The sequence below is a fragment of the Microtus oregoni genome, unplaced genomic scaffold, assembly GCF_018167655.1.
Source record: "Microtus oregoni isolate MIOR12 unplaced genomic scaffold, Mior012 000015F_ref0000493, whole genome shotgun sequence".
NCBI lineage: Eukaryota > Metazoa > Chordata > Mammalia > Rodentia > Cricetidae > Microtus > Microtus oregoni.
The window spans coordinates 48,571,226-48,632,520 of NW_024543074.1; the positions used below are offsets into that span (position 1 = coordinate 48,571,226).

Below are 61,295 nucleotides of genomic sequence, written 5' to 3' on the forward strand. Positions count from 1 at the left end.
GGATGAAGCTCGTCAGACATCCTTGGCATTTAGACAGACATTCCTTGAGTTATTAACATGCTTATGTGTAGGGTTAGCAGGTGACTGACCCCAAGTAAAGGAGACGTGCAAAATAAGATAGATGCCAGGCTTTCATTCATCCCGCTTTGGTTACTCTGTGTGCCCAAGTGAAGCATCAATGCCTTTAAAAGGCATTTTTATTTAGCCGTGTGTGGTGATACACACCTTTAATCCCAGGAATGGGATGACAGAGGCAGGTAGGTCTCTGGGAATTCAAGACCAGTCTGGCCTATATATAGTGAGTTCTAGAACAGACAGCTACATAGCTCTCTCTCTCTCTCTCTCTCTCGTTTTTTTTTTTCAAGACAGGGTTTCTTTGTTTAACAGCCTTAGCTGCCCTGAAACTAGCTCTTGTAGAACAGGCTGGCCTTGTTGTGTCAATATTTTAAAAATAAAAACCCTTGATTTTAAGTATAAAGTCATGGTTAATAAACTTAAATACTTTTTTTTTTTTTTTTTTTTTTTTTGGCTTTTCGAGACAGAGTTTCTCAGTAGCTTTAGAGCCAGTCCTGAAACTTGTTCTGTAGACAAGACTGGCCCTGAACTCACAGAGATCCTCCTGCCTCTGTCTCCCAAGTGCTGGGATTAAAGGCATGTGCCACTATCACCTGGATAAACACTTATTTTTAAAGTTACCTATAGTACTCTGTGACTTATCATAAATTTTTTTCAGATGTGTAGATGCTTGTACCAGCTGCTGTAATCAACATACATGAACATTTTCTTAGTCCTCCAGTTTCTTTGTATTCAATCCCTCCTCCAGCTTTAAGTTGTAGTGGCCTTTCAATTGTATTTTGAAAAATAAGGACTGATCTGAAAAATAAGATCTGAGAGTAAAACAGCCTTACAGACCAGGTAATGGTAACACATATCTTTAATCCCAGTAGCCACAATGATACACACCTTTAATCCCAGTAGCCACACTAGCTGACATAGAAACCAGGCAGTGCATGCCTTTAATCACGGGGGTGCATACCTTTAATCCCAGCCCTAGAGAGGATTATAAAATGGGAGGAAACAGCTCTCAACATATAGTCTGTTTCTGAGATTCCTGGAGACAGGATCACCATTTCAGACTGAGGTCGAGGTAAGAGCCAGTGCCTGACTGCTTTGGTTTTTGGATCTTCAGGTTGAACCCCAATTTCTCTCCCTTGAATTTTTATTAAGCATGCTTCACTGAGCCCTAGGAATCACTGATTTTTCTTCCATCTTGGGAGCTCACCTGACTAAAAAAATATCATAATATGGGGTCATGAGGCAAGTACATAGTTTTGTGGATGTGGTTAATTGACCTAGCACAAAGATTTTTGAGATTCATCTCAACTATTGTATCTACCAATGACCAGATTTTGATGTAGAAATTGTTTAACCTGTGGCAGGATACAAGATCAACTCCAAAAAATCAGTTGCCTTCTTATACACTAAGGATAAGGAAGCAGAGAGGGAAATCAGAGAAGCATCACCTTTCACGATAGCCACAAATAGCATAAAATATCTTGGGGTAACTCTGACCAAGGAAGTGAAAGATCTATTTGACAAGAACTTTAAGTCTTTGAAGAAAGAAATTGAAGAGGACCCCAGAAAATGGAAGGACCTCCCTTGCTCTTGGATTGGGAGGATCAACATAGTAAAAATGGCAATTCTACCAAAAGCAATCTATAGATTCAATGCAATTCCCATCAAAATCCCATCAAAATTCTTCACAGATATGGAGAAGACAATAATCAACTTTATATGGAAAAACAAAAAACCCAGGATAGCCAAAACAATCTTATACAATAAAGGATTGTCTGGAGGCATTACCATCCCTGACTTCAAATTCTATTACAGAGCTACAGTATTGAAAACAGCTTGGTATTGGCATAAAAACAGAGAAGTCGACCAGTGGAATCGAATAGAAGACCCTGACTTTAACCCACAAACCTATGATCACCTGATTTTCGATAAAGGAGCTAAAAGTATACAATGGAAAAAAGAGAGCATCTTCAACAAATTGTGCTGGCAAAACTGGATGTCAACCTGTAGAAGAATGAAAATAGATCCATATCTATCACCATGCACAAAACTCAAGTCCAAATGGATTAAAGACCTCAGTATCAGTCTAAACACACTGAACCTGATAGAAGAGAAAGTGGGAAGTACTCTACAACACATGGGCACAGGAGACCACTTCCTACGTATAACCCCAGCAGCACAGACATTAAGGGCCTCATTGAATAAATGGGACCTCCTGAGACTGAGAAGCTTCTGTAAAGCAAAGGACACTGTCACTAAGACAAAAAGGCAACCCACTTACTGGAAGAAGATCTTCACCAATCCCGCAACTGACAAAGGTCTGATCTCCAAAATATATAAAGAACTCAAGAAACTAGACCATAAAAGGCTAATCAACCCAATTATAAAATGGGGCACTGAGCTGAACAGAGAATTCTCAACAGAAGAAATGGCCAAAAGACACTTAAGGTCATGCTCAACTTCCTTAGGGATCAGGGAAATGCAAATCAAGACAACTTTAAGATACCGTCTTACACATGTCAGAATGGCTAAAATCAAAAACACCAATGATAGCCTTTGCTGGAGAGGTTGTGGAGGAAGGGGTACACTCATCCATTGCTGGTGGGAATGCAAACTTGTGCAACCACTCTGGAAAGCAGTGTGGCGATTTCTCAGGAAATTCGGGATCGACCTACCCCTGGACCCAGCAATACCACTCTTGGGAATATACCCAAGAGAAGCCCTATCATACAACAAAAGTATATGCTCAACTATGTTCATAGCAGCATTGTTTGTAATAGCCAGAACCGGAAACAACCTAGATGCCCTTCAATGGAAGAATGAAGAAAGTATGGAATATATACATATTAGAGTATTACTCAGCAGTAAAAAACAAGGACTTCTTGAAGTTTACATACAAATGGATGGAAATAGAAAACACTATCCTGAGTGAGGTAAGCCAGACCCAAAAAGAGGAACATGGGATGTACTCACTCATATTTGGTTTCTAGCCATAAATAAAGGACATTGAGCTTATAATTCGCGATCCTAGAGAAGCTAAATAAGAAGGTGAATCCAAAGACAAACATATAGGCATCCTCCTGAATATTAACCTTCATCAGGCGATGAGAGGAGACAGAGACAGAGACCCACATTGGAGCACCGGACTGAAATCTCAAGGTCCAAATCAGGAGCAGAAGGAGAGGGAGCATGAGCATGGAACTCAGGACCACGAGGGGTACACCCCCACACTGAGACAATGGGGATGTCCTATCAGGAACTCACTAAGGCCAGCTGGCCTGGGTCTGAAAAAGCATGGGATAAAACCGGACTCTCTGAACATAGCGGACAATGAGGACTACTGAGAACCCAAGAACAATGGCAATGGGTTTTTGATCCTACTGCACATACTGGCTTTGGGGGAGCCTAGGCAGTTTGGATGCTCACCTTACTAGACCTGGATGGAAGTGGGCGGTCCTTTTACTTCCTACAGGGCAGGGAACTCTGATTGCTCTTTGAGCTGATGAGGGAAGGGGACTTGATCAGGGGTAGGGGAGGGAAATAGGAGGCGGGGGTGGGGAGAAGGCAGAAATCTTTAATAAATAAATAAATTAAAAAAATAAATAGAAATAAAAGATTATATTAAAATGTACCCATAGAATTTCAGTTTGTGGAGGTGAGTGAGAAATTTCCATGGAGAGAATAATGATTTAGACTGTGAAAGTCCTTATAGGGAAGCACCAGAATGAGAACTGAGGAAAAAACATGGCCCAATGCCTTTATTGTGTTTTCCAGGAGTAAGGAAACAGTTTACTGTTGGGTAGCTTTAATAACATTACTAAGTTCTGGAATACAGAAATTTTCTTAGTTGTCTAGTATCTTCTGTAGGGTGATTTAAGATGGACAATATGGGCTTGCTGTATGAGAGTTATATAATGAAGATGATAGATTCAAGGTTAAAGTATTTGTCATAAGACTTTAATTTTTGTGAGTTTTTGATTCACATATTAAGGTGAATTTCTTTATGATGTTTTCATACACACACATACACACACACACACACACACACACACATATATATATATATATATATACTTTGTATTTATTTACCTGTCACTTCCTTCCTCCTTTCCTCCCGTCTTCCTCCCCTTGCTTGTTGGTCCCCTTCTGACGAATGGTCCTCTTTTGTGTTCTCATGGCCACATGAATTTCAGGACAACCTTTTTTCCTGCATCTTTATCCCTTTCGTTGTCTTTTCCTATGTCATAGAACCCTTCCTACCTTTATGTCATATATGTGTGTACACATACAAAAGTTTAGAAAATGCCATATTTCTCTCTTAGTATGGTTTTCTTAGACCCATAAAATTGAATGATGAGAAAGAAATATAAACAACCTTGGCCATTATCTTAACTTTGTAATCAACAGATGCCAAATACAGAATCTAAGAAAATACAGAACAATGATGTGCACATTGGAGAGAAACTTTCAAAGGTGAAAATAGCTTTAAGTCTTTGTTTAGATACTTCTTGTTCAGTCTGGTTGAGTTTATTTTGAGACTGTATTTAAATAACCAATATGTTTTTACAAGCTTACTGTTAAAATACATAAATAACCACTGAATCAATCGAGATTTCGGGTGAAATGCTCAATATAATGTTTTCTCATAAGGCAAATATAAATAAAAATGTGTCCTTGAATTGAAAAAAATTGTTTAACCTTAAACTTTGAAATGATAGAAGTCTTTTTGATCATTTAATGAATGTACGGTCTTCTGGCTGTTGGTTGAAGAGACGGTGTGGTAGCAGCCATTCAGGCCTGTTTCCTCCGGTGTTCTCTCACTTCTATTGGATGCCTGGAACCTGCTTCAGCCTTGCTAACTCGCTCTAGGTTTCCTCTGTCTCACAGGATCTGGACAGCACCTGTGAGCTCTGGTTCTGAGCTGGGGTGGGGTTGCGGGGAGGATACTGCGGCCTCCAGGGGACGCTTCTGAGCTCGGAGTCCAGCAGCCTCATAGTTCTCTGGCTGGGGCACCTCAGTGTTGCGTGGTTCCAACAGTGGGGGGCGGGGCTGTCTACTGGCTTCCAGACAAGAGGTCGTCCTAATGTCACTTTTATCAGCAGTAGGGGTTCCTGGTGCGCGCTCTTCCCTCGTGGGGCCTTTGCTCGTGCCCTTTCTTCGCTCACACGTTCCAGCACCGCGTCATAGGCGACACACCCGACAGTGCGTGCCTTACTGTCGGCTCCTTCGGCAGCTAGGGAAGCGTCTTTGAACCGTTGACTCCCTTTGAAGGCGTCGATAGTGCAGTGCTGTCCGGATGGGTGGTTACCTGGGGCGGGCTCGCCCTCACTGTTTGTTCCTGACTGTGTCCACTGGGGACCTCCAGAAGAGGCCCTTGCCGCCGGTCCACAGTGTTTCCCGGTCTCTCCGGGCTAATTCCATGGACCGGTGTCTGAACATGGCTGACAGCCTACCTTTTGAAGATGATGAGGCTTTAGCCGATTCCCAGGAGCACCCTGGGCGCGTGATGGTTGTCCACACGCAGCGATATTTAGTGGAGAAGGTTCGGGACTTACTCATCAGAGTCTTTTCCTCAATGTTCTTGTGTAGTCAGCACAACTCAGTGCCGATGCTGTCAGATTCCAGGATGTTCCGAGGCTCCGTGATCCTGAAGGCGGTCTCTACTAAGGGCAGAGCCATACTCTGTTTTGTTCTGGGGCAGCCGATCCTGAATTTGTGGTCATTTCTCACTGGCTACCTCTCGACTCAATTTAGTGCTCTCCAAGTGAGCAGCAAAAGCAAAAGAGTGCAACAAAAGAAAAAGAAAAACTCCAATACCTTGAGAAAAGGTGGAGAAGGATTTGTCGAGCAGGAGGAAGGCTCCCCAGTCATAAAGAGGCCTTCTGATCAGGGAACGGACTCTGATGGTGGTGTGAGTGCCCAATCTGCATTTAGACGCCTGATTGTCAATGATGTACTCTCTTCTTTTATACCTAGACCAGGTCCTTTAGGTTTGGATATCTGTTCCAAGAATTCAGCAAAGAGCTGTATTAAAGAATCTCAGATCGCATTCAAGAGCGCATACAAACGGAATGCCATCGCCAGCTCCTATAGTTCCACTCTAGCACAATGGCCACCCGAGAGAGTTCCTACACGGGCTACCGGACGTGCTGTCTCTCGTACTGCCTCAGGCGCTACGGCAGGAGCTGCTACACAACCTACCCGAGGTGCTGCCCCCGGTTCTGCTTCACATGCTGCCGCAGGTGCTACCCGAGGTGCAGCCTCAGATGCTGCTGCAGGTGAAACCCACGGTGCTGTCCCTGGTGCTGCTTCAGGGGATGCCCCAGATGCTGCTGCAGGTGCTACCCGAGGTGCTGCTCCAGATGCTGCTGCAGGTGCTAGCCGAGGTGCTGCCCGAGATGCTGCTTCAGGTGCTACCCGAGGTGCTGCGCCAGATGCTGCTGCAGGTGTTACCCGAGGTGCTGTCCCTGGTGCTGTTTCAGGGACTGCTACAGGAGCTGCTGCACAACCTACTGGAGGTGCTGCCCCAGGGGCTGCCCCAGATGCTGATGTATACACTACCCGAGCTGCTTCAGGGGCTGCTGCAGATGCTGCTTCAGGTGCTGCTGCAGATGCTGATGCTGACCTAGATGCTGTCTCAGATGCTGTACCATGCACTCTGCCATTCCCCAGCCAAGACTCATCCCAGTCAACAGAGGCTGCAAAGAAAGGAGATGAGAGAGGCGGTGCACCTTCAGGTATTTCGAAAAAAAAGGAAAAGAGGGAAAAGAGAAAAAAAGAAAAGAAAGAAAAAAAGAAAGCCATACAAGCAGCTGCCGCAGCTGCTGCAGATGCGGCTCGAGACAAGCAAGGCAAACAAGACAAGCAAGGCAAGCAAGACACGCAAGGCAAGCAAGACAAGCAAGGCAAGCAAGGCAATCCAAAGAAGAGCTTCTCCACATCTGATATTCCAAAGCCTGTGAGGCGCAAGATCCCTTTGTTCCCGCCTCATAGAAGAGACATCCCACTGGCTCTGCCCCCACCTCCAGAACTATGTTTCCGAATCACTGTAGAAGACTTTGACTTAGAGAAGAAAACTGCCATGCAGTGGATCAACAAGGTCTTGAAGGGTAAGTGGAGGGCTGCATGGTCAGTAACACCACACAGCCTTCCTGGCTTCTGCTGTGCCTTGCTGCGGGGACCTCCCTCTATCACTCCTTCAGAGCAGAGAGAGCACCAGGAAGACGCAGAGTCCTAGGCCTGGTACCCTTCTCATAATCTGATGACTGCCTCTGTGGGTCGCTTCTCTTGGTTCTCTCTAAGTCCCACTTTGTTTTGTCTGATTATAAAGAAGCAAATAGATTTCCTGGCACATAGAGGGTCTGTCTCCTAAGTACCTGTCTGCTTGGTCTTTGTTAGTTGTTTAGTCTAGCTTTGTTCTTTTTTTATTTATTTTTATTTATTTATTTGTTTATTTATTTATTTTTTTGTTTTTTGAGACAGGGTTTCTCTGTAGCTTTGGTGCCGGTCCTAGAACTAGCTCTTGTAGACCAGGCTGGCCTCGAACTCCCAGAGATCTGCCTGCCTCTGCCTCCCGAGTGCTGGGATTAAAGGCGTGCACCACCACCGCCCAGCCTAGCTTTGTTCTTGAGGCAGCCCAGGACTCACCAAACTTATGGGAACTATGGTGGACTCACTTAGATTGTTAACTCTGCCCAGAGACACAGTGTTTTAGTCTTACCCACTTTGTGCTAGAAGTCAGAGTTGGGTGATTGGAGGATGTTGATCTAACCCAGTGATCCAGAACATACAAGGGGCACTTTGGGTTGATTTTCCTCTAGGTGAGAACCATCAGGGTGGCTACTGCTGATGGAGTTGACAGCTTCTGCCCCTCTCCCTTGCTTATTTGCACAATGCACACACACACACACACACACACACACACACACACACACACACTGCTTGGTGTTAAAAATGAGTTGTCTATCTTCACAGAGCCCACATACACAAACCAAGATGGTCTCGAGCAGATGTTCTCAACCTTCCCAGTGCTGCCACCATTCAATACAGTTCCTCATGCTGTGGTGACCCAAAACCATAAAATTATTTTTAGTGCTACTTCATACTGTAATTTTGCTACTGTTATGAATCATAATGTAAATATCTGGTATTTCTTATGGTCTTAGGCCACCCCTGTGACTCCTAAAGGGACCACGACCTTGAGGTTTGAGAACCTCTGATCTAGATTAATCACTTCACCTGACTTCTAGTATATCAAACACTTTTGTAGTTATCAACCCCCCTTCATTTTTCTTCACATACTTACTCTTATTTACGTCTTTTACAGATGATGGAACCAAGGCCCGCTGTAATTAAATGACCCGAGGATGACCACATGTCACCGGATACATGACAGTGGTCTCCAAGCAACCAGTTTCTGTACTCTATCTGTGCAGTTTAATACGACATTCTATTTAGAGCCATTTTGATACTTAAATAAAATTGTTACCTAGGATGTTTGCTGTAGCATCCACTTTGTACTTGTGTGTGGGGTGCATGTTATCCCATAATATGATTATGTGTCCCTTCTGTTGGTCACAGCTCTGATGTACACATCTCCTTGGAAGCAAACCTCCCCACCTTCCCTTGCCCATCCTGAGAATGGTCAATTGTTGCTGAGGGTTCTGACTCAGGATATTCTTTGGCCCTTCACTCCTCAGGACACTGCAGCTGTACCAATTTCTAGTCAGAGCCTTGGAGAAGGTTACTTTTTCTTCTTGGAACCACCCTCTCCTATTTTATTTTATTTTATTTTATTTTATTTTATTTTTTACTTCTGTTGCTGTGATAAAATACTCTGACCAAAAAAGCAGCATAAGGGAGAAAGGGCTTATTTGGCATACAATTCCAGGTTACAGTCCATTACTGAAGGAAAGTGAAGGCTGGAACTTGAAGCAGCTGGTCGCTTTCCCAGTCAAGGGCAGGGAGAATAAATGCATGCATGCTTGCTGTGTTCAGTTCCATCCCTACATGTAAACTGTTCAAGACCCAAACCCTTGGAGTGGTACCACCTGTAATGGATGAGTCTTCCCATCTTAATCAAGGTAATTAAGACCATTCCCCATAGACATAACCACAGACCGACCAGATCGAAACAGATTGAGATGATTCTAGGTTGTGTCAAGTTGACAATGAAGACTAAACATCATATACTCTGTCTCTAGCCACCAAAGCAACTATCTAGGTGTTCTTGCAAGCTGAACCACTTTTGAGTGACACCATGAGCTCTCATCTCTGGTTTCCAGGTTCTCAGGGCAGCAATGTGAGATGAATATGCAAATCCATTATCCCCTAGTGTATTTTGTTCCATATTGCTTTCACATTTTTTTTTTTGCCTTCTACATTCTATGGTTTTAAATGTGAAGTGTTTATGTGGTTAACAAGTAGATTCTTGATTTTATGTCTTGGTTTAGAATTCCTCTCAGCCCACAGGTATCAACTTAGATAACAAAGAGCCCGCCCAAAGACTATTAATTTTATCCAGGAATGCACACTGTAGTAGAGATGTGTGGACCATGGCTAGTTATGCGTGTATTCAAGGAGGAGACAAAGAGGAGACAAGAGGATCATATAATTTATTTTGAAATAATGAGTTTTGGCTACAAGTATCAATAGCAACAGTGGCATTGGCCTGAGGTTAAGCTAGACAGACAAGGTTCAGTGTGGACCATACATTCTTTCAGAATTATTTTCTGTGTAAGGTTACTTACCCCCACACAAGGTTATGGTTTGGCAGGTTTTTAAATTGGCCAATTTTATTAGGTCAGGTACATGAGATCCCTTTGATAATCTAAATTTATTTCTTTTGAGTATAACACAAATAACTCCATTTTGATCCAGACAACTTCCACATAGACTACTCACATAAACAAAATTATGGCTATTGTAATATGTTACAGCGTGGGGGGCACAGATAAGTAAGATTCTTAATAATCTGACCTTGAGGTGGCACATAGCCCTAGATGGTTTAGATGGGCCCAATGACATGACAAGGATCCTACTTAATGAAAGGGGGAATCAGCAGGGCTAATGTCAGAGTTAGAGATTTGTAATGACGGAAGCAATACGTGACTGCCTGGGAAGAGGCAAAGGACCAGGAGTCAACTAACAAAGGCGCTAGAAGCTGCAGAAAGCATCCCAGCAGAAGCCCAGCTGACTCTTCTGACTTTTGATTTCTAGAAGGCCAGGCAATGAAACACCACTTGTCAGGTAACCTCACCCACTCCGGGCTGGGAGGTCTTGTGTCCATACAAACTAGAGTCATCTGAAAGGAGAGAACCTCAACTGAGAAAACGCCTCCATGAGATCCAGCTGTAAGGCATTTTCTTAATTAGTGATTGATGGGGGAGGGCCCAGCCCATTGTGGGTGGTGCCATCCCTGGTCTGGTGCTCCTGGTTCTGTAAGAAAGCAGGCTGAGCAAGCCATGGGGAGCAAGTCCATAAGCAGTTCCCCTCCACAGCCTCTACAAAGGCTTCCTGCCTCAGATTCTTGTCCTGTCTGAGTTCCCATCCTGGATTCCTTCAGTGATGAACTACAATGTGGAATTGCCAGACAAATGAACCCTTTCCTCCCTAACTTTTTGGTCATAGTGTTTGGTCACAACAGAAATCCTAAGACCAGCATATACTTGAATCTTACTACTGGCTCTATATAGTGTCACCTCCAGCGTGCGTCTTTTCCATGATTGGTGTCATTTACTGTCGTGGCTTTTTTTTTAGTGCTCTTCTAATAGTCAGTAATTAAAATTATTGTTTTTTAAAAAAGATTTATTTATTATGTATACAATATTCTGCCTCGATGTACGCCTGCACGCCAGAGGAGGGTGCCAGATCTCAGTACGGATGGTTGTGAGCCATCATGTGGTTGCTGGGAATTGAACTCAGGATCTCCGGAAGAGCAGCCAGTGCCCTTAACCTCTGAGCCATCTCTCCAGCCCCATTATTGGTTTTCTTTAAAATATTTGTCCTCAATTACCTGCCATATGGCTTTGCACATAAGTGTAAAAGTGGTTTCATTCCATCATTACAAAATCTCTAGTGGGACTTTAATTGGGGTTTTGTTGTGTTTGGGCAAGAAGCTGGATGTGTGCAGGACCATGATGCGAGGGAGCCATGAGGTAACCATGGGTAATGCTTGAGTACTCTATCTTGAGGGACATTAAGCAAAGGACACTTCCCCAAGTCAGCATTTGGTTTCAAACATCATTTGAGCATATAAAGACATAAAGATCATCTGTACTCCACAATATTCTGGTGGGACAAAGATGGGGGCTGTTAGAAGGATTTGGAGGATTTTCATCTTTTACCAACACTATTGAAGTCCCTGATTCATATTTCATATTTTCCCAGAGGAATAGGAAGGTATGATTTACTTTCAGAAAATGTGTAGCAGGCTGGGTTTGGCGGTGCATACCTATAAGCCCAGCACCCAGAGGTTCAAGCAAGGAGTACCAGGAGTTCAAAGCCATTTTCTCCTACAGAATGAGTTCAAGCCTTGGCTACATGAGACTCTCCATCCCCCTGCCCCAACAACCAACCAACCAACCAACCAAACAAACAAACAAACAACTTAAAATAAAGGCCAAACCATATCAGAATGTAGTTACATTAATCCATTTGTTTTTATTCAAAAATAGATTATGCTGGGTAATTGAAAGAGAAAGGAGGTTATCAACTCAGCTTAGCATCTGAGCTAACAGCATGACACCAGCTCTCTGAGGACTTGCTGGCTCTGTCACATTATCAAGGATGACAGCGTGGATGATGGTGGTATGGGAGGAATGAGAGTAAAAAGAGGAACCCACTACATTGGCAGGAAACAAGAGAGAGAGAAAGAGAGAGAGAAAGAGAGAGAGAGGTCTCTTGCTTTTTTTATACTCACTCTAGAGAGAAACGACCCCATTCACCCAAAGAGCACCTTCCTGTAATTTAACAACCTCCTGCTACATGCTGTCTCCAAAGAGCCTCACCCCCTCAATATTACCACACTGTGCACCAAGCTTCTATAAAAAGGTATACTTGGGGACACAAATCAACCAAACCATAGTAATGGCGAGCATGGAGATGAGTGAGCGTGCCACACAACTATAGAGAAGCTTGCTGTGTAGACCTGGCTGTCCTGGAACTTGCTGTGTAGACCAGGTGGGACTTTTACTAATTTTTTATTGCTTAACCACTTTTTAAGTTTAAATATATTTTCATCAGATTTCCTCTTTCGCCAAGCCCTTCCAAATGCTCTCCCCCTTCCCAACCCACCCAACTAGGTCTTTCTAAAACAAAAACCAAAAACAATACAATGGCCTCCCAATCAAGAAAACAAAACAAAACTGTGCCTCAATAGAAAACAAACAACTCCTCCCCCCTCCCCCAAACCCAGCAAACTGTAACCAAATAAAAGCACACATACAAAACTGTGGAGTCCATTATAAGTTGTTCAATTACTCCTGAACATGAGGCCTGTCCTGGAGGGACAGTTGCTGGGATTGAAGGTGTACCCCATCATGCTGGACTAGGCTGGTCTTGAACTCATGGACATTTGTCAGTTCCCAGTGCTCAGGAGGCAGAGGCAAGCAGATCTCAGCCTGCTCTACAGAGCAAGTTCCAGGACAGCCGGATCTACACAGAGAAACCTTGCCTTGAAAACAGACAAACAAACAAAACAAAATAACACTCACTACCTGCCAACCTACGATCTATTGCCACTGAGTTTTAAAGCTTTCTCTACCGTTGTCGAAGCCACTGCCCTCTATTGACCACAAAGAAACAGTTCCACGGTCAGCGTCCCGTGGGTGCACCTGTCTGGGCCCACTCATCTTATTTTCCCAGTCAGATTGCCAAGTTCCTCGAAGGTTTTGACAAAGACTCACTAACGCATATTCCACAGACGGGAACTCAGGGTTAGCAGTCACTTTTCTTGCTTGCAGCTTGGCTTTTAATTCTGGGCAGAGCCCAGGCGCCCACACACGGCTTGCAGAGGGGACTGCAGGTGGGGTCAGCATTCCTAGGTTTTTTCGATGACCCTCTGGAGAGGACCCTCTGCCTCACCTGTCAGGTTGTAAGCGAGCTCCTGGGGATGCAGCCTGGCTTCCAAATGCTCTAGTGGGTTTGGTCTCCTACTGAGAAGGTGATAAGGGACAGAGGCCAGTCTCCTCCCTGGTTCCCGAAGCCAGGTAGTAGCTGATCAGCCATTCCTGCCTCTCCTCCCCCCACCCCAGATGTTCTCTGATGGCTCCTGTTCTGCTGCCCTGAGCTGGAAGAGAAGCTTCTGGAGGTTGTGTGGGTACTAACACCTATGGGTCTCTGTTGGGGTGCCCCCTGCATCTTTAGCCCAAGGCTGACCAAGCTTTCAATTTGTGTGGAGCCTGAAGCATCCAGGCTGGTGGCTCTCCCAGTCTGCCTGCATTCTCTTCTGCCTCTTCCTCTTTCCGCTGTCCCCAGGCCTCTTCCACCTCTGCTTTTCCATCTGGCCTCAGTATTCTCCTCCAGGGTACAGATGACTGAGCCTTTTAGGCTCCTGGCCCAGGGAACTGCTGACAGGAAGCTGACAAGGTGAGGAAGAAAGACCTGGACACAGTTTTTTTTAACAAAGTGTAGGTGCTCACACAGTTTTATCTATAAAAGAACAGGGCTAGTTAAATTGTCTGGCTATGAAGACTCACTTTGATCAATCTCTTCCTTTCCACCCTTTGAACCAGGGTCTCTCTACCTTAGCCCTGGCTATCCTGGAACTCACAAAGATCCCTCTGCTTCCCAAGGACTAGGGTTAAAGTGTTACCACACCTGGCTCTGACCAATCTCTCAGTTCCAGTCCACTGAGTCTTGACTTTGGTCTAGGAACACTTATAAAAACTGAATGGTTTCCAACTTCTGCAAGCCACGTTCCTAAGATAACCCGATTCGTCTTCATGCCACAGGCTAAGGGTCCTCAGCACATAAAAAACAGTTGTTTTGTTATAACACTGGAAAAATTCAAAAAGAAAATTAATAAAGCACTTATATTTATAGTACTATCAAAAAGAAAAATTAGTTAGGGATAATACTAGTCAAGGAGGTGAAAGGTTTGTACACTGAAGGATAAAAATATCTCTGAAAGGAATTAAATAATGAGATTAAAGAAATTCCTAGTAGCACACATATAATAAAAAAATATAAAAAGCCAGAAAAAAATATAATAGCTGAAGAGATTAAATCAGTAATTAAGAAAACTCTCCACAAAACAGATGTGCAGGCCCAGATGTCTTTGCTGGTGGTTTCTACCAAGTATTTAAAGAAGAATTGCTACAAAAAGCAATACTAATGAATTTTCTTGACACTAACAACAATATATCATTAAAATTATAGACCTTATTTCTTATGAACATATGCAAGAATCTTCAGCATAATGGCAAAATGAATCCAATAGCACACTAAGAGGATTATAAACCACAGCCAAGTGGTATTTATCCCAGGAATGCACGAGCTATTCAATATATAAAAATCAAAGCAACGTAGCACAGTAACAGAACAAAGGGGAAACCCACATGGCCATTCCAGTTGATGGAGAAAATGCGTTTAAAGGAATCCAATATAATTTCTTGCCAAAACACTTAGAAAACTAGGAATAGAAGAAAATTTCCCCAACATGATAAAGGACATTTCAACAACCTTACAAAAAAAAGAAAACAGTAAAGAAAAAGATAAACATCTACAACTAATCATAGACTCCATTGCTAGAAGACCATCCATTTCTCTCAGGACAAAGAATGGCTGCTTTCACCTCTGAACTGCATACTGCACTGAAAGTTCTAGCCAGCCAAGTTAAGCAAGAGTAACTAAAGGTCTACAAGAAGAAGAGAAAGATTGTATCTATTAGCATGTAACATGATCCTGTATTTAAATAATCCTAAATAATCTACAAAACTGTGGCTAACACACCAGGGAAGTTTCAAGATACACGACCAACTCATACAAAGCTGAGTGTGTGCTTATACAACCGTGATGAGCAATCTAAGATGGAGATTAAGAAAACTATTTAGTGTACAAAAGTATCCAAAAGAATAAAACACTTGGAAATAGATTTAACAAAACAGTGCTGAAAAAGTGGAGACCCACAGTCAAAGAGAGACAAGACTTGTGTGCTGAGCTGAAGCTGCCCTACTGAGGCAACCACTTGCTAGGAAAACTGGAAGAGAACTCACCCAAAACTGGAAGGCCATGTGCTGAAAGATGGCCGTACTGTCCACACTGACACCTCGTTTCAGGATGGCTGTACTTTTCACACTGATACAGTTTTGACACAATTCCCATCTGCATCTCAGCTAACCACACCTTTAAACTCTGGCCCATGTGTGATATTCTTTCTAATATCATGACTAAATTGAATATAAACTATACAAGTACTAACTCTAAAGTTTCCGATGAAATCTATTAAACCCTTTGGAAACAATAGCTGTGTATCTGCCCGTGAACCCACCAGGCTTCATGGGGTAATTCTAAACCTGGTCACACAGACCATCAAGGTTAGCGTCAGTGGGTCACAAAACAAAACAAAAAGACGCAAAGGTGGTCTGTTTAGTCAGTTCATTTGTGCTAAAGCACTTGTCACCTAGCTTGACAACCTGAAGTGGGTCCCTGGGGTCCACATGATGGAAGCAGAGAACAGAGCCTTGCAAATTATCTTCTGACCCCCCAATATGTGCCACTCCACATATGCACTTCAATCCCCACAATTACATATATGTAAGCAATAAAGAGTTAAGCCCCAACAAGCAATGTTATAACTATAAAAATACATGAATACAGAAAAGGGACTGGCTAGTAAGGCGGGGGGTGCACAGAGGCGTGTGTGGGAGATAATAGTTCGAAGCAAGAGCAAACAGAACACATAAACTGTCAAAGGACAAATTTGATCAATAAAAAAGCAAGAGCAGCTTGCCATGTACTTCTCTGGAGTTAACATGCTTAAGCATTTTATTGAGCTTTTCAGTAAATAATTTTAGCCACAATATTTATTGAAAAATTAAAACTTCAAGCTTTTTGTTTGTTTGTTTTTTTGAGACAGGGTTTCTCTGTGTAATAGTCCTGGCTGTCCTGGACTTTGTCTCTTTGTAGACCAGGCTGGCCTCAAGTTCACAGAGATCCACCTGCCTCTGCCTCCTGAGTGCTGGGTTTAAAGGTGTGTACTACTGCATTGGCCAAAACTTCACACATTTTATGCATCTCAAAAGTAACTTGCAATGAAATAATAAGCTGAATCTCCCTCTCCCTCTCTCTGTATGGTGTATGTACTCCAACACACATGTTCACACACGTAGGCAGGTAGGTCTAACATACTGCATTGAGGACCACAACCTAAGAAGACTAAGGTAACACCAACAGGACTTAATGAATTCAAAAAAATGATGAAGACACAAGTTGGGTGGGTTTGGGAGGATATGGATAAGGGGTGAATATCAAAATATAGTGTCTGAAATTTTCAAGGAACTAATAAAATATTTTAAAAAACAGTTGAATTTGCAAACCTTCAGAAGGATACCAATTATGGACAGAATAGGGGCATCACAGTTTATCCTAACTTAGACTGAAAAGCCGTAAAAAAGGGATGCGTTTAAGGTTGAACTGCCCGAGGAATATTAGGGGAAAACCATGCGGAGCCATAGCTTTTACTCCAAAAGTATTAAGTAATTCTTACATTAAAACCTTTAGAGGCGTCTAACCGAGATAAAACTGAATTTTAACACAAGCTTCTTTTGTGTTTTGGTGTTGTTTACTGGGGAATGGATGAGAGGCGACTGGTGGACAGGCCAATGACCTTCACTGTGTTTTTTTTTTTTCTAGTTACAATGTGTTGATTCAGTCAGGAATCATCGCTGCATTATTATTATCAATTATAAAATTAATCAAACAACTCTGCAAGCCAGTGGCCCCTGGAAGCCGGCTGTCTGTTCCTTTGGGTTCGTTCTTTCCCAGCGTCCCAACCATGTGGAGTGTCGTATTCTTTCTTCACTTGAATTAATAACACGTTAGGGGACAGTCAGACATCTATTCACCCAGACATTCTGGAAGTTCAGAGGAAGTTCAGCTACTTGAGTATTTCCTCTGGTGCCCATCGCTTCTCCCCAGGCACGCCCACTTTGCTAAGTTAATTGCTCACTTTGGGGCCCATCTTTCCTAGGGAACTTCAGAGAAACTGGAAGTTACTTGTTATTTCAGCGTTAATAAGCAGGGTTCCTGTGGGTTTCCCATAATTCCCTGGGACCGAGTTTAAAAGTTGTCTGCTATGATGAGCTAAATCTCCCGGACAGGCAGCAGGACCTTCCAGCCTGAGTTCCGTCAGTGTATTCCGGGGCTCATCAGCACAGGAAGAGCTCCGTGGACCCAGAAGTGACTTAGCAAATAAAAATCAAGGCCAAAGATCAGCAAAAAGTGTAGCTAGTGACCAACAGGCTCAAATAGGACCGAGTCCACTCGTTCTCCGTTCCGTTAGCCTCTCTAAGCATAGCCACAGCTCAGCCTACAGTTTGAGCTTTCATCTCACGTGCAACAACATTCCGCCTCTCCTCACAAGGGGGCGCTAGTTCCAACAGTCACAGCTTTTGTTTTCTCAAGTGCAAGAGCTCCAAGTAATACCTTATCTCATGTAGTCCTAAAACCTCCAGTTCTGATGGTCTGTGAATAAAATAAAAATTAATTCATAAAACATTATATATAATATCATATACTAACATATATTCCTACAACAGCCATCCTCTTCACTCTGCGATGGGCTTTGAGGATACTGTGTATACTGGCTTAAGTTACATAATCCTCTTTTTTAACTCAGCTAGAGTAATTGTTTTTTTTTTTCCCTACCTGGTGAGAGGAGTCAAACTTTTGTCTCCTGAAGGTCACAGTGAAGCTGTTTGTTGGATTGTCTTAATCTCCCAATAGCTTGAACATCAAGCCTAGAATAATCATCCTTTACTTGGATATTAATTTTAATTCTCCACCAATAGAGTGCAAAGGTTACTGTTGTACTTTCATTTCTTGGTGGTGACATCCTGACAAAAAGCATCCTAGTGGAGAAAGGATTTGGTATGCTGTTGCAGGTTGCAGTCCATCAACGCAGGGAACCCACAGTGGCAGGAACCAGAGACAGCCGGTCACATCACATCTACAGTTTGGAGCAGACAGAGCGGAGTGTACTTGAGCTTGCTTCTCAGCTTGCTGTTTCTACCCTCAGACAGTCCAGGACCTCGCTCGACCCAGAGAATGATGATACTGCCCACAGTGAGCTGTCTTTTCTCTTCCATTAATCAAAATAAAGCTTCCCTGACAGGCTCGCTGGTCTAGGCCATTCTTTATGGAGACTCTTTCTCTTCCTAGGTGGTCCCAGGCTGTGTCAAGTTGGCAGTGGAAGCTGCCACTAATTCCTCTCCTCATCCCCCCCAGCACCTGTAATCACATATCTTTTCCATAGCACAGTCTTACTAGAGTGAGGTGAGATCTCATGGTGGGTTTGGCATATAATTCCCTGACGGTTAGTGATGGTGACCATTTTTCATTTATTTGCAGGTCATTTGTATTTTTTTCCCAGAAATTTCTATTCATGTCTGTTGGTCATTTTTAATTGGGTTACTTGTTTTTTTTTTTTTTTTTTTGCTGTCAAGCTTTTGGAGCTTATGGTATATTCTGCACATCAGCTTTTAATCCAATGTATAATTTCAATTATTCTATCTCACTGCACAAATTATCTTTTTACCATGTTGGTTGTTTCCTTTGCTGTACAGGCTGTTGATTTAATTAGACATAATCCCATTTGTCTCCTTTTGGAAAATGCTTATTGTGTTTTTGGGGCCATGTCGATGATCATGTCCTGAAGTGTTTTTCCTGTTTTCTTCCAGGAGCTTTATTCTTTAGGGTGGTCTTGCAGTGTTTTTCCTGTTTTCTTCCAGGAGCTTTATTCTTTAGGGTGGTCCTGCAGTGTTTTTCCTGTTTTCTTCCAGGAGCTTTATTCTTTAGGGTGGTCCTGTAGTGGTTTTCCTGTTTTCTTCCAGGAGCTTTATTCTTTAGGGTGGTCCTGCAGTGTTTTTCCTGTTTTCTTCCAGGAGCTTTATTCTTTAGGGTGGTCCTGTAGTGTTTTTCCTGTTTTCTTCCCGGAGCTTTATTCTTTAGGGTGGTCCTGCAGTGTTTTTCCTGTTTTCTTCCCGGAGCTTTATTCTTTAGGGTGGTCCTGCAGTGTTTTTCCTGTTTTCTTCCCGGAGCTTTATTCTTTATCCTTTAGGGTGGCCTATTTAAGTCTTTGATGCACACTGAATTGATTTTTTTGGTGACTTGTGAGAGTTAGGATCTATTTTCATTTTTCTGTATGTGGATATCTGGTTTTTCCCAGCTTGCACATGGTACCATTGTCAACAATCACTCAGATGTAGAACTGTGGGTTTACTTCTTGGATGCCTACTTTGTTTTACTGGTACATGTTCTGCTTTTATGCCAATGCCATGCTTCTTTGACTATTAAAGCTTTGCAATATATTTTGAAGTCAGATAGTGTAATATCCTCTGTGTTTTTGTTCTTGCTTAAGCTGTTTTTGGGATTCAGGGGCTTTGTCATTCCACACAGATTTTTAGCATAGTTTATTCTAACTATGCAAATAATATTTTAAAGTATTTATTTTGACATTTAAAAAGTAATATTCTTATTTTTCGAGATTGTAGTTACATCATTTTCTCTTTCCATTTCCTTTCTCCAAATGCTCCTATTACATCCTCTTTTATTCTCTCTCTCTCTCTCTCTCTCTCTCTCTCTCTTTCTGTTTTTCGAAACAGGATTTCTCTGTAGCTTTGGAGCCTGTCCTGGAACTAACTCTGTAGACCAGTCTTACCTTGAACTCACAGAGATTCACCTGCCTCTGCCTCCTGAGTGTTGGGATTAAAGGTGTGCGCCACCACTACCCAACTAAACTCTTTTTCTTTAATTGTTTTAGATGTATATATGTTTGAACATATATTTCTAAATACATAAGTACAACCTGCTCTTTTATATTTACTTATGTGTGTGTATGTGTTTTACCTGCATGTATGAATATGTACTACACACACGGCTGTGCCTATATTGGTCAGAAGAGGGCATCAGATCCCTGGCAACAGGAATGACAGATGGCTGTGAGTTGCTATGTGGGTGCTAGGAGCTGAATCTGGGTCCTCTGCAAGAGCAGGAAGTGCTCCTAATCCCTAATCAATCTCTCTAGTTCTATTTTTGACATTTTTGAGGAAGGATCCTGTGAAGCCCTGCTGGCCTCAAACAGGCCGCGTGTCAGAGAATGACCTTGAACTTCTGGTCCTCTTGCCTCTACCTCCCAGCTGCTGAGATTCTACACTACACCCAGCTTCACATAGTTCTCGGGATTGAGTCCGTGGCCTGCTGCACGCCAGGTAAGCACTTCATCTACTCAGCGATAGTCTCAGCCCGTTACTCATATTTTTATAGAAATTTCATTGAATCTATATATTGCTTTCAGTAGTATGGACTTTTGAGGATTTTATTCTTTTCGGCCTTTTCATTTTGTGTGTGCCTTCAGTTTCTTACCTTGGTATTTTATAGACGCTTGTAACTATTTTCTTAAATCACTTGCGGCCATCTTGTTTCCTGTAGCCATTGTAACCAGGATTAGTTTTCATTTTTAGTATACTTTGTTTGTTTTTCAAGAAAAAGTTTTGCTGTGTAACAGCCTCGGCTGTCCTGGAACTTGCTTTGTAGAGCAGTCTGGCCTTAAACTCATAGAGATCTCTGCTCTTAAGTTCTGGTATTAAAGGTGTGTACCACCATGCCCAGCTTTTAAAAGACTTTTTTAATAAGTACTTACGTGTATGAATGTTTTGCCTGTATATATGGATGTGCACCATGTGTGTGTCTGGTGCCCTCAGAGGTTAGAAGGGGCTATCAAGATTCCCTTGGAACTGGGATTAGAGGTAATTGTGAGCCACCAGGTGGGTGTCGCAAACCAAACCCAGGTCCTCTGCAACAGCACAAGAGCTCTTAACCACTGAGCCATCCCCCCAGCCCCTCAAAAGTAATAGCTGATTTCCATGTATCTGCATAGTCTCCAACACCTTTCTTGTCACCAATTTCTAGTATATTGCACTATCACAAAAATACTTGATATAATTTTATTTAAAATGTGTTGGAACTTGTTTCATGGCTGTCCTATGATCTAGTCTGGAGAATGGTCCACTCACCTTTGACAAGTAAATATTGTCTACAGTTGTATGACATCTTCTGTGGATACCCATTAGGCCTAGTTGTGCTAGGGTAAACTTGACTTTTTAATGACTTTATTGATTTTATACTAGATGACTTGTCACTTATTGAAAATAGGGTGTCATAGTCTTCTAGTATAGTATTGCATAAGAGCCCATCTCTCCATTTAGATCTATTGATGTTTCCTTTTATATATGTTTGCTCTGATGTTAATTACACATATAATCCAGTCAGTGGTGATGCACACCTTTAATCCCAGCATTTGGCAGGCAGAGGCAGGTAGATTTTTGTGAGTTCAAGGCCAGCCTGGTCTACAGAGTGAGTTTCAGGATAGCCAGGGCTACACAGAAACCCTGTCTCAAAAAACGAAAACCCAAACCAAAATTAAACAAACAAACAAACAAACAAACAAAAAACCATGTGTATTTATATTTTAATTTTCTTTTACTGAATCAACGCCCTTTATCACTGTCTCTTCTTCTCTCTTCCTCCTCCTAATTTTCTTGTTCTACATTATAGTCTGATCTCAAGCTGATGCTTTGGTCTCCTGAGTGCTGAGATTACAGCCAGCAGCTATGCCTGGCCTCTTGTGTCTTTGTACAGTCTATTTATTTTCATTCTATGTTTATTGTAGGAGATGAGTTTATTCTAAGGAGAACACATAACACCAAGTCATTCATTCTGTGTCTTTTAACTGGAAAACTGAACTCAATTATAGTCAAGGTATCTGCAGACGAAGATCTTACTTCAGTCATAAATAACTCATTTCTTTGTTGGCTTCTTTCTTCCACTCTTAGGTCTTTTTCTTGTGGTTAAGTGATTTACTGTTAGTGTGTTGTTATTATTACCTGAGTATCATGTTTGGTTTGTCTATTTCAGATTCTTACTTTGTGGTAACCACAGGGTTTGCAGAAATGTTCTCAATACATTATTTGAAACAATAGCATCAAAACATGAACATAAAGAAAAAAAAACCCAGAAAAAAAACCCAGCAAATATAAAAGCTCTGTCTATGCATCTTGTTCCTCCCACATTTTGAATTTTGATATACCAACTTACCTTTCTCTTTTGCCCATGTTTTCACACACTGATGTAATTATTTTCAGTCGTTTTGCTTTTAGTTTCCATATGATGACGTGATTGACCTCCACAGCATATTCATAATATTAGAACATTCTGAATTTGTATAATTACTCTTGCCAGTGGACTTTTAACATTCGAATATTGTCTTCTTGGTTGTTAATGCCTCCCTCCTTTAAAGCCAAGAACTTTTAGCATCTCATAAAGGGATGTCCTGTGGAGCTATATTTAGCTGGCCATTCTGTGTCTGGAAGTGTCTTTATCCATCCTGATTTCTAGAGTGCCAGGAGAGCACCTAGGCCCATGTCTCTGTTTATGTCACTATATGTCCCATATAGGCACAGGTTTCTGCCTACCACTGGGATAGGTCTATAGCTTCATCTACAGTGGCCTGGTTTTAGCTGTGCTGCCTTATGCTGGCAGAAGGGTCGTGGCAATTGTTCTTTGTCTGGCAAGGCTGATGCTAAGCTAGGGCTGCCAACTGGTGATGTGGGATTCCCCTCTGCATGCTGTGAATATCATTGATTAATGCTTTGGACCTATAGCAGGGCAGAACTTAGCTGGCGGGGAGTGGGGTAAGACTAAACTGAATGCTGGGAGGAAGAAGGTGGATCAGAGAGAAGCCATGTAGCCCCACAAGAGACAGATGCTGGGAACGTTACCCGGTAAGCCACAGCCACGTGGAGATACACAGATTAATAGAAATGGGTTAAATTAAGATGTTAGTGTTAGCCAATAAGAAGCTAGTGCTAATGAGCCAAGCAATGTTTTAAATAATATAGTTTCTGTATGATTATTTTGTGGCTGAGCAGCTGGGAACCAACAAGTGGCCTTCCTGCAACATAAGTCTTATAAAAATAGGGCCCTGTGTAGTCAAGGGTAGAGGTGTCTCCAGGTGCTTTCAAGGCTGGAAATGATGCAAACTAGTACTTGACCTTGTATGACAGGTGTGTACTATCTGCTTGATACTGGGTTGGGTCTGGAGGCAATCTGATTAGCTAAAGGGACCTTCAAGTTCTTCTTGGCATTGATTCACCATGATAGCCCAGCCTGAGGTCTGAAGGAAAGCATGGTTTTCACACCCTGCTGCCCAGCAGGCAGAGTCTTGCTCATGCCTCTGTTGTCTAAGATTGGGTGGAGTATGGCAATAGTCCTTGATCCACTGGGCTAATGTAGTTCTGGGGCTTGTTTTGGAGAGGCAGGACTAGGCAGGGGTCACAGGACTCTATACAACACCAAGTGTCACCTGGTGTCTCGTGCTTGGTTTCTAGGCTAAAGCCTGGAGTTAATTCCTTCTCACCTCTTTAAGTGGAAATCATCTCTACCTGGGCTGCTCACAGCTAGGAGAAAAGTTCTGTGGACACATCTGCTGCTCTTGCCTTTTTGACGCTTTCCTTATTTCAAATTAACTTTTTTCCCCCAAATATATTTTGATCATCTTTCCCCTCAGCTTGTCCCAGATACTCCTCATGTCTTGACTTACCCAGCTTCACAGTGCTCTGTCCTCTTGGTTTCTGTTTCTGCTTCTCTCTCTCTCTCTCTCTCTCTCTCACACACACACACACACACACACACACACACACACACAAAACACCCACCCTACTAAACCCAGGCACTGTGCTCCTTCATCTGGCTTCTGTAACTCTTACGAAGGTCTTAGCAATCACTTGTTCTATGAATGATTTTCCAAATGTGAGCCAATGAAGACTAAAAGACCCTAACTACCCTCTTGCTCTTACTCCAGTATCCACACCTGTGTAATAAATCACCGCTAAATACATGGGTGAAATTACCCTGGGAAACTCTAGGTAGCTACCCTTTCTTTTTTAATCCTTTAGCTGAGAATTGATTGGACTTCATATGACTGTCACTAGTATATTCTCTCTCTCTCTCTCTCTCTCTCTCTCTCTCTCTCTCCCCTTTCCTCTTTCCTTGTTTCTTCTCTCCTTCCCACCATGCCACTATTTCATCATATCTATTTTCCTATATCATCTTTCCAGGTATATTGTTTTTATGTTTGGTTCTTCTCTGTTTTCTTCCTTTTCACATGGAAAGCACTTTTTATGTATAATTTCTACTTTTACGCTTATTTTAAATTTACATATGATGATGTGAACAACTATAGGGTATAGCATAATAATTGGAACATGCATGCCATATGTAATAACCTAATCAGAGTAATTTGCGTTTTTATGGACTCAAAATTTTTGTTTTTTTCCTATGTGTTGAGACTCTTCTATAATTTTAAAATATATAATGAATTGTTTGAAATGTAGTCATATTTCTGGGACATAGAAGATGAGAACTTGTTTGCCCATACGAGGACATTTTACTGATCAGTCAACTAGTTTCCTCTCTCATCTCACCTTTACCCTGACAGGCCTCCAGTCACGTCTGACGTCAGCTTTGTAAGTGTCACTGTGTGACTAAGAAGCCCTGGTATCTGACTGTCTCTGTCTTGCTTGTTTCACTTACTGTAATGTCGTCCAGTTCTAACCATATCGCTGAACATATCAGGACTTCATTCTTTTTATGATCAATTGTCATTTTATTGCATATATACACCACATTTTCTCTGTGCGCTCAACCACTGATGGACATCCGATTGCACCTATTTTCGCTGTGCTGAATAGTGCTGTAGATACAGAAGCTGAAGAGAGAGCACCTTCTGCTTCACACCCTGCAGCCCAATAGCAGCGCAGTTGATGGTGAGATGCTGTTGCCTCCCTCCCTTCTTTCCACATTGACCCAATGCTCTGTCTTTTTTCTAAGTAATTAAAATCAGATCATATCTGAATCTTGATATACTTCATAGAGTACCTCTGTTCATATTTTCCTTAATTGATACATATTCTGCAGAAGAGTAGCCACCATAAAAGACAGCAGAAATGGCCATAGATGAGAGCAGACGTGGCCAGGGTCACTTTTTTATGAAGATAGGAGCACTCTTGTTCAGTATCTCAGCATATAACCATCTGCATGGCATGACACCATGAATGTAGATTTGGGAAAGTGTTGCTATTCTGATTTGAGCTTCTCTCACCAGCAGCTGTGCCTAGACACCATGTCCATTCACTCCAGAAGAATCACTGCATCTTATTCTAAAACTCAATCCTTTGGAAAGTTAAAAATGAATCAACACGTTGCACGATGCCTCTAAACACAACACAAGAGTGGTTTTCATGAGGTCACCACTTCCAACTTCCAGACAAGAAAAGAGATGACACTACAAAGTTTGGCAAAGGTATTTTCTAGTGATTAAAGGCTCTTGGTCCAAGCATAGAATGTGTTTCAGAATATGAATGTTATTACACACATTTTATTACTCCTCATCCCTCCTTCTACCTGGAGTCTGTGCCTCTCCCTAACACCATCCACAGAGCCCTCTTCACATCCTTGTTCCTCAGGGTATAAATCAGAGGGTTGAGCATGGGGGTGATGATGGTATAAAAAAGGGCAAGAAACTTTCCCTCCTTCTCAGAGTACCTGTGCGCAGGCTGGAGGTAGGTGGAGATGGCTGAGCCAAAAAACAGGGTAACCACAATGAGGTGTGACGCACAGGTCCCAAAAGCCTTTCTGCGACCAGCCATTGACTTGATGTTCAGCACTGCCCTGGCAATGTGGGCATAGGAGCCCAGAATTAGCACTAAAGGGCAGACTAAGATAATGACCCGGGCCACAAACAGATTGGCCTCTGTTCCTCCTGTGTCCTCACAGGCCAACTTGAGGAGAACAGGCAGCTCGCAGAAGAAGTGGTTCAGCTGGTGTCCACAGAGCGGCATGGCCATCACGAGGCTTGTCTGGATCAGAGAGTTCACGAGTCCTCCCACCCAGGAGAATATAACCAATGCCCTGCAGAGAAGGGGATGCATAATGGTTGTGTAGTGGAGTGGGCGACACACGGCGGCATAGCGGTCGACAGCCATTGCCACCAAAAGCACACACTCAGTTCCTCCCAGTGAGAGCCCTATGAAGAGCTGAGCCACACACCTTGCAAAGCTGATGGTCCTGTCGAGTCCAGAGAGGTTGACCAGCAGCTGGGGCACAGTGCTGGCGGTGTAGCAGAGGTCCAGGAAGGAGAGGTGGGAGAGAAAGTAGTACATGGGTGTGTGTAGGCGAACGTCCAGTCGTGACAGAATGATGATCACGGTGTTGCCGAAGAGAGTCAGAGAGTAGAGAACAGAGATGAAGGCAAAAAAGACAGGTTCTAGGTGAGGCCAGTCTGAGAAGCCCAGCAGCAGGAAGCCCTCTTCTGAACTGGTGTTCAGGCTTTCCATGGTCTCCCACCTACACAAATAGAACACAACTGAATTCTTTCTAGAGAGAACATGAATTAATTACTCCTAAAGGCATCAAAATCACATATTTTGAGTTGCCACTCTGTATAGTTCTGTTGAGTGTTCTCTTTACCCCTGCCCCCATCCATGTAAGTCTCTTGTTCTCTTTCAAATCTATATCCTTTTTTCCTTTAATTGTTGTTACTTCTTTCTCTGTGTGTTTTTGTGTACATTCAACTCTTCTTTAGCATATAGATCACGGATTGATAGTGGTATGGTCTCCGATTGCACCTAATTCTTGTTGCTTGTTTGTTCTATGACTTTTGCGAAGACACTCAGTCCTCTGGTCAGTCGGCTGGATACGATTCTTCCTTTTCTGAAAGTAGAGACAAGGTATTGCCTTCCTTTTGGCATTGACATCAGGATCCAAAATCAGTCACGTGGAAACTGTATTAAAAGTCCCAAGTGTGTGAGTTCTGTGCTGTTCTGGATCCTTCCTTTTCTAGTCTCTGAGACAGACTGCTTCAGCAGATTGAGATGAAGACCTAACCTGTCTGAGTTTGTGGCTCTGACCTCTGGGTCCTTACTTTCTGTCTCTTGCTTGTTAAATTTGGTCAGTGACTGGATTCTTGGAGCCTTGAGCTGCTTCTGTCTGTCACAAAGAGCTAAACACCGTAGGAAAGCTTCTTGGGAAGGAATATGATCACAAGTCTATTCCTTTTTATGACTCTCAATCGCTTCCTGCTCTTGCAACTAATTTATTTTTTATATTTTTGTCACAAGAGTTCTTTTGAATCTTTGTTCCCATCTATGACCTGCCCTCCTTGTGTGGAAGAGCAGCAAGCACTCTTTTTATATATTTTATTTTTTATATTATTTTTAAATTTATTTTTCTCTCATACAATATATCCCAACTGCGGTTTCCTCTCTCTCTACTCCTCCCAGTTCTCCTGTCCCTGTCATCTCCCTTCTCCTCTAGAGCCATTCCTCCTCCCTCCATTTCCCTTCAGAAAAGAGCAGGCTTCTCAGGGATATCAACTGAACACAGCACAACAAGATGCAGTAAGACTAGATACAAACCCTCATATCAAGGCTGGATGAAGCATCTCAGTAGAAGGAAGAGGGTCCCAAGGCTTAACTGTTGAGCTTTTTTCTCCAACTCCATAATGTAAGATATATGTCCTCTTAGAAGAATATAGTTATGTAAAGGTAGAGGACCAAACATAAATGCATGTGCCAACTCTAGAGTAATATCTTTTTTTCCTTTTTTTTTTGAGACAGCTTCTCTGCATAACAACCCTAGCTCTTCTGTAACTAGCATTGTAGACCAGGCTGGCCCAAAATTCAAAGAGATCTTCCTGCCTCTGCCTCCCAAATTCTGGGATTAAAGGTGTGCACTACCACCACCCAAATAGAGTAATATCTTAAATAATTTTTAAAAAGTAGCAAACTTTTTTACAAAAAGATGAAAAACCAAGATCTGTAAAGTGATTTTTGATAAAACACAGAGCTACACTAGTGTGGAAATTTGTGTTTTAATGTTTTCTTTATTTTCATTTTCTCTTAATTTTTCTAAGATAGGGTCTTGTTATACACCAAGCCTTCAACTCTAGGTCCTCCTACCTTAGCCTCCCAAGTGCTAGGCTTGTGGGGTCATATTATCATGTCAAGATAAAACTGATATTTATTGAGATTGAGATTATAGGAATGTAAGTGCACAGCAAGCAAAAAGTTAAAACTTTTTTTGAGAGAGCTTTGTTTTATATTTACCATGGATATTTTTTGCTGGACTAATTTTTGCCTCGCGTTGTCAAGTTTACTAAGAGAAGATCATCAATGAAACTGTTAATGCATAATTAATTATTTCAAAAAGATATTCTTGACACTCTTATAAAAACAGGATAAAGTATGGATTATAAACACAAAGCATATGTATATTCAGGTTAACCAATGTATCGAAGCTGTTTTATTTTGGATAGTCTCTATTGACAAGTGAAAGATCTTGTAAGTTCATGGATAGTTCCTTACAGATGAATTCTATCATTGTTTTTACTACCACGTTTTGAAAGTTTACTTCTGTGAGTTTTTGTTTTCTTAGCTATAAAACCAAACAATAATTGGAGAGGTTTTTGATTGACATTAAAGGTTCTCACCATACCCCTGTAGATAGCACAACACTGTAGTCCCAGTAATTTGAAGGCCGAGGCAGACAAATCCTTAGGGAGCCATGAAGCCTTGAAGTAGGTTTGGTCTTGCTTAGTGGGACAAAGACATTGCCCTTCCTCCCCAGGATCTAGTCTTTTACTCAGGAATATGGTGTGCAAAGCCACAGTCCCAAACTGTACAACCTCAAGGCCAAGGTGTTGTCTTTCTTTGTCCCATCATACTCTTTTTTTTCTGCCTACCCAGGCCTTTGACCCTTGTGTGCCTGCTTGTAAGTCCCTTGCTTGGTGGATGAGAGCTGGTGTCTAAGAACCAGTGCTCTACTGACAATGGCTCATCTACAGAATCACAACACCCACAACTATCATAAATGATACATCAAACCTTACCCAAGATGGAGGCTCATGAATCCTGTATTTAGCACAGCTCTTCCACTCTTGCAGTGCACCTGTGTCTGTCACTCAGGTCATTTGCTCCAGCTGTGGTTCCTTGATAACTGCCCCCCCCCAATTGACATTTTCCTCCACTCTTCCTGCGGCAACAGCTAAGTTCTCACTCATTCCCATATTTGGAACTCATGGAGGGTCCCCATGAGATACATTTTTCATTAGTGTGTGTGTGTGTGTGTGCGTGTGTGTGTGTGTGTGTGTGTGTGTGTGTGTGTGAGAGAGAGAGAGAGAGAGAGAGAGAGAGAGAGGCAGGCTGGCAGGCAGACAGACAGACAGACAGAGACACACATACGGAGTATCATGGCAGCCTTGTGGAGGTCAGAGGGTACCTCGGGTGTCAGTTCTACCTTGTTTGAGACAGGGACTCTTGTTCATGGCTGTATGTGCCAGACTTGCTGGCCTGTGAGTTTCCCAGGATTCTCCTCAATCCACTTCCTTTCTCACTGCGGCAGCACTGTGATTACAGATGTGTGGATGTGTGCAGTTTCACGTCTATCCTTTACATGGGTCAGAGGGTCTGAATGCAGTTCTTTGTAAAAACAAAGCATGTGCCCACTGAGCCATCTCGTCAACCCCAACAATTCCACTCTGGAAGAGCAGTTAGAGCTCCTTTCTCACATGAACACTAGGTCTCTGGTATGTAGTATATGGTATACTAGACATATATCTTGTATTCCAGTTGAGTTTTGACCATACAGAAAACATACAGATAAATACAGACCTCCTTCCACCTGGCTGCCCTCTCAATACTGAGGAAGATAAGTACACTATGGGACTTCACTGAGTCCCATGCTTCTTTACTGACAGTAGCTACTTGGAAGTGTCCATTTCCTTTCTTCATGATGAAATCTTTCATAAAGGCATGGAATTAAGTTGGGTTGGCATACTGGATTCTCAAAGGCTCACATTCTCTTTCCAGTTACCAGATATTCACAAATTTAGAAAGCTAAGGGAAGCATAGGACTCCATAGTCTCCACTGGCTAAACACACAGATTCAGAGGGCGATAGAATTGATCAGACATCCTTAAACATCCTAATGAGGCTTTAGACTGGAAAACAGATTACACAGACATATGCTGGTTTGAATCTGTGTTCAGATACCTGCCTTAGGTTAAAGACAAGGACCTCATTTAGTCCCCTAAAGCTTTGGGTTAAAGGTAAGGACCTTGCTTTAGTGCCCTGAGCCAGGGTGTCAGGTTTACAGGAAGGATGGTTGTGACTGGCCAAGAAGAAAACCTGGAAAAGAAATGAAGGGTTCTAGAAGTAGACTTCCCGGAGAGGGCCATGCTCCTGACACTCAGATCTGTACACTCATTGAGAGGTGACCTTCATCTGTAAATGGACAGCTGTATTAGATGAAGGCTGTCCTAGCTGCCACTCTGCCCCATCTTTACTCTCCCAATAGCAATATATTAAAAATGAATGCCTCCCCCTAAGTTCCTTGGTGCACAGCATTTTGAGATTTCCATATTTGGTTGAATCGTAAAAATCAGCTTTGACCTGTTCATCTATGTGTATGTGTGCCTCTATGCCTATGAATGGCCCATATAAATAATAAGCTTTTGATCAGTAAGCATGCTTAGATTTATTTCTGCCAGTGTGTAGAACTAATTCCTTTCGTTGAAGGCATTAGTCGGATCATCTAATGTCAGGTTCATATTCAAGTCGCACAATTAATTTTCTCAACAGAAGAGGAGGGTCTTTGTTTGGCCAGGTATTGTTAAATTTGAACCTATTTTCAGTTGCTTCCACATGGCTCCGGTATGAGGGCTGGGGCATTAATGATGCTATCAAGACCAATTAGGCACTAAAACAGAAGCATCTTCCTATCTGTTCTCTGGACCACTTGCTCTTGTACAGACTCAGATATACTTTGATCTGGATCAAGTGTCTTTCATACTGGAGACCACATCACTGTACACTATTCCTTCAGCTTTTAAGGCATTCTGAAAGACCCTTCTCTCTTATATCCTATAAGACCACATTCCAAAATTTCAGTACACTTCCCCCAAATCAGAGATGGACCAGAGTCTGTGTAGCTGACATTCAGAGTGAATTCATAAATGTCTTGCTTTCTCTGTGACTCTGCACAAACAACATGGTGGCCATCTGTGATGCGTTCCCTCTGAGTCTACCCCCTCCTGACAAATTCTTAGCTTATTACGACAGCTCTGACCACACCTCTGTTCTTTTCCTACCAACTCTGATTCCAACTATTTACTCCAATGAAGAACCTTGATTTCAAGTCCACCTTTGCTGTGTATCTTACAAAATATTTCCATTATTTTAGCAGTTGAAGAGAAAAAGAAGCAAGTGAGATTTTTTGATATGTCACATGGGGAGTAGGTACAGGGTATATACGTGATAGAAGATAAAACACAATTTATTTGAGTAAATTATTTTTGCATGAATTTATCATTTCTTTGCCCTAAAACTGGAGCCCCAACACAGTGGGGCCCACTGCTGATTTCTCAATACAATATTTGCTTTCTATTTTTTTTTTTATACCATGAACCTAACCATCTCAAGCTTTCAGCACTTACCTGGAGTCCAGGGTCAGAAAACTCCCACTTTTGCCTTCTTCAAATATAGTGGGTTTGAAAGACAAGTGAGACCCTGGAGACTTGAGAAAACTTGTGATGTCTGAAGGCTACTTTGCTCTTTGGTCCTAATTTCACCTGTGGTGGGAAAGACTCAGGTCAGAGCTCAAGTCCTTGAGAAGTTAACATAGCACACACAGCAGAGAATGCTGAGGGGCCTAACCCGGGAGGTAGCAGCTTCCTCCTCGATAACCTCCTGCATGCTCACTCCAACCAGCCCAGGTCAGGGCAGAGCTGGCACACTATCAGGTCTCCTGCTGATCTGAACTGAGGTTGCACATGTCGGTTATGCCCTGAGGACACTGAAAAGTTTTCTCATTTTCATGTCCTGTCACTGTAGGCTTGAACCCAGGGTCTGGTCAAGGCTAGGCGAGTACTCAACCACTGAGTTGTATCCCCAGTCCCACAGATGCATTATTTAAAAGCAGTGGAGAGTGAGTTGCTTACAAAGGGCAGGCAGCCTTGGAGACTGAAGGCCCCACTGTGGCAATTATAATGAACTTAGAGCTGGCTCTCCAAGACCCGCCTTGCAGCAGCTTTCACTACTCTCTGCCTCGTTCTGCCAAACCTAAGTGACCTATTGTGTATTCTCAGGACAATTCCTTACTTGCTCATGTGATTCTGCATCCCTAGATTCCTTCTGCTTCTCCACTTTGACTCCAGTCCTATCAACCTCTTGCTAGTAGACTAAATTCCACGTCTCACTCTAAGCCAGCCATGTTCACCCTTCCACAGCTCTCTTCCTTCTCTGGAGCCATCATGCAATGCTTAGGTGTTTCCATACAGCTTCTGCATTGTTCCAGCTGCAACTTGATTCCCTTTTGTAGAGTATGACGCTTTCATTTTTTTCTGTTATAATATTTAATGGGTCCGTGCTCATTATTTTATGCTCCATTTTTATTTTCAACGTATTTAAAAATTCACATATTCAATAAAAATGCATGGGCAAAAACAAGCTTCTTCTTACTGTATGGGGAAGTTAATGTGCAAGACCCCTGTATGCACTTGAGGAATTTGTAATATGCGTTAAGGAAGAAAAATCTTTGCTAATACATTAATAGCTTTGTGACCTTACATGACCGAGCCCCAGTTTCCTCATCAGTAAGAGGTTATCATGTTCTCTCTCTAGTACCATTGTTTGTGGTTTAATGGCTCATAGTGTATAAGGTGCCTGGCGTATGGTAGATATTCACTGAGTGGCTCTTCATAGTGCTAAAATTTATCCAGTACAGACACAATGTCTTGTATTAATGACGTCTTCAAAACACACTCTGCTTGAAATAATTTCAATCAGTGTGGGAATCACAAGTCTCTTCCTTTGCACAAGAAGTATAACACCATCAAGAGAAACATTACTAACACTGAAACACTATCATCTTCATATACAATTAATGCAAATGGTACAAATGCTAATCTTAATAAGTAAGAGTCTCTTTACAAAAAATAATGGGGGAATTTGGAAACTTTTGGCTGTTCATGCCAAGAAAACAGAATAGTTGAACACTCAGTCCTGAGCAGGACATTTCTACTACTCCAATTAAGGCCCAAGGAATGTGACCGAAGAAGGGTCAGAAGGAATATATGAGCCAGAAGATAAGGATAAATGCTGTGGAGTTGTCTTCTGAGCATGTCACAGCCATGGTGATTATGATTTCACAGCAGCTGGGATTGCCTGAACTGGGTCATACAGGACTGGGCCCTTGTCAACTCTAGTTGTGGGTGGGAAGGGTCTCAGGGCCCTCTTCCTCCCTGCTGATAAATTCTATACCCTTTGGTGAAGCCACCAGGCTCTACTGGATAATTCCTAAGACATAGTCATACAGAGGGCTCTGGCTAAACCCAGGAGGCTACAAAACAACAACAACAACAACAACAACAACAACAACAACAACAACAACAACACTTTGCTTTAACTGGCTATCTGTTGCTATGATAAAATACTGAGAAAAACAACTTGGTAAGAAAGATGTTTATTTAACCTTTGAGACTACAGTCCATCATGAGGAATGCCAGAGCAGGAACTCAAGGCTGAATGACCTGCTGGAGCAGAAATCATGGTGTTTAGAATGCTATTTACTGGATTGCTTCCAGGCTCATTTTCAGCTACCTTTCTTATATACCCACCTCACACGCCCAGGGGTGGCACTGCCCACAGTGGGCTGGGACTCCTACATCAATTGGCAATGAGAAAAATGCCCCATAGACAAGATGCAGGAAATTCCTCTGTTGAGGTTCCTTCTTCCCAGGTGTGTAAAGCTGACAAGCAATGTCACCAAGGTAGAGAGTATGACGTCCTTGAGTGCACAGATAAGCACAAAGGAAATGAGGAAGTTCAATTGCATAGACTTATCTGTTCAAACAAAGGATTGTCTACCTGTTTTCCACCTGGAAAGCTGGGAATGGATTTAGTTTATAACCTGGTGATCTTTTGCTGTCTGTTGGACCACTTGATTTCTCAAGACTATTATGTTTGTTATTATTATATTACCTATAATATAATTTTTGTTTTTATATATTATGTTTGTTATTACACTATTATCCCGGACTCTTCCTCCCTAGATCTTGAGCATTGTTTCATAGTCCGTAAAACTCGCCCTTATGGGAGATGCCATGTGTGCTTTACAGCAGCCTGGGTAACTTCTATGCCATCTTAGGGCCAGGCCAATCCCGACCCCACAGGCATTATAGTCATTCTCCTTAGACTTTTGTCTTGAGTATTATTTCTGAGTCAACAGAACCAAGCTTTATGGAAGAGGCCATATGTACTTTGTGAAGAGTTTCAATACACACACATCTTAAGCTTGGTTGTGCACACAAGGCTGAGTTAATTGTTATCAGGAAACTTATATCCCCAAACTGTGCTGTGCTTCAGTACTGAAATAAACTACCTGGTGTCAGAGTCTAGAAGTTTGAGCCAACACCAGCTAACTAAGTTGTTCTGAACCATATTTTCTTCTTATTTCACAAAGATCAACATTCTTCTGACCCTGGTGGCTGCAGGGATGCTCACATCCATGAATGGGAAAGGGACCTGTAAGGGGAGGGCATACAGTGGAGGGAGGGAGATGAGAGAGAGTGTGGGCTTGAGAATAATCAGAAAACGTCGCTTGTATAAAATCATCAAATAGTAAATTTCATTAATAAAAATATAAAATATACAGTTATTATTATCTGTGTATTGATTTTGTATGTAGAAAGGGTGTGGAAAGATCGTTGGACCTTTATACAGTGATAGGCTTTGTTTGCAATATAATCATCAAACACTGATTATTAACAGCTTTCTTGAGCTATAATTCACATAAAGAATGCACATGTTTACATTTTAATGTTTCAGGATGCTCACAAATCTGTCTGTTTATTGTTTTAGAACATTTTGTCACCTCATTTCATTTCATGCCTGTTTGCAGTCACTGTCCTGACTCTCTCTTCCAGGCAACCATTGATGTAATTGCGTCGCTGGCACTCCACAGTGGGTGTGGCCTTTTGCATCCAAGCTACTGTCTCTCTGCACAGTTCTGGGGAATTGCCACGGTAACCTATTTCAACACTCCGTTCTTTCACGTGGCTGACAAGGTTCTTGTTCATGGAGAGACCTTATCTTCTCTATTCACTCACTGATGGAGAAACATTTGGCTTGTCCCTGCAGTTTGGTAGCTATGAATAATGATGCCTTTGGATAATAACTTTGGCATCTGAATATTGATTTCTGTAATTTCAAGGAAAATCAGTAAAGATGTTTAGAACATTCCTGAAAACCTCAGGAAAGACAGGCATTTTGTAAAAAGGATATTAGTCCTCTATAGAGTCTAAAAAGGACAAAAAGCAAAGAAATCTGCTCTTCAAATACCTCACACTGTAGCTACCATAGGTGTCTGTGCAATCCACCATTGCGTTTCTTTTCTGGAAATTTTGATGAGTAAAAATGGGTAGAATCTATAAGAGCCAGGCTTTTTCTTATGCCACAGACAAGGGAGATTTTTATTTTTTTGAGTCTTTTGGGATTTTACAAGCTCCTGCCTCCAATCCGGAAGGATTTCCTGCAATAAAGGGGGCTGATTGGGGGAAACAGCTGTGTGTGTATTCTAGGGGGCAGCTGCAGCTGATTTTCTCTGAAGCAATTTGGAATCAGTGTTGCCAGGTATCTGGGCTCCTTTAAAAGATAAAACAATAGGTTTTCATGTAGATTAAAAAAATCGCCAGCACAAGATCGGAACATGACTAAGCCAGTCAACAGTCCAGCATAGAGGGAGGCCTCAGGAGCTCCCACCTTGAGCTGGGAAGTTATTGACAATTGAGAGCTGGGGAAAAGAGAGTCAGTTTTCTTTTCTATTCAATGATTTCTGCTTGATTTTCTATTTTATTGAGGTTTTAGGTCTCAAATCCAGGGCTCTGCTCATAGTCGGCAAATCCGTTGTCACTGAACTCATCCCCAGTCCTTCTGTTTGACTTGTGAATTTGTTTCAGGCTCTTCAAGTTTTATTTTATTTTATTGTCATTGTTTTTTGGGTCCTGCATTATTTCTGTATTGCCTCTATTTGTTGATCCATTCCTTTAGACACCTGTTTCCACATCTCCATCCAAGCATTTGCTCGATCCTTTCCTCATTTTGTCAGGTGAAGTCGCGTTTTCACGCCAGCTCTTTGTGCGTATTGCTGGGCAGCACCATTTAAGAACGGAAATGCTAGGTGTTTATTCCAGCCTTTGTAATCTGGCTTTATGCTTGTCCTTGCAGGCTTTTTTTTTTTTGCATTTTCTCTGGGTCTCTAGTTACTTTTGCATTTTCAGCACTAGATGGCAGGCTAAGGCCAGGTTACCACATGCACACGCCTGGTGTGTGCCACTGTATCAGAAATGGATACAAGCCTAGAGAGATCTGCAAACTTCAGCTGCTGTGTTGTTCATCAAGTGTGAGTGAGTCCCAAGAAGGTTATTTTCTTACTACAATCCTCTCTGGATTATAGGAATCACCGCATTTATAGTTTGTGCTGAGAAGCAAGTCATTCCCCTGGCGCAAGGGGGGACTAACCGTAGATAAGGCTCGGCTATATGCAACTCCTATGGCCACAAACACTACAAAGGCTGCACTGAATCTGGCCCACTGAGACCACTACAGTGTACACACTGGCATGAGCTGTACGCTGCTGAGGTAGACCCATGACCCAAGTTCACTGTAACCAGCTGCAGGTGACAATGGCCAGAACGGAAATGTGGTAGTAGACATGTCTCCTCTTGGCTTGATTGTAGCACTGTTTGCATGGACCCTAACCTGGGTGTGGAAGTCATTAGGATCACCCCAGTGTTAGGCTTCACCACCCAGCCTCGAGTCTCAAGGCAAAGTCTTGTGATTACTCTGCTAGCCTACTCTAGAAAATGAAACCTCAAACTCTGATGAGTTGGGATAGCATGATGAAGGCAGTGTCTTGGCCATATAGACTGATTCTAAGTGGGACATACCACTCAGGAAGTTGCTTGAATTTCTTTATTATCATTTCCATAGTATTATAAAACAAACAAGTGATGTCATTAGCAAAAAAGTGAGAAATTCCAATGAAAATGATGTATTATATGCTGACACTTATGAATAATGTTTTCTGATAGTAATCATCAAGTCTTTTGCACTGGCCTAAAAGTTAGATATTATACTTGTTCTTGTTTCCTCTTCTACCTGGAGTCTGTGCCTCTCCCCAGTACCCTCCACAGAGCCCCCTTCACATCCTTGTTCCTCAGGGTATAAATCAGAGGGTTGAGCATGGGGGTGATGATGGTATAAAAAAGGGCAAGAAATTTTCCCTCCTTCTCAGAGTACCTGTGGACAGGTTGGAGGTAGGTGGAGATGGCTGAGCCATAAAACAAGGTAACCACAATGAGGTGAGATGCACAAGTTCCAAAAGCCTTTCTGCGACCAGCCATTGACTTGATGTTCAGCACTGCCCTGGCAATGTGGGCATAGGAGCCCAGAATTAGCACTAAGGGACAGACTAAGATAATGACCCGGGCCACAAACAGATTGGCCTCTGTTCCTCCCGTGTCCTCACAGGCCAACTTGAGGAGAACAGGCAGCTCGCAGAAGAAGTGGTTCAGCTGGTGTCCACAGAGCGGCATGGCCATCACGAGGCTTGTCTGGATCAGAGAGTTCACGAGTCCTCCCACCCAGGAGAATATAACCAATGCCCTGCAGAGAAGGGGATGCATAATGGTTGAGTAGTGGAGTGGGCAACACACGGCGGCATAGCGGTCGACAGCCATTGCCACCAAATCACACACTCAGTTCCTCCCAGTGAAAGCACTATGAAGAGCTGAGCCACACACCTTGCAAAGCTGATGGTCCTGTCGAGTCCAGAGAGGTTGACCAGCAGCTGGGGCACAGTGCTGGCGGTGTAGCAGAGGTCCAGGAAGGAGAGGTGGGAGAGAAAGTAGTACATGGGTGTGTGTAGGCGAACGTCCAGTCGTGACAGAATGATGATCATGGTGTTGCCGAAGAGAGTCAGAGAGTAGAGAACAGAGATGAAGGCAAAAAAGACAGGTTCTAGGTGAGGCCAGTCTGAGAAGCCCAGCAGCAGGAAGCCCTCTTCTGAACTGGTGTTCAGGCTTTCCATGGTCTCCCACCTACACAAATAGAACACAACTGAATTCTTCCTAGAGAGAACATGAATTAATTACTCCTAAAGGCATCAAAATCACATATTTTGAGTTGAACTGTGTTTAGTTATGTTGAGTTTTTGATCCCCTCACCCCGCTCCCTTCCATGTAAGTCTCTTGTTCTCTTTCAAATCTATATCCTTTTTTCCTTTAATTGTTGTTACTTCTTTCTCCGTGTGTGTGTGTGTGTGTGTGTGTGTGCACGTGCGCGTGTGTGTGCGTGTGTGTACATTCAACTCTTCTTTAGCATATAGATCACGGATTGATAGTGGTATGGTCTCCGATTGCACCTAATTCTTGTTGCTTGTTTGTTCTATGACTTTTGCGAAGACACTCAGTCCTCTGGTCAGTCGGCTGGATACGATTCTTCCTTTTCTGAAAGTAGAGACAAGGTATTGCCTTCCTTTTGGCATTGACATCAGGATCCAAAATCAGTCACGTGGAAACTGTATTAAAAGTCCCAAGTGTGTGAGTTCTGTGCTGTTCTGGATCCTTCCTTTTCTAGTCTCTGAGACAGACTGCTTCAGCAGATTGAGATGAAGACCTAACCTGTCTGAGTTTGTGGCTCTGACCTCTGGGTCCTTACTTTCTGTCTCTTGCTTGTTAAATTTGGTCAGTGACTGGATTCTTGGAGCCTTGAGCTGCTTCTGTCTGTCACAAAGAGCTAAACACCGTAGGAAAGCTTCTTGGGAAGGAATATGATCACAAGTCTATTCCTTTTTATGACTCTCAATCGCTTCCTGCTCTTGCAACTAATTTATTTTTTATATTTTTGTCACAAGAGTTCTTTTGAATCTTTGTTCCCATCTATGATCTGCCCTCCTTGGAAATAGTAAGCACAGTGTGAAAATGAATATTAATGTCTTCTTTTATGTCATAAGAGGTGATAAATTAATATGTCTTTTCATGACACATGGATCTTAAATACATTTTCTTGTATGAAACATCGAATATTCTTTAATCTGAGAATTATTTTAACTGCAAAAAAATCTTTATGCATGTGAGTGTTTTTCCTGCACATCGGACTGTGCACCATGCACATACCTGGTGCCCACAGAGGGCAGGAGAAGGTGTCAGATCCCCTGGAACTGGAGATATCCTTGGCTGTGAACTGCCATGTGGGTGCTGGGAACTGCAAGAGTGATAAAATCACTGAACCATCTTTTCTCCCCAATAATTTTTTATAAGAAGCCTGAAAATGAACTATGAGTACATTCAAATAAGCTAAGGAAACATGGCAAGCATTAAAATACTGCTTCTCTTTGGAGATTCTTCAACTAAAACCTAAACAAAATTACAAGACTTTAGATTTTTGGCATAGGAATCTTTGATTTTTTTCCCCGCCCCCCCTGATTTCTTTGATTAAAGTTGTTCTTAAGTATTCTGTGTATTTTATTGCTATCATCAATTGAATACTTTTCTCTTGGTTGTCTTTGGAAGCATAATGTATTTTTCTGTGGTGTTTGTATCTCACAGCTTAGATAGAGTCTCTTATTATTTCCATGAGATTTAGAAATTGCTTTGAGCTTCTAGCATGCTGTGTTTGGAGGGCCATGCCATTCGCAAACAGTTATTTTTACTTCATCCTGTTTAAATTTGTCATCTTTTATTTCTCTGTCTTGGGGAAACTGGATCTACTCATGCAGAGAGATCAAAATAGACCTCTCTCCCACCTCATATACAAATAGCAACTGAAAGTGGGTTATAGTTTTTTTTTTAATGACACCCCAAAGGTCACAGTGAGTAGAAGAAACTGTGGGCTGCATCCTGAAGCTGATTTTGGCGAAGATTGTTTTTTGGCTTCCAAACACACTTGAAATGGAGACAGTGGAAGCCCAGTGCCTCCTGCAAACTCGGGGTGGTTACAATGTCTCCATGTAGATTCTGCTATGACAGCAAGTGTCCTGCTAAGAGGATACTGAACATGGGAAAGACTGTGTGGGGTGGAGGCTACTTGGGAAGCCTCTGATACTGTCACTATGAGTTAAGCTGCTCACAGTCACATCTATTAAACAATTCTAAGAATAATAACTATTTGGGAAAAAGAACTAATAAATGCTTTCATTGAAAAGTGAAGTTTTAGATAATTTGTTTCTAGGAAACTTGCCTTGAAAGAAATGGTAGAGATGTTCTTCGAGAGGAGTGATGTGATATAAGGGGCCAACTTGAACCTAAATAAGAAAGGAAGACCATTATTAAAGGAGTCAGCATAGGCAAATGCTTTCTTTGTCTTGCTTGATCTAACAAAAATAATCATAACAATAATGTATCATATGAGCACGATGAATGACAATACAAGATGAAAAGCCTGAAAATGTAATATACCTTAAAAATTTATTTTATCCCATGTTCATCTTTTTGGGTCTGGGATACCTCACTCAGGATAGTGTTTTCTATTTCCATCCATTTGCATGCAAAATTCGAGAAGTCATTGTTTTTTACCGCAGCGTAGTACTCTAGCGTGTATATATTCCATACTTTCTTCATCCATTCTTCCATTGAAGGGCATCTAGGTTGTTTCCAGGTTCTGGCTATTACAAATAATACTGCTATGAACATAGTTGAACAAATGCTTTTGTCATATGATAGGGCATCTCTTGGGTATATTCCCAAGTGTGGTATTGCTGGGTCCAGGGGTAGGTTGATCCCGAATTTCCTAAGAAACCGAAACACTGACTTCCATAGTGGTTGCACAAGATTGCATTCCCACCAGCAATGGATGAGGGTACCCCTTCCTCCACAACCTCTCCAGCAAAGGTTATCGTGGAAGGAGGTCGGGCCTTGGGAAAGCAGGAGGATTGGGATAAAGGAAGGTTGGACAGGGGAGCACGGAACCACAATTCTTAGTTAAGGGAACCACTTTAGGGTTGGCAAGAGACCTGACCCTAGAGGGGCTCCCAGGTGCCCAAGCTGAGGTCCCCAGTTAGTTCCTTGGGCAGTTGAGAATAGGGAACCTGAAATGACCCTATCCTTGAGCAATACTGACGAATATCTTGCATATCATCATAGAACCTTCATCTGGTGATGGATGGAGATAGAGACAGAGACCCACACTGGAGCACTGGACTGAGCTCCCAAAGTCCTAATGAGGAGCAGAAGGAGGGAGAACAGGAGCAAAGAAGTCGGGACCACGAGGGATGCACCCACCCACTGAGACAGTGAAGCTGATCTATTGAGAGCTCACCAAGACCGGCTGGACTGTGACTGAAAAAGCATGGGATAAAACTGGACTCTCTGAACATGGCGAACAATGAGGGCTGATGAGACGCAAAGGACAATGGCACGGGGGTTTGATCCTACGTAATGTGATGGCTTTGTGGGAGCCCAGCCAGTTTGGATGTTCACCTTCCTAGATATGGACGGAGGTGGGAGGTCCTAGGTCTTACCACAGGGCAGAAAACCCTGACTGCTCTTTGGACTGGAGAGGGAGGGGGAAAGGAGTGGGGGGAGGGGGAGAAGGGTGGGAGGAGGGGGCGTAGGGGGGGAGGAGGGGGAGGGAAATGGGAGGCTGGGAGGAGGTGGAAACTTGTTTTTTTTTTCTCCTTTTCTCAATAAAAAAAGAAAAAAAATTAAATATTAAAAAAATTATTTTATTTTTATTAATTATTATATATTTTAGTATTTCTTTTTTCTCATAGTTATTTATGTTTGTGTCTGTGTGTCTCTATGCACACGGATGTCCACAAAAGCCAGAAGAGAGTGCTGGATCCCATGAAACCTGATTATAAGTGACTGTGAGCTGGGAATTGAACTCTGGTCCTTTGGAAGAGCAGCAAGCACTCTTTTTATATATTTTATTTTTTATATTATTTTTAAATTTATTTTTCTCTCATACAATATATCCCAACTGCGGTTTCCTCTCTCTCTACTCCTCCCAGTTCTCCTATCCCTGTCATCTCCCTTCTCCTCTAGAGCCATTCCTCCTCCCTCCATTTCCCTTCAGAAAAGAGCAGGCTTCTCAGGGATATCAACTGAACACAGCACAACAAGATGCAGTAAGACTAGATACAAACCCTCATATCAAGGCTGGATGAAGCATCTCAGTAGAAGGAAGAGGGTCCCAAGGCTTAACTGTTGAGCTTTTTTCTCCAACTCCATAATGTAAGATATATGTCCTCTTAGAAGAATATAGTTATGTAAAGGTAGAGGACCAAACATAAATGCATGTGCCAACTCTAGAGTAATATCTTTTTTCCTTTTTTTTTTGAGACAGCTTCTCTGCATAACAACCCTAGCTCTTCTGTAACTAGCATTGTAGACCAGGTTGGCCCAAAATTCAAAGAGATCTTCCTGCCTCTGCCTCCCAAATTCTGGGATTAAAGTGTGCGCTACCACTACCCAAATAGAGTAATATCTTAAATAATTTTAAAAAAGTAGCAAGATTGAAAAACTAATTTACAAAAAGATGAAAAACCAAGACCTGTAAAGTGATTTTTGATAAAACACAGAGCTACACTAGTGTGGAAATTTGTGTTTTAATGTTTTCTTTATTTTCATTTTCTCTTATTTTTTCTAAGATAGGGTCTTGTTATACACCAAGCCTTCAATTCTAGGTCCTCCTACCTTGGCCTCCCAAGTGCTAGGCTTGTGAGGTCATATTATCATGTCAAGATAAAACTGATATTTATTGAGATTGAGATTATAGGAATGTAAGTGCACAGCAAGCAAAAAGTTAAAACTTTTTTTGAGAGAGCTTTGTCTTATGTTTACCATGGATATTTTTTGCTGGATTAATTTTTGCCTCGCGTTGTCAAGTTTACTAAGAGAAAGTCATCAATGATACTGTTAATGCATAATTAATTATTTCAAAAAGATATTCTTGACACTCTTATAAAAACAGGATAAAGTATGGATTATAAACACAAAGCATATGTATATTCAGGTTAACCAATGTATCGAAGCTGTTTTATTTTGGATAGTCTCTATTGACAAGTGAAAGATCTTGTAAGTTCATGGATAGTTCCTTACAGATGAATTCTATCATTGTTTTTACTACCACGTTTTGAAAGTTTACTTCTGTGAGTTTTTGTTTTCTTAGCTATAAAACCAAACAATAATTGGAGAGGTTTTTGATTGACATTAAAGGTTCTCACCATACTCCTGTAGATAGCACAACACTGTAGTCCCAGTAATTTGAAGGCCGAGGCAGACAAATCCTTAGGGAGCCATGAAGCCTTGAAGTAGGTTTGGTCTTGCTTAGTGGGACAAAGACATTGCCCTTCCTCCCCAGGATCTAGTCTTTTACTCAGGAATATGGTGTGCAAAGCCACAGTCCCAAACTGTACAACCTCAAGGCCAAGGTGTTGTCTTTCTTTGTCCCATCATACTCTTTTTTTTCTGCCTACCCAGGCCTTTGACCCTTGTGTGCCTGCTTGTAAGTCCCTTGCTTGGTGGATGAGTGCTGGTGTCTAAGCCCCAGTGCTCTACTGACAATGGCTCATCTGCAGAATCACAACACCCACAACTATCATAAATGATACATCAAACCTTACCCAAGATGGAGGCTCATGAATCCTGTATTTAGCACAGCTCTTCCACTCTTGCAGTGCACCTGTGTCTGTCACTCAGGTCATTTGCTCCAGCTGTGGTTCCTTGATAACTGCCCCCCCCCCATTGACATTTTCCTCCACTCTTCCTGCGGCAACAGCTAAGTTCTCACTCATTCCCATATTTGGAACTCATGGAGGATCCCCATGAGATACATTCTTCATTAGTGTGTGTGTGTGTGTGTGTGTGTGTGTGTGTGTGTGAGAGAGAGAGAGAGAGAGAGAGAGAGAGAGAGAGAGAGAGGCAGGCTGGCAGGCAGGCAGGCAGACAGACAGAGACACACATACGGAGTATCATGGCAGCCTTGTGGAGGTCAGAGGGTACCTTGGGTGTCAGTTCTACCTTGTTTGAGAAAGGGACTCTTGTTCATGGCTGTATGTGCCAGACTTGCTGGCCTGTGAGTTTCCCAGGATTCTCCTCAATCCACTTCCTTTCTCACTGCGGCAGCACTGTGATTACAGATGTGTGGATGTGTGCAGTTTCACGTCTATCCTTTACATGGGTCAGAGGGTCTGAATGCAGTTCTTTGTAAAAACAAAGCATGTGCCCACTGAGCCATCTCGTCAACCCCAACAATTCCACTCTGGAATAGCAGTTATAGTTCATTTCTCACATGATCACTAGGTCTCTGGTATGTAGTATATGGTATACTAGACATATATCTTGTATTCCAGTTGAGTTTTGACCATACAGAAAACATACAGATAAATACAGACCTCCTTCCACCTGGCTGCCCTCTCAATACTGAGGAAGATAAGTACACTATGGGACTTCACTGAGTCCCATGCTTCTTTACTGACAGTAGCTACTTGGAAGTGTCCATTTCCTTTCTTCATGATGAAATCTTTCATAAAGGCATGGAATTAAGTTGGGTTGGCATACTGGATTCTCAAAGGCTCACATTCTCTTTCCAGTTACCAGATATTCACAAATTTAGAAAGCTAAGGGAAGCATAGGACTCCATAGTCTCCACTGGCTAAACACACAGATTCAGAGGGCGATAGAATTGATCAGACATCCTTAAACATCCTAATGAGGCTTTAGACTGGAAAACAGATTACACAGACATATGCTGGTTTGAATCTGTGTTCAGATACCTGCCTTAGGTTAAAGATAAGGACCTCATTTAGTCCCCTAAAGCTTTGGGTTAAAGGTAAGGACCTTGCTTTAGTGCCCTCAACCAGGGTGTCAGGTTTACAGGAAGGATGGTTGTGACTGGCCAAGAAGAAAACCTGGAAAAGAAATGAAGGGTTCTAGAAGTAGACTTCCCGGAGAGGGCCATGCTCCTGACACTCAGATCTGTACACTCATTGAGAGGTGACCTTCATCTGTAAATGGACAGCTGTATTAGATGAAGGCTGTCCTAGCTGCCACTCTGCTCCATCTTTACTCTCCCAATAGCAATATATTAAAAATGAATGCCTCCCCCTAAGTTCCTTGGTGCACAGCATTTTGAGATTTCCATATTTGGTTGAATCGTAAAAATCAGCTTTGACCTGTTCATCTATGTGTATGTGTGCCTCTATGCCTATGAATGGCCCATATAAATAATAAGCTTTTGATCAGTAAGCATGCTTAGATTTATTTCTGCCAGTGTGTAGAACTAATTCCTTTTGTTGAAGGCATTAGTCGGATCATCTAATGTCAGGTTCATATTCAAGTCGCACAATTAATTTTCTCAACAGGAGAGGAGGGTCTTTGTTTGGCCAGGTATTGTTAAATTTGAACCTATTTTCAGTTGCTTCCATATGGCTCCGGTATGAGGGCTGGGGCATTAATGATGCTATCAAGACCAATTAGGCACTAAAACAGAAGCATCTTCCTATCTGTTCTCTGGACCACTTGCTCTTGTACAGACTCAGATATACTTTGATCTGGGTCCAGTGTCTTTCATACTGGAGACCACATCACTGTACACTATTCCTTCAGCTTTTAAGGGATTCTGAAAGACCCTTCTCTCTTATATCCTATAAGACCACATTCCAAAATTTCAGTACACGTCCCCCAAATCAGAGATGGACCAGAGTCTGTGTAGCTGACATTCAGAGTGAATTCATAAATGTCTTGCTTTCTCTGTGACTCTGCACAAACAACATGGTGGCCATCTGTGATGCGTTCCCTCTGAGTCTACCCCCTCCTGACAAATTCTTAGCTTATTACGACAGCTCTGACCACACCTCTGTTCTTTTCCTACCAACTCTGATTCCAACTATTTACTCCAATGAAGAACCTTGATTTCAAGTCCACCTTTGCTGTGTATCTTACAAAATATTTCCATTATTTTAGCAGTTGAAGAGAAAAAGAAGCAAGTGAGATTTTTTGATATGTCACATGGGGAGTAGGTACAGGGTATATACGTGATAGAAGATAAAACACAATTTATTTGAGTAAATTATTTTTGCATGAATTTATCATTTCTTTGCCCTAAAACTGGAGCCCCAACATAGTGGGGCCCACTGCTGATTTCTCAAAACAATATTTGCTTTCTATTTTTTTTTTATACCATGAACCTAACCATCTCAAGCTTTCAGCACTTACCTGGAGTCCAGGGTCAGAAAACTCCCACTTTTGCCTTCTTCAAATATAGTGGGTTTGAAAGACAAGTGAGACCCTGGAGACTTGAGAAAACTTGTGATGTCTGAAGGCTACTTTGCTCCTTGGTCCTAATTTCACCTGTGGTGGGAAAGACTCAGGTCAGAGCTCAAGTCCTTGAGAAGTCAACATAGCACACACAGCAGAGAATGCTGAGGGGCCTAACCCGGGAGGTAGCAGCTTCCTCCTCGATAACCTCCTGTATGCTCACTCCAACCAGCCGAGGTCAGGGCAGAGCTGGCACACCATCAGGTCTCCTGCTGATCTGAACTGAGGTTGCACACGTCGGTTATGCCCTGAGGACACTGAAAAGTTTTCTCATTTTCATGTCCTGTCACTGTAGGCTTGAACCCAGGGTCTGGTCAAGGCTAGGCGAGTACTCAACCACTGAGTTGTATCCCCAGTCCCACAGATGCATTATTTAAAAGCAGTGGAGAGTGAGTTGCTTACAAAGGGCAGGCAGCCTTGGAGACCGAAGGCCCCACTGTGGCAATTATAATGAACTTAGCTGGCTCTCCAAGACCCGCCTTGCAGCAGCTTTCACTACTCTCTGCCTAGTTCTGCCAAACCTAAGTGACCTATTGTGTATTCTCAGGACAACTCCTTTCTTGCTCATGTGATTCTGCATCCCTAGATTCCTTCTGCTTCTCCACTTTGACTCCAGTCCTATCAGCCTCTTGCTAGTAGCCTAAATTCCATGTCTCACTTGAAGCCAGCCATGTTCACCATTCCACAGTTGTCTTCCTTCTCTTGAGTATTCACACAATGCTTAGGTGTTTCCACACAGCTGCTCCATTGATCCAGCTGCAACTTGATTCCCTTTTGTAGAGTATGATGCTTTCCTTTTTTCTGTTATAATATTTAATGGGTCCGTGCTTATTATTTTATGCTCCATTTTTATTTTCAATGTATTTAAAAATTCACATATTCATTAAAAATGCATGGGCAAAGACAAGCTTCTTCTTACCATATGGGGGAAGTTAATGTGCAAGATCCCCGTATTCACTTGAGGAATTTGTAATTTGCGTTAAGGAAGAAAAATCTTTGCTAATACATTAATAGCTTTGTGACCTTACATGACTGAGCCCCAGTTTCCTCATCAGTAAGAGGTTATCATGTTCTCTCTCTCTAGTACCATTGTTTGTGGTTTAATGGCTCATAGTGTATAAGGTGCCTGGCGTATGGTAGATATTCACTGAGTGGCTCTTCATAATGCTAAAATTTATCCAGTATAGAGACATTGTCTTGTAATAATAAGGTCTTCAAAACACACTCTGCTTGAAATAATTTCAATCAGTGTGAGAATCGCGTTTCTTTTTTTGCACATGAAGCATCACACCATCAAGAGAAACATTACTAACACTGAAACACTATCATCTTCATATACAATTAATGCAAATGGTACAAATTATCATATACAAATGGAAGAATGTAATTTGGACCCGATCAATGAATGGACAATAATAGCTACAACTATATGTTGCTGTACCAGTTATTCTTCCAGGAACCCTGCACCTATCCATCCAGGCAATATTCTTTTTTTTTTAAATTTTTATTAAAAATTTCTGCCTCCTCCCCGCCTCCGCCTCCTGTTTTCCTCCCCCTCCTCCCTCCCCTCTCCCTCCCTCTCCAGCCCAAATAGCAGTCAGGGTTCCCTGCCCTGTGGGACGTCCAAGGTCCTCCCCCCACCACCCAGGTCTAGTAAGGTGAGCATCCAAACAGCCTAGGCTCCCACAAAGCCAGTACATGCAGTAGGATCAAAACCCATTGCCATTGTTCTTGGCTTCTCAGCAGCCCACATTGTCCACCATGTTCAGAGAGTCTGGTTTTATCCCATGCTTTTTAGACCCAGTCCAGCTGGCCTTGGTGGGTTCCCAATAGATCAGCCCCATTGTCTCAGTGTGTGGGTACACCCCTTGCGGTCCTGACTTCCTTGCTCATGTTCTCCCTCCTTCTGCTTCTCATTTGGACCTTGGAAGCTCAGTCCGGTGCTCCAATGTGGGTCTCTATCTCTATTTCCTTCCATCGCCAGATTAAGGTTCTATAATGATATGCAAGATATTCATCAGTATGACTATAGAATAGGGCCATTTCAGGCTCCCTCTCCTCAACTGCCCAAGGAACTAGCTGGGGACTTCTCCCTGGACACCTGGGAACCTCTCTAGGGTCTAGTCTCTTGCCAACTCTAAAATTGGCTCCCTTAATTAAGATATATACTTCCCTGCTCCCATATCCACCCTTCCTTTATCCCAACCATCTCATTCCCCCAAGTTCTTCCCATCCTCCCCTCTCACTTTTCTCTCCCCATATCCCCTTTCCCCCATCCCCCTCCCCCCAGTTCCCAGTTTTTGCCCAGCAATCTTGTCTACTTACAATATCCAGAAGGATAACTATATGTTTTTCTTTGGGTTCACCTTCTTATTTAGCTTCTCTAGGATCATGAATTATAAGCTCAATGTCCTTTATTTATGGCTAGAAACCAAATATGAGTGAGTACATCCCATGTTCATGTTTTTGGGTTTGGGATACCTCACTCAGGATAGTGTTTTATATTTCCATCCATTTGCATGCAAAATTCAAGATGTCATTGTTTTTTACCCCAGGAAATATTCTTAATAACCTTATTAGTTCCTATTATCATGCCCACTTCATAGAAGTCAGAGCTGGGGCACAGATTACCTAGTGTCGGTTACACAGCTACCCGGTGTCACCCTTCCCTCTACACCTTGGTGTGCTGGGTAGATTTATGTCAACTTGACACAAGCCAGAGTCATCTGAGAGGAGGAACCTCAGCTGAGAAAATGCCTTCTTATGATTGGGCTATAGGCAGGCCTGTAGAGCATTTTCTTAATCAGTAACTGATGGGGGAGGCCCCAGCCCACTGTGGGTGGGACCTCCCTGGGCTGATGATTCTGGGTTTTATAAGAAAGCAGGCTGAGCAAACCATGATGAGCAAAAAAGCAACAATCCTCCCTAGTCTCTGCATCAGCTCCTGTCTCCTGGTCCTAACCTAATTTGAGTTCCTGTCTTTGCTTCCTTCAGCGAACTGTGGTTCAGGATATGTAAGCCAAAAAACCCTTTCCTCTCCACCTTGCTTCTGGTCCTTCTGGTCATGGTCTTTTACCACTGTGTTCGAAATCCTAATTAAGATACCGGGTATGAATGAACAAATTTTATTTCCAGGAATACTTTGCTGTAGTTCTGGAGGGAAGAACGAGATGGTAGGAAACTATAAGAATGCATTTTTGGTTACACAGCTGTGTTAGTCAGCCTTTTCATCACGGTGACGAAATACCTTCCGAACGAGGTAAGTGGGGAGAGATTTATCTTGGCTCACTGTTTCACATCATCATGGTGGGTATATGTAGTAATAGGAGCATGGGAGTGTCATATATCAATCTGTTGATTTCATTGGTTAAGTAATAAACAAACTGTTTGGGCTAATAGCTTAGAACATAGGTGGGTGGAGTAAACAGAACAGAATGCTGGGAGGAAGAGGAAGTGAGGTAAGACGCCTCAGACAGAGACGGACAGTTCTGCTCTCTGGAGCAGAGACGCCATGCTCCCGGCTCCTGGGCAGACACAGGCGATGAAGCTCCGACCCAGGATGGACGTAGGCTAGAATCTTCCCAGTAAGCGCACCTAGCTGTGCTACATAGAATATTAGAAATGGGCTAGTCCAGGTGCGAGAGTTAGCCTAGAAGAGGCTAGATAGAAATGGGCCAAGCAGTGATTAAAAGAATACAGTGTCCATGTAATTATTTCGGGGCATAAGCTAGCCAGGCGGCCGGGGTGCTGTGAACACAGCCCGGCCGCTCCTATTACTACAGGTATATGTGGTGATTTGAATAAAAATGTCTCCCATAGGCTCATATATTTGAATGCTTAGACACCAGGGAGTGGTACTACTTGAGAAGGCCTAGGAGATGTGGCCTTGTTGGAGGAAGTGTGTCACTGGGGGTGGACTTTGAAGTTTCAAAAGCCTAAATTAGGTCCAGTGTCTCTGTCTTCCTGTTGCCTGTGGATCTAGATGTAGAGCTCCCAGCTACTTCTCCAGCATCATGTCGGCCTGTATGGCGCCATGCTCCCTTCTGTGCTGATAATAGACTAAACCTCTGAACTGTAAGCAAGCCCCCAGTTAAATGGTTTCTTTTATAAGAGTTGCCTTGATCATGGGGTCTTGTCACCATAGCAATAGAACAGTAACAAAGACAGTACAGTAGTCCAGAGCCACTAAAATCATGGCAGCCAGAAAACAGAGAGGGGATACCTATGCTTGTTGGCTTTCAGCTTTTCTCCCTCTTTATTCCCTTTGGGTCCTATAGTATGGCTGGTGTTTTATTTTATTTTATCGTTGCTGTTTTTAAGGTCCTGCATTATTTCTGTATTGCCTCTATTTGTTGATCCATTCCTCTAAACACCTGTTTCCACATCTCCATCCAAGCATTTGCTCGATCCTTTCCTCATTTTGTCAGGTGAAGTCGCGTTTTCACGCCAGCTCTTTGTGCGTATTGCTGGGCAGCACCATTTATGAACGGAAATGCTAGGTGTTTATTCCAGCCTTTGTAATCTGGCTTTATGCTTGTCCTTGCAGGCTTTTTTTGCATTTTCTCTGGGTCTCTAGTTACTTTTGCATTTTCAGCACTAGATGGCAGGCTAAGGCCAGGTTACCACATGCACACGCCTGGTGTGTGCCACTGTATCAGAAACGGATACAAGCCTAGAGAGATCTGCAAACTTCAGCTGCTGTGTTGTTCATCAAGTGTGAGTGAGTCCCAAAAAGGTTATTTTCTTACTACAATCCTCTCTGGATTATAGGAATCACTGCATTTATAGTCTGTGCTGAGAAGCAAGTCATTCCCCTGGCGCTAGGGGGACTAACCGTAGATAAGGCTCAGCTATATGCAACACCTATGGCCACAAACACTACAAAGGCTGCACTGAATCTGGCCCACTGAGACCACTACAGGTCTAGATAAGACCAGTGTACACACTGGCATGAGCTGTATGCCCACGGCCCAAGTTCACTGTAACCAGCTGCAGGTGACAATGGCCAGAACGGAAATGTGGTAGTAGACATGTCTCCTCTTGGCTTGATTGTAGCACCCTAACCTGGGTGTGGAAGTCATTAGGATCACCCCAGTGTTAGGCTTCACCACCCAGCCTCGAGTCTCAAGGCAAAGTCTTGTGATTACTCTGTTAGCCTACTCTAGAAAATGAAACCTCAAACTCTGATGAGTTGGGATAGCATGATGAAGGCAGTGTCTTGGCCATATAGACTGATTCTAAGAGGGACATACCACTCAGGAAGTTGCTTGAATTTCTTTATTATCATTTCCATAGTATTATAAAACAAACAAGTGATGTCTTTAGCAAAAAAGTGAGAAATTCCAATGAAAATGATGTATTATATGCTGATACTTATGAATAATGTTTTCTGATAGTAAACATCAAGCCCTTTGCACTGGCCTAAAAGTTAGATATTATACTTGTTCTTGTTTCCTCTTCTACCTGGAGTCTGTGCCTCTCCCCAGTACCCTCCACAGAGCCCCCTTCACATCCTTGTTCCTCAGGGTATAAATCAGAGGGTTGAGCATGGGGGTGACTACTGTATAAAAAAGAGCAATAAACTTCCCCTCACCCTCAGAATACCTGTGGACAGGTTGGAGGTATGTGGAGATGGCTGAGCCATAAAACAAGGTAACCACAATGAGGTGAGATGCACAAGTTCCAAAAGCCTTTCTGCGACCAGCCATTGACTTGATGTTCAGCACTGCCCTGGCAATGTGGGCATAGGAGCCCAGAATTAGCACTAAGGGACAGACTAAGATAATGACCCGGGCCACAAACAGATTGGCCTCTGTTCCTCCCGTGTCCTCACAGGCCAACTTGAGGAGAACAGGCAGCTCGCAGAAAAAGTGGTTTAGCTGGTGTCCACAGAGCGGCATGGCCATCACGAGGCTTGTCTGGATCAGAGAGTTCACGAGTCCTCCCACCCAGGAGAATATAACCAACGCCCTACAGAGAAGGGGATGCATAATGGTTGTGTAGTGGAGTGGGCGACACACGGCGGCATAGCGGTCGATAGCCATTGCCACCAAAAGCACACATTCAATTCCTCCCAGTGAGAGCATTATGAAGAGCTGAGCCACACACCTTGCAAAGCTGATGGTCCTGTCGAGTCCAGAGAGGTTGACCAGCAGCTGGGGCACAGTGCTGGCGGTGTAGCAGAGGTCCAGGAAGGAGAGGTGGGAGAGAAAGTAGTACATGGGTGTGTGTAGGCGAACGTCCAGTCGTGAAAGAATGATGATCACGGTGTTGCCGAAGAGAGTCAGAGAGTAGAGAACAGAGATGAAGGCAAAAAAGACAGGTTCTAGGTGAGGCCAGTCTGAGAAGCCCAGCAGCAGGAAGCCCTCTTCTGAACTGGTGTTCGGGCTTTCCATGGTCTCCCACCTGCAGAAAGAGAATACAACTCAATTCTCCCTAGAGAGAACATGAATGGATGCAGTTCATATTGTTATAAAATACATGGAACTTATGAATATCTCAGGAATATAGTAATAGTCTCGAAAGAATTAACAAATCTACAATATATCTCAGTTCGTGGCACAACAATTTAGGCATCTGTGCTCTATAGTTTTATTAATAATTTTTGAAATCACATAATAAATATAATATGTTTACTGTAGAAAATATTCGACTTCTAATTATGAGACATATGTATGCTAGAATCATAATCCAAAATAATTTGACCTTGATAAAACTAAATTCCAGTAGTCATCAAAATAGGTAATAGAAGACAAGAATCAGAGAAAATTGAACTTTGACTTAAAATATCAGTTGGACAAGTGTAGAATGAAGCAGGGAAGAAACCTGCAACCCTGAGGGCCATTTACTAAAATCCTAGAAGACACAGACATAAAGATGTAATGACCTGAGCCTCAGTCAATGTCAGCAGTGCCTTCCCAAGTGCATATAGCTAAGCTCAAGGTTAAACAGGGCAACACTCCTCGCAGAGGATTGGCCTCTCCAGTTTACAACGAGACCTGAACATCATTCACTGCAAGGGTTTGTCAGGAGTTCTCTGCTGCACTGGCAGGTAAAGGAGGAAGTCACTCCAGAATGTGATTTTAGGTTCTCTGGAAGCAGGAAGCTTCTGTGAACTGAACCTCGAACCACCGTCCAGAAGAATCAATATTTATTGATTTTACACAAAGGTTGCTTGGGGTACAACTTCCTCATACCAAAGCCCCTTTGATCTACACTATATGTTCTCTGAAGGAAATTATCACAGCCTGCAATCTTAGTCTTTATTGTGTACTTTTTGCAGTACCCAATGATTCAAGGCCTACAAATGTGACCCGATAATCTTGTGACCAAGGTCATGAAACACATAGAAAACCCCTTCAGAAAAACAACTCCATAAATCATAGAAAATGATCACTGTTTTCTACTATGAATTCTTCAAGGTCTAGGTCCCTTAAACAAATGCTAATACATTCAACTGTTACCCTAGATACAGTGAGAAACAACTGTTGCAATCTAACAGATTATAACCTAGATGCAATGACTCTAACAGATTGTAACCCTAGATACATTGTCTCTACTAGATTCCCAGTACATTTGTTTAACGAGTCCTTTGCCTTGTTTCTTCACCCACAGACTTTCCTCTGTGTCTCTAGCCCCTATTTTCTTCTTTATGGGAATCTTCCTATTCCCCCACTCCAGCATGCTCCACACATCCGTCTCTGGCAAAACACAGTTCCATGACTAACTTTGGGTGGATAAGGTGGGTGCCCTGTCTTGTGCAGAACTAGCTTCACTGTCTGTCTAGCACAACATCTGACCCGGAAGAGCACTGAAGGATGAACTCAATGAGCCTGCAGCAGCATCCTGTGGTACTGCTGGACTGGTCCTTAGAGAGGCAGGCAGCTTTGAAATCTATCCAGTCTTGCTTAGTGGGACAAAGACATTGTCCTGCTTCCCGGGGACCTAGTCTTTTATTCAGGAATATGGTGTGAAAGACACAGACCCGAAGTATGCAACCTCAAGATCAAGGTGTTTTCTTTCTCTGTCTGGTTTGCAGAACCCCACCCTCACTGCTTACCTGGAACACGGAGACCAGAGACTCCCTGTGTTTGACACCACTCACCTTGCGGTTCTTTCACTGCCCTTGACTCTGCTACTTAGGAACCAGTTTCTCTGGCTAGCATGTTTTGCTAATTATTGCCTTATAGTATAGATTCTTTTTTTTACTCTTCCTTCTGCTCAGTACTAGGGCCTGACCCTTACCTATATTTGTTAATCATGAAATGAACATCTCCCTGGGAAATATTTTCATCATTGAAGAACAATTGCATCTCTCTGTTTGCACGGATCATAACTAGGCCTCTGGTATGCCCCTTGTATTATTTCTATCCCTTCGTCTCAGAACCCAGGTGAGCTTTGACCCCCACCACACTGCTTCTGGAATTGATCAGCATGGAGTCCTTGAGGGAGCCCAGTGCATTTGGTTGAAATCTCTATGTGTGGGATCACTAGAGTGGATACAGGTCAACTCCTTCCAAACGGTCCACTTCCAGTAACAGAGGAGAGTATTTATGGTGTGTGTATTCATTCATGTGATTCCGTAGTTGTCAGGTGAAGGTAAACAACCGCCTGACTAGTTCATCTTCTTTGTTAGTGAAACTGTCTCACTGTGTGTCCCCTGACTGTCCTGGAACATGCCATGTGGACCAAGTTTGTCTCAAACTTGGAGATCTGCCTCCTTCTGATTTTCCAATGCTGAGATTAAAGGTATGTGCCACCATGCCTGGCCCTGTTAGTGAAACTTTTTATCTCAGTGGAAGCATGAAATGAGCCCAGGGTGGCACCCTGGCTCCTAACGACATGCATTTTATTTCCAGCCATCATCATGCACTGGCAAATTTAGAAAATTATGAAAAATAGAGAGACACCAAGAGCCTGCACATGTCAAAAAGAACACAGAATACTAAGTTCCTGGCTCTATACTTGGATTACAGCATTGACTGCATACATAGATTCAGAGGACAACAGAATCGATCAGCCATCCGTAAACATCCTAACGAGATCAACAGAATTAATCAGCTGTCTGTAAACATCTCAATGAGGATCAACAGAATCGATCAGTCATCTGTAAACATCCTAATGAGATCAACAGAATCGATCAGTCATCTGTAAACATCCTGATGAGGATTCAGATTGGAAAAGAGACTCCATAAAGACCAATGCAAACTGGTATCTGCTCAGACACCCGTCCTAGGTTAGAGGTGAGGACCTTGCTTTGTTTTCTTGAAGCTAATACTCCGACCGGGGGTCAGATTTACAGGAAGGAAGATGGTGACTGCCCAAGAAGAAAACCTGAAAAAGAAATGAAGATTCTAAAAATAGACTGCCTAGAAAGAGAGCCATATTCCTGACACTCAGATCTTCACATTCATTCTGAGTGACCTTCAGAATTTGTAAAAATATTTTTTATTTGGTGAAGGCTGTGTTAGCTGGTTTGTGACCCCTCCTCCTGCCCTAATTTTTACTTTTCAAATGTTAACAACATGCTAAATGTTGACCTCCTTCTAATGTCCTTGGTGCACACCCTTTTGAGATTTCCATATTTGGTTTTATTTATTATAAAGATCAGCTTTTATCTGTATCTATCTCTCTGTATGTGTCTCTGTGTCTATGAATGATCTTTATAAATAATAAACATTTTGGCCAACAAAGATGTTAAATTTATTTCTAACAGTGTGTAGAGCTAAATCCTTCAGCTCAGGCCACTGTTTTGATGATCTTGCCAGATTATAATGGAACCACATTCAAGATCCTTCTAACTCATCGTCCCTAATCAGTTTCTTTGAGTGTGTATTGCATCTGCTTTAACTTTGTTTCATTAGGCCTTCACATGTGACTAAACTATTGGTGTTAGAACATTAATGTCACTATCAAAACCAAGTAGGCACCAAAATGATTGTCCTGTCAATCCTCCACCAGCTCATCTGTACAGACCCCTTACACTCTGGTTGGCTCCCATCCCTTCCATGATGGACATGGCACACTCCCCACTTACATTCCACAGGCTTTTTAGGAAATCTGCAAGGTTCTCAATCCAACATCCAAGAACTCTCTACCCTAAATACTCAGTATACATCCCCAAACCACAGACTGTTTGTAGTCAGTTTAGTCAAGCTTTCAAGAGTGAATTTAGGAGTTTGTTATTTTTTATGAACGGCACACGGAACATGGTCTCCATCTATGACAGGTACTCCTGTGTGTACCCCTCCAAGAAACTCTAGGCTTGTTTCTGCAGCTCTGACTATACTTCTATTCTTTGGCCTTCGGTGATGCCTGCAAGTGTATAGCACTGACGTTATGAAGCCTTACTGTTCATGTTTTGAAAATGTTAAGCAATTGTAGAGAAAGAGATTCCGGTAAGAATTTTCTAGACCTGATGATTAACAGAGCAGAGTGGCTAGGTGACAGAGAATGGAAGAGTTCATGAGGGATAAAATATTTTTCCATTACATTAATGTTCTTTGCTCCCAAACTCATAGCCCAACACAGCAAAGTCTAGTGCTGATTCTTTTTAAAGTGTGATTGTGAGCATCTTACCCAGTCCCCACTTACCTGAAGTTCAAGGACAAAACTCTTGCCTTTATCTTTCTCTGTTCTACTTGCTTCAAAGGAGAGTTGAGGCCCACTAGAGACTGGTGGTACCTTGTGATATCTGAGAGATACTCACTTCTTTAGTTCTGTAGTGGACAGGTCTCAGGTCACAGCTCTTCTCCCTGAGAAGTCATGATAACATATGCAGTGGACAGTACCAAGGCTCCTCCTAACCTAGGATGAGAGTATGCCCCTCACCCTGATGCTCTGAAACCAAGAAGCAACGTGTGTTATCAAACCTGCTCTTGAAACTATAGCTGCACACATCAATTCTGCCCTCAGGGAATTCTGGTACCTTATGGGCTTTGAACCTAGGGGCTTCTGCATGTTAAAGAAAATACTATAGAACTGAGTTGTATCCCCAGTCCTTCAGACTCTTCAAAAGCAATGGCTTTTAAGTGGCTTATGACCTTGGAGACCTAAGGCCCCACTGTGGCAATTACAATGAACTTGACTGATTCTCCGAGATCTGCCTTGCAGCTCTCAGTACTCTATTCCCCCAGCTCTGTCAAACCTAAGTGACCTACGGTGTGTTCTCAGGACAGCTTCTAACTTGGTCATGTGACTCTGCAGCCTGGGATTCCTTCTAGTCCCTACTTTGACCCCTACTAACCCTTTGACAGACAGACAAATTCTACACTGCACTTGAAGCTTGACATTCTCAGCAAACTTTAGTTGTCTTCCTTCTCTGGAGTTTTCATACAATGCCCAGATAGTTGTCCATTGGTCCATCTGATATTTATTTCCTTTCCTTTATGTGAATTAGGATGCATTCAGTTCCTTCCTCTCTTCTTTTGCTTTTGAATTTCATTCATATTTATTAATCTTTAAGATTAGAATATAAACTAATAGTTTTCATCATTAGACATTCATATATCTATACTATACTTTGCTTTTATTTTTATCCTTCCCCATTGCCTATTTTCTTCTTTTTTTTAAAAAAATGATTTATTTATTAAGTCCACAGTGTTCTGCTTGCATGTATTCTTGCATGACAGAAGAGAGCACCAGATCTCATTACAGATGGTTGTGAGCCACCATGTGGTTGCTGGGAATTCAACTCAGTACCTCTGGAAGAGCAGCCAATGCTCTTAACATCTGAGCCATCTCTCCAGTCCCCATTGCCCATTTTCAATCCCCATTTACCCCTAACTGGTTCACTTTTTTCTCTAGTTAGTTCAACTTTCTGTTTCCTGATTACATGTATCCCTTTATGCCCTCTATTAATATTCTGCTTTGCTTTCTATTTATGTGTAAAGGTCAGGTTGGGGAGGAAAGGGTTTACTTGATTTTATAGTTTAGTCTATCATTCAGAGAATTCAGGGCAGGAACCTGGAGGCTGGAACTGAAGCAGAGGCCATAGAGTAATGTTGCTTACTGGCTTGCTACACTTAGCTTGCTGGGTTTGCTTTCTTTTTTTATTGTTTAAATCCTGAATTTCTTCTTTTATTGATTTTTATTCAGCTCTACATTTTTCTGTTCCCCTTCCTCCCTCTCCCCTCTCCTTCAACCCTCTCCTATGATCCCCATGCTCCCAAATGACTCAGGAGATCTTGTCTTTTTCTACTTCCCATGTAGATTAGATTCATGTATGTCTCTCTTAGTGTCCTCTTTGTTGTCTAGGATTTTTGTTCTCTGGGATTGTCATTTGTAGGCTGGTTTTCTTTGTTTTATGCTTACAAGTCACTTATGAGTGAGAACATATGATATTTGTCTTTCTGGGTCTGGGTTACCTCACTCAAAATGATGTTTTCTAGATTCATCTATTTGCCTGCAAAATTCAAAATGTTATTTTTTCTGCTGTGTAGTACTCCATTGTGTATATGTACCACATTTTCCTTATCCATTCTTTGGTCTAGGGACATTTAGGTTGTTTCCAGGTTCTGGCTATGACAAACAATGCTGCTATGAACATAGTTGAACACATGCCATTGTGGCATGATTGAGCATCCTTTGGATATATACCCAAAAGTGGTATTACTGGGTCTTGAGGAAGGTTGTTTCCTAATTTTCTGAGAAATCGCCACACTGATATCCAAAGGGGCTGAACCAGCTTGCCTTCCCACCAACAATGCAGATATGTTCCCTTTTCCCCACAACCTCTCCAGCATAAGTTGTCATCAGTGTTTTTGATCTTGGCCATTCTTACAGGTGTAAGATGGAATCTCAGAGTTGTTTTGATTTGCATTTCTCTGATGACTAAGAATGTTGAACATTTCCTTAAGTGCCTTTCAGTCATTTTTGATTCATCTGTTGAGAGTTCTCTGTTTATGTCTGTACTCCATTTTTATTGTTCTTTTGATGACCGATTTCTTGAGTTCTTTGTATATTTTGGAGATCAGACCTCTGTCTGATGTGCGGTTGGTGAAGATCTTTTCCCATTCTGTAGGTTGCCGTTTTGTCTTGTTGACTTTGTCCTTTGCTTTACAGAAGCTTCTCAGTTCCAGGAGGTTCCATTTATTAATTGTTTCTCATAGTGTCTGTGTGAAGTGATCTCCTGTAACCAATGCGTTCAAGTGTATTTCCCACTTTCTCTTCTATGAGGCTTTATGTTGAGGTCTTTGATCCATTTGGGTTTGAGTTTTGGGCATGGTGGTAGATATGGGTCTATTTCATTCTTCTACATGTTGATATCCAGTTATGCTAACACCATTTGTTAAATATGCTTTCTTTTTTCCATTTGATATTTTTTGCCTCTTTGTTAAAAATCAAGTGTTCAAAAGTGTGTGGATTAATATCTGGGTCTTTGATTTGGTTCTATTGGTTTTTCTGTCTGTTTTTATGCCAATGAAAGACTATTTTCAGTACTGTAGCTCTGTTGTAGAGCTTGAAGTCAGGGACTGTGATGCCTCCAGAAATTCTTTTATTGTGCAGGATTGTTTTGGCTATCCTGGGTTTTTTGTTTTTCCATTCTTTCAAGGTCTGTGAAGAATTTTGTTGGGATTTTGATAGACATTGCATTGAATCTGTAGATTGCTTTTGGTATTTGGGGCATAGATGTTCAGTATTGAGATTTTCTCTTGATGGATTTTTCCTCTGATATTAATCAAATGTTCCTCTTTTTCTCTTTTGATTGATTTTAGTTTGAAGTCTATTTTGTTAGATATTAAGATAGCTACACCAGCTTGTTTCTTAGGTCCATTTGATTGTAATTTTTTTCCTCTGAGGCGATGTCTGTCATTGAGGTTGAGATGTGTTGTATGCAGAAGGATGGAAGGATGGATTCTGTTTTCGTATCCAGTCTGTTATCCTGTGTCTTTTTAATAGGTGAGTTGAGTCCATTTATATTAATGGTCAGTTATTGCTATCTCCTGTTAATTTAGTTTTTATTGTTGGTGATGTTAATTTGTGTGTTTTTCACTTCTTTGGAATTTGCTGCTGTGAGATCATCAGTTTTCTGTGTTTTTGTTGATGTGGCCAACTTCCTTGGGTTAAAGTTTCCCTTCTAGTACTTTTTTTTTTTTAAAGCAGCAAGAACTGCATTTTTTTCTACAGATGACAAGTTCAGTGAGCAACATCAGCATCTTGAAATTCTTTTTTTCTTTTTTCTTTATTAAAAATTTCCACCTCCTCCCCTCCTCCTATTTCCCTCCCCCTCCCCTCTCCTGCTCCCCTTCCCTCTCCAGTCCTAAGAGAAGTCAGAATACCCTGCCCTGTGGGAAGTCCAAGGCCCTCCCCCATCCATCCAGGTCTAGGAAGGTATGCATCCAAACAGACTAGGCTCCCAAAAAGCCAGTACACGCAGTAGAATCAATACCCAGTGCCATTATTATTAGCTTCTCAGTCAGCCCCCATTGTCAGCCACATTCAGAGAGTCCGGTTTGATCACATGCTCCATCAGTCCCAGTCCAGCTGGCCTTGGTGAACTTCCATTAGATCAGTCACACTGTCTCAGTGGGTAAACACACCCCTTGCAACCCTGACTTCCTTGCTCATC

At 42.4% G+C, this 61,295-nt stretch overlaps 3 protein-coding genes and 1 pseudogene across 3 annotated transcripts; 1 reads left to right on the forward strand and 3 right to left on the reverse strand.

The window, feature by feature from the left end:
* Nucleotides 1-5,371: 5,371 nt before the first annotated feature.
* LOC121456379 lies at nt 5,372-6,704 on the forward strand. Its single transcript, XM_041664455.1, has 2 exons — nt 5,372-6,199; nt 6,246-6,704. Exons 1-2 carry the CDS (start codon nt 5,372-5,374, stop codon nt 6,702-6,704), a joined length of 1,287 nt encoding a protein of 428 aa, XP_041520389.1.
* A 19,047-nt stretch (nt 6,705-25,751) lies between these two features.
* On the reverse strand, nt 25,752-26,687 carry LOC121456847 (olfactory receptor 2Y1-like). The gene has a single exon (XM_041665332.1). The coding sequence runs from the start codon at nt 26,685-26,687 to the stop codon at nt 25,752-25,754; it is 936 nt and encodes a 311-aa protein (XP_041521266.1).
* Nucleotides 26,688-34,617: 7,930 nt separating this feature from the next.
* LOC121456774 lies at nt 34,618-38,496 on the reverse strand (annotated as a pseudogene).
* Nucleotides 38,497-52,185: 13,689 nt separating this feature from the next.
* Nucleotides 52,186-53,121, reverse strand: LOC121456735 (olfactory receptor 2Y1-like). Its single transcript, XM_041665157.1, has one exon. It carries the CDS (start codon nt 53,119-53,121, stop codon nt 52,186-52,188), a length of 936 nt encoding a protein of 311 aa, XP_041521091.1.
* Between the last annotated feature and the right edge of the window lie 8,174 nt (nt 53,122-61,295).

Coding starts and splice junctions, on each gene's coding strand:
- LOC121456379 (XM_041664455.1), top strand. CDS start 5,372: ATGGGTGGTTACCTGGGGCGGGCTCGCCCTCACTGTTTGTTCCTGACT. Junction 6,200..6,245: donor CACAATGGCCACCCGAGAGA/GTTCCTACACGG, acceptor GTACTGCCTCAG/GCGCTACGGCAGGAGCTGCT.
- LOC121456847 (XM_041665332.1), bottom strand. CDS start 26,687: ATGGAAAGCCTGAACACCAGTTCAGAAGAGGGCTTCCTGCTGCTGGGC.
- LOC121456735 (XM_041665157.1), bottom strand. CDS start 53,121: ATGGAAAGCCCGAACACCAGTTCAGAAGAGGGCTTCCTGCTGCTGGGC.